Raw genomic sequence first — 72,089 nt, 5'->3', positions numbered from 1 at the left:
GGGGGGCAGTGGAAGACAGGAGTGCCTGGTGTCCATGGGGTCACAAAGAGTTTGCTTCCATTGTATATGAATGATTTTTCCAAATTGTAGCAGGTCTTAAGTATGTACTTCTCCAGTAGATTTTTTTTGTTGATGCTCTCTCTCTATAATAATAATAATAATAATAATAATAATAATAATAATAATAATATTCAGGTAGCCTAACAGGCCAGGCCATTATATAGTTGTAGCTGTTGTATTCTCTCTTCAACAGATTGTATGACTATGTCTACGACAGCATTGTAGAAACTTATTTCGAATTTCTGCCTTGCAACTTGTGGTGCCTCTCCTTGGGCCACATACTCAAACTACCATTTCATTTGCCTGTTTTCTAACTTGTTCTGTCTCAAAGTTTGCATACCTCCCAAGCGCCCCGGAAAAGAAGGGACACCCCATTTTTTTCCATGTGAAATTCCCCTTGGCCATTTTGGGTGCTGTGCTCTGGAATGCTCTCCTGCTGCAGTCTCAAGTCCTCTTGGGGGGTGACAGCGAGGCAAGGGTCATGTGACTTGGGTATGTTTAGCCTGGAGGGTCATGTGAGCTGGGTATGTTTAGCCTGGAGAAGAGAAGGTTAAGGGGTGATATGATAGCCATGTTCAAATATATAAAAGGATGTCATATAGAGGAGGGTGAAAGGTTGTTTTCTGCTGCTCCAGAGAAGCGGACACGGAGCAATGGATTCAAACTACAAGAAAGAAGATTCCACCTAAACATTAGGAAGAACTTCCTGACAGTAAGAGCTGTTGGACAGTGGGATTTGCTGCCAAGGAGTGTGGTGGAGTCTCCTTCTTTGGAGGTATTTAAGTGGAGGCTTGACAGCCATCTGTCAGGAATGCTTTGATGGTGTTTCCTGCTTGGCAGGGGGTTGGACTGGATGACCCTTGTGGTCTCTTCCAACTCTAGGATTCTATGATTCTATGACTTGTCCAGGAGTGCGTCCCAGAAGATGTGCACCCTGGTTTCGGGTCAGAAAAAGTTGGACGGTATGAGTTTGGAAGCATTTCTAGTTCTTTTGCAATCTCAGTAATATATATCAAAACTTTGTGGGGAAACCCCCCCCCCCCAATACCTGCAGCCCACAAGGGAATTCTTGGTCACTCGCAACTGGCTTGCAACTGAATTTAAAGCAGCTTCCTTATTTTGCAGCGGCTTGATTGTAAGTTTATTAGTTTTCCAAAAAAGATAACAGACATATAAAAACAATACAAACATACTACATACTAAAGAAAAATAAACAAAAAAGAAAAAGAAAACTCATACAAAATACAAAAAACATACATAAAACACCTATTTAACTATCTTAATCTTATTTCAAATCTTCTTCCGGGGACTTCCCCCGTTCTCTCTTCTGCATTCAATTCTAATTTACTTTAGTAACTTTGTAACTATTTTAACAATCATTCACCATTATTATTCATCTTCAAATAACATCTTATCTTATCTCTATCAACTTACTCATACTCATAACTTCTAATATAAATCAAAATCTTAACTTCCTCTATACTATTTTAACCTAACATTACATAGCTAACACCTATTATATTCACTGGTTTCACTTCAAATGTCCAACTTTTCGCATTGTTTCAAATAATCTTTAAATTTCTTCCAATCTTCTTGCACCTTCTCCTCCCTCTGGTCTCGGAGCTTCGCTGTCAGTTCTGCGAGTTCCATGTACTCAATTAACTTCATCTGCCAATCTTCTACTGCTGGGAGCTCTTCACCTTTCCATTTTTTAGCAATCAACATCCTAGCAGCTGTTGTGGCATACATAAAAAACACTCTATCTTTTCTGGGTATCTCATGGTTGGTTATGCCCAATAGGAAGGCCTCTGGTTTCTTATTGATTGTAAGTTTGACTTAAAAAAGGATGTTGTACCATGTAACAAGTGATCAACTTGAATGTAGAAATGGCATTAGCAAGGACCCACTGGAGGAGGAAGAGGAGTCCTGGCGGAGCGCACAGCCCCCGTCAGCACAATCCCGGTCGGGTGCCATCGCAGCTGCCCCCCTGCCTGCGCTGGGTGCCATGCCCCTGCAGGCAGTGTGCCCCGCCCCCAGGATGCGCACCAGCCCCGCCCCCACCTGCTCTCTGCTCCCCCCCCCAGTGCCGGAGCATGAAGCTCCACCACTGTTAGGACCTTAGTGTCAATTCAGCAAGTCTGTTGAGTTCCTGTCCAAATTCACCATTCAGGCCCTAATGGAAGAATCACAAAACTGTAGTGTTGGAAGGAACACCAGGGATCATTCAGTCTAGTTCCCTGAAATGTAGGAATCACGGATAAATCATCCCTTGCAGATGACCATTCAGCCTTGGTTCAAAAGATCTAGCACAACATAAACAGATCACAAAAATTAAAGGAGGGGACTGGAACAACAAATCAACAACATCAAAGTGATTAATTTAATTAATTTAATTATCTCGGGGTATTTTGCAACTTCATCCCAGTTTTTCACAGAACACAGCACTTCAGGGTGCGGGTATTCGGACAGTTGTTGAATCTCTCCTTCATCACAAAGCCTGAGGCACACCGGAGTTTCCGCAGTAAGCAGTATCCCCAAGGCCAGAGGCAAGAGATTTTCCCGTCTCGTGGTGGTGCAACTGTCTGCCCGTTCTCTGTATAAAAAAAAGGAAAGAGTCGGGGGAAAGGCAACAGTGATAGTGTTGGGAACATGCAAGGGACACGCAGGGGAGGAAAGGAGAGGTAGTGCTTTGGTAGGACTCATGAGTTGAATCCCATGCAATGACTACAACAAAACATATACGCAGCAAAACATATGCAGTCGTTAGCAGTCGCCAACAGTTTTACCATACCAATTGAGTCAATCACCCATCTTCCACTACCCTTCTGAGAAATACCCCACCCCATCCTCCCCCTATATACAAGGGTCTGGTGACTTCTGTTTCAGTGTATCTGAAGAAGTGTGCATGTACATGGAAGCTTATACCCAGAACAAATTTAGTTGGTCTCTGGACTATCTATCTATCTATCTATCTATCTATCTATCTATCTATCTATCATCTATCTATCTATCAATCTATCATCTATCTATCATCTATCTATCTATCATCTATTTATTTCGACTGTATCAGACCAACACGGCTACCTACCTGAATCCACAAAACATATATGAAATCAATCAAAATCTAATCTAATATCCATCCATCCATCCATCCATCCATCCATCCATCCATCCATCCCGTTAGAAGTCTTGTTGGAAATGGAATATTTTCAACAGGTGCCAACAGAACAACAAAAAAGTTGCCTGTTGCATATATAATTTAATGGAAGGGGAGTCCAAAGCATAGGTGTTGCCACACTAATGTCCAATGCTGATATCATGCATCTCCTGATGGGATCACGGAATCATAGAATCATAAAATTGTAGAGTTGCAAGGGACCCAAGGGTCATTTAGTCCAACCCCTGCAATGCACAAATCTTTCACCCAACATGGGACCCACAGTTCCTGAGTGAAATACACTCTTCTTCTTCTTCTTCTTCTTGTTCCGAAAGAACCCCTCAGCTTACCATCTGCCTGATAAGCAGCACGCTCTGTCTCAGGATCCTTGCTGTCCTTCAGTTCGCCTGTAGACCACAGATCTAGCCTGGCTTGGCTATGAAGAATCAAGAAGAGGACTATAAAGATGAAGTGAAGGGTCTTCATACTGGAGCTTAAGCTGTGCCCCCAATTTCTGATGGAAGTGAAGAGCCCGAGAGTTTCTGGAACTTCTGGAACGGTGTGTGTGGAGATCTTACTATTTATTCAATTCTTTTCCTTCTGGCTAAAAACCAATTAATTAGTAACAGGATTGAGTCAATTCTATGTCGTCGTTCTTGGAGGGCAGCTCACGTTGCCCACTCAGAAGCTCTTGAAATTCTTTTGGCTTACAGTATACTTTAGAAACACTGGAAGCTTTCTTGTAAAAGGCTCCCCTCCAATCTACTCTGACTGGCAGCAGCTCCCTCCATAACCTCAGGAGGGGAAAGGTTTTTCTCCCCTGCTTTGTAAAAGCATTCCTTTGCCCCCCCCACATTATAGAATTGTAAAGTTGGAAGGGACACCTAGAGTCATCTAGTCCAACCCCCTGCAATGCAGGATTGGGTTAAATCACACTAAAAAGTTGCTGAATATTCATTTTTTTATTTTTAATTGCAATCTGATGTGAAAAATAACCAAAAGGAAAAAAAAATGAGTAAGGGAGTGAGAGAAACTGAAAATGGCACATTCACCCATCCATCGTTGTCTCCCATGTTTTCGCATTTGCTTTCCCCCCCCAACCTTCTAAATCAGGGCTCAGCAAACTTTTTCAGCAGGGGGCCAGTCTACTGTCCCTCAAACCTTGTAGGGGGGGGACTCTATGTGTGTGTGTATATATATATATTTTTTTTGGGGGGGGTTGAACAAATTCCTATGCCCCACAAATAACCCAGAGATGCATTTTAAATAAAAGAAGAAGAAGAAGAGTTTGGATTTGATATCCCGCTTTTCACTACCCGAAGGAGTCTCAAAGCGGCTAACATTCTCCTTTCCCTTCCTCCCCCACAACAAACACTCTGTGAGGTGAGTGGGGCTGAGAGACTTCAGAGAAGTGCATGTGGAGGAGCGGGGATGCGAACCCGGTTCACCAGATTACATGTCTACTGCTCTTAACCACTACACCATACTGGCTTTCACTGGGTGTGCCTTGGGGTGTGGTTGGCTTTAGTGAGAGTTGTTTTTGTGTGAGAGCAGGGTGCGAGTGTGTATTTTTGAATCAGGTTAGCCAGATTGATTTGTATGCTGTTGGGGGATTCTTTTTGTTGCCTTGTTGGGTTGTGTATGTGATACAGGGGGAGCAAACTGGGGTGGGAATGGGTCATTGGCTGATAGGTGAGGCAAACCTTTTGAAGAAGAAGAAGAAGAAGAAGAAGAAGAAGAAGAAGAAGAAGAAGAAGAAGAAGAAGAAGAAGAAGAGTTTGGATTTGATATCCCGCTTTATCACTACCCGAAGGAGTCTCAAAGCGGCTAACATTCTCCTTTCCCTTCCTCCTCCACAACAAACACTCTGTGAGGTGAGTGGGGCTGAGAGACTTCAGAGAAGTGTGGCTAGCCCAAGGTCACCCAGCAGCTGCATGTGGAGGAGCGGAGACCCGAACCCGGTTCCCCAGATTACGAGTCTGCCGCTCTTAACCACTACACCACACATTCTGTTGTTGTTGTTGTTCAGTCGTTCAGTCGTGTCCGACTCTTCGTGACCCCATGGACCAGAGCACGCCAGGCACGCCTATCATTCACTGCCTCCCGCAGTTTGGCCAAACTCATGTTAGTAGCTTCGAGAATACTGTCCAACCATCTCATCCTTTGTCGTCCCCTTCTCCTTGTGCCCTCCATCTTTCCCAACATCAGGGTCTTTTCCAGGGAGTCTTCTCTTCTCATGAGGTGGCCAAAGTACTGGAGCCTCAACTTCAGGATCTGTCCTTCTAGTGAGCACTCAGGGCCGATTTCCTTGAGAATGGATAGGTTTGATCTTCTTGCAGTCCATGGGACTCTCAAGAGTCTCCTCCAGCACCATAATTCAAAAGCATCAATTCTTCGGCGATCAGCCTTCTTGATGGTCCAGCTCTCACTTCCGTACATTACTACTGGGAAAACCATAGCTTTAACTATACGGACCTTTGTTGGCAAGGTGATGTCTTTGCTTTTTAAGATGCTGTCTAGGTTTGTCATTGCTTTTCTCCCAAGAAGCAGGCGTCTTCTAATTTCGTGACTGCTGTCACCATCTGCAGTGATCATGGAACCCAAGAAAGTGAAATCTCTCACTGCCTCCATTTCTTCCCCTTCTATTTGCCAGGAGGTGATGGGACCAGTGGCCATGATCTTAGTTTTTTTGATGTTGAGCTTCAGACCATATTTTGCGCTTTCCTCTTTCACCCTCATTAAAAGGTTCTTCAATTCCTCCTCACTTTCTGCCATCAAGGTTGTATCATCAGCATATCTGAGGTTGTTGATATTTTTTCCGGCAATCTTAATTCCGGTTTGGGATTCATCCAGCCCAGCCTTTCGCATGATGAATTCTGCATATAAGTTAAATAAGCAGGGAGACAATATACAGCCTTGTCGTACTCCTTTCCCAATTTTGAACCAATCAGTTATTCCATATCCAGTTCTAACTGTAGCTTCTTGTCCCACATACAGTTTTCTCAGGAGACAGATGAGGTGATCAGGCACTCCCATTTCTTTAAGAACTTTCCATAGTTTGCTGTGGTCGACACAGTCAAATGCTTTTGCGTAGTCAATGAAGCAGAAGTAGATGTTTTTCTGGAACTCTCTAGCTTTCTCCATAATCCAGCGCATGTTTGCAATTTGGTCTCTGGTTCCTCTGCCCCTTCGAAATCCAGCTTGCACTTCTGGGAGTTCTCGGTCCACGTACTGCTTAAGCCTGCCTTGTAGAATTTTAAGCATAACCTTGCTAGCGTGTGAAATGAGTGCAATTGTGCGGTAGTTAGAGCATTCTTTGGCACTGCCCTTCTTTGGGATTGGGATGTAAACTGATCTTCTCCAATCCTCTGGCCACTGCTGAGTTTTCCAAACTTGTTGGCATATTGAGTGTAGCACCTTAACAGCATCATCTTTTAGGATTTTAAATAGTTCAGCTGGAATATCATCACTTCCACTGGCCTTGTTGTTAGCAAGGCTTTCTAAGGCCCATTTGACTTCACTCTCCAGGATGTCTGGCTCAAGGTCAGCAACCACACTACCTGGGGTGTATGAGACCTCTATATCTTTCTGGTATAGTTCCTCTGTGTATTCTTGCCACCTCTTCTTGATGTCTTCTGCTTCTGTTAGGTCCTTTCCACTTTTGTCCTTAATTGTGGTAATCTTTGTACGAAATGTTCCTTTCATATCTCCAATTTTCTTGAACAGATCTCTGGTTTTTCCCATTCTGTTATTTTCCTCTATTTCTTTGCATTGCTCGTTTAGAAAGGCCCTCTTGTCTCTCCTTGCTATTCTTTGGAAATCTGCATTCAATTTCCTGTATCTTTCACTATCTCCCTCACATTTTGCTTGCCTTCTCTCCCCCGCTATTTTTAAGGCCTCATTGGACAGCCACTTTGCTTTCTTGCATTTCTTTTTCATTGGGATGGTTTTCGTTGCTGCCTCCTGTATAATGTTACGAGCCTCCATCCACAGTTCTTCAGGCACTCTATCCACCAAATCTAAGTCCTTAAACCTGTTTTTCACTTCAACTGTGTATTCATAAGGAATTTGATTTAGATTGTATCTTACTGGCCCAGTGGTTTTTCCTACTTTCTTAAGTTTAAGCTGGAATTTTGCTATAAGAAGCTGATGATCAGAGCCACAGTCAGCTCCAGGTCTTGTTTTTGCTGAGTGTATAGAGCTTCTCCATCTTTGGCTGCAGAGAATATAATCAATCTGATTTCGATGTCGCCCATCTGGTGATGTCCATGTGTAGAGTCGTCTCTTGTGTTGTTGGAAAAGAGTGTTTGTGATGACCAGCTTGTTCTCCTGACAGAACTCTATTAGCCTTTGCCCTGCTTCATTTTGAACTCCAAGGCCAAACTTGCCAGTTGTTCCTTTTATCTCTTGACTCCCTACTTTAGCATTCCAATCCCCTATAATGAGAAGAACATCCTTCTTTGGTGTCATTTCTATAAGGTGTTGTAAGTCTTCATAGAATTGGTCAATTTCAGTTTCTTCAGCACTGGAAGTTGGTGCATAAACTTGGATTACTGTGATGTTAAAAGGACTGCCTTGGATTCGTATCGAGATCAATCTATCATTTTTGAAATTGCATCCCAGTACAGCTTTCGCCACTCTTTTGTTGACTATGAGGGCCACTCCATTTCTTTTACGGGATTCCTGCCCGCAGTAGTAGATATGATAGTCATCTGAACTGAATTCGCCCATTCCCGTCCATTTTAGTTCACTGATGCCTAGGATGTCAATGTTTATTCTTGCCATCTCATTTTTGACCACATCCAGCTTACCAAGGTTCATGGTTCTTACATTCCAGGTTCCTATGCAATACTTTTCTTTACAGCATTGGACTTTCCTTTCGCTTCCAGGCATATCCGCAACTGAGTGTCCTTTCGGCTTTGGCCCAGCCGCTTCATCAGCTTTGGATCTACTTGTACTTGTCCTCCGCTCTTCCCCAGTAGCATGTTGGACGCCTTCCGACCTGAGGGGCTCATCTTCCAGCGTCATATCTTTTATATGCCTGTTGTCTTTGTCCATGGAGTTTTCTTGGCAGGGATACTGGAGTGGGTTGCCAGTTCCTCCTCCAGGTGGATCACGTTTGGTCCAAACTCTCCACTATGACCTGTCCATCTTGGGTGGCCCTGCACGGCATAGCTCATAGCTTCCCTGAGTAATTCAAGCCCCTTCGCCACGACAAGGCAGTGATCCATGAAGGATCACTCATGTAGAAACATGCTGATTCCCGGACCGCCCACGGGCCGGATTTAGAAGGCGATTGGGCCAGATCCGTTCCCCAGGCCTTAGTTTATCTACCCATGTTCTAAATAAAATAGCTCCCGCTACTTTATTAGCCGAGCAAGGACAGATGTGTCTTCACTCTCAGGGGAATTGTCCTGGGGGGGGGGGGAATGGCTAGAACTTTAAAACAGTGTGGTGGGAGCAGCGTTAGGTTGGACCCATAGAAATCAATGGGATTTAAGGAGGTCCCATTGATTTCAGTGGGCTTGCTCTTCTCATGATTAAGTCTGATACCAACCCATTATGTACATGGATGTGCATGTTAATTATATGGCTATGCTATGCAAATGTGTGCCAAAAAATACCAAAGGCGAGTACAAAGAGACAAGACAGGGTTGCATATAATTATGCATAGTCATGAGAAAGTGGATGGAGAAAGGCTTTTCTCCTACTCTCATAACTCTAGAACTCATGGACATCTGATCAAGCTTGGAGGATTCCAGACAGACAAAAGAAAGTATTTCTTCGCACAGTACATAGTAAAAAGACTGGATTTGCTTCCACGAGAGGCAGTGATGGCAATCAAAATGTTGGCATCCGTCTGTCTTGAGAGACAATGGAGTGTGCCTCTGGTAGGACTCGAACCAATGGCTTCAAGTTACAAGAAAGGAGATGCCAGCTAAACTTCCTGACAGTAAGAGCTGTTTGACAGTGAAATGGTCTCCCTTGGGAGGTTGTGGACTCTCCTTCCTCGGAGGTTTTTAAGCAGAGGTTGGGTGGCCATCTGCCATGGATGCTTTAGCTGAGATTCCTGCATTGCAGGGGATTGGGGCAAGGTTCTACGAGTCTATGAGCGACGTCAAACTGCTGCATGATCAGCACCCTGGGGTGCAAGCCTGGGTGATGTATCTGGAGGTCCTGGGCTGCCCAGATGACAAGATACGTTTGACACCTGCTTTAAAACAGGATTACACAAAATCAAGGAGGACAAGGATACCAGTGGGTATTATCCATGAGCCTCCTAGTCCAGCATCCTGTTCTCACACTGACCAACCAGTTGCTTACGTGAAACCAAAAGTGACTTCAGCATAACCAGGGGCGGAGCAAGGGGGCGGGGGGCAGTCCGCCTCGGGTACCGCCCTGGGGAGGGTGACACTCTGGGGGCAGGCCCCACCCCCGCGATCGACACCGTCGGCGCGGCAACTTTTAAAATGCTGCAACACACGAACAGCAGCACAGCATCTGTGCTGCTATTCACGCGCTGCAGCCTTAAAGGTTGCCGCACCGCATGGAAGGGGTGCCGGCCGATCGTGCCTGCCATCTTGGGTGGACTGTGCATGTCCACCCAAGATGGCAGGTGTGATCAGCTGGCACCCCTTCCGACCGGCGCCACGTTTTAAGGCTGCAGCGGGCACTGCTGTTCGCCCGCTGCAGCCTTAAAATGCGGCGCGGTGTGGCCCGGTGCCGGTTGGAAGGGGCGCTGGAAGATCACGCCCACCATCTTGGGTGGACTGCGCATGTCCACACATGCGCAGTCCACCCAGGAGGCTGCACACGCGTCGTGACATCACGACACATGCGCCATGACGTCAGGGCGTGCGTGCTGGGGAGGGGTGCCTTGAAGTTTGCCACCCCGGGCTGCAGAGAGGCTCGCTCTGCCCCTGAGCATAACTGCACTTTCCCAGCCTCTGGTTTCCAGCCACTGGCATTCAGAAACATGCAGTTTTTAACAGAGATGGCCAGCAGAAGTCATTTTCTTCCCCGATGAAATGGACACTATGGTGATGGGATTGGATCCCTCACAGGACTTGGTTCAATATATTTTGCAATTTCTCAGAGAAAGAATTGGTTGAAGCTTGGGCTTTATATCTTGAACCGTCAGAACAACCAAATGGTTATTTTTGTTCCTGGTGACTGTATGGCTATGGGGAAAATCAATGTGGTAATTCTAATATCCCGATTCCACTATTTATTAACCTCCTGCCCTGCTTTGGCCTGAACCAGCAGTTTCAATAAAACCACCTGAGGCACCTCTAGGAAGAGGTCAACAACTGGGGTGTTGGTGAGTCAGTTGATGCAGAATTGCATTACTGTAATGACCATGCAGGGCATGGAAGTAGAAGAATATTTGTACATGTTTCTTTCTGAATATCTGTCACCGACAACAATAAAGAGAGTGATTGATTGAATCTGGCAGCATTCTGTAAGGTATCAATATAGCTCGGGCGTTGTTAAGTCAATAGATACAGGATCACATAGCTGAGATGACAACAAAGAGAATAATAGTTTGGGGAATCAGAATTTATGTGCCCACAAACATTGCATAAAATGCAAAGCGAAAGTATTTCAAATGATTTGGGTTCTTGAGTGACAACAGTTGATTTTGGCAACAGTCTCAGAAACCTAACACCATCCTGCCCTTTTCCTGGTTTAAACCGTATAAATACCAGCAAAGCTTCCATAGATTCTCCACCCTTCTCTTCATCGAGCCTTTTCCTTCCATTAGCATTGCGACTGCAGCCAACCTTCAACCATGAAGATGCTCTACGTTCTCTTTGCTGTTGCCTTCTTGGTCTTCCAGGCCCAGGCCCAGCTCAAACCACCATCCGAGGATGAAGCCAAGTTGAAAGAGGGTAAGTTGGGCTGAAAATTGTCATTCTTTCATATTTCAGCTTGTGGAGGAATCCTAGAATCACGGTTGGAAGTACAACTCTAGGTCAGCTCAGCCATAGCATTGCAGAAAGAGAATTCTTTTGACTAACAAGCTGTAGTTATCGTGGACTTTCCAGCCTCATAGGAAGGACCTGGGCAATCTGGTTCATTGTCCGGCTCATCATGATGCATTTGCTTCTTACTGTGTTTGATGGGACTTTGTGTTTTAGGACTTTCTTCTTGACCTTCCTTCAGAGGCAGTGCTGTCAAGTATCCCGTTTTCCCCGGGATTCTCCCTTATTTTAAGCAGTTTCCCGCTGCTCTCCCTTATTTTTTATTTTCCTTAAATTTCCCGTTTTTAATGGAAGCAGCTCCTCCCCTGCTGGCCAGGGACTGGGTGGGAAGACCTCGCCTACTTGGAGAGAAAAGCCTCAGCCCTCAAAGCAAGTGGGAGCCGTTTCCCGTGCTCACAGGGGGGTGTATTCCTCCCCCTGCATCAGACCCTATCCATTGCCACCGAGCCCCTCAGCCGGCCAATAGGCTTAGCTGGTGGGCAGAGCCTGGCTGCCTTTGAGCAGCTGCTGCTTCCTGTCCTGTTTTGATGGGATCAGGCAAGAAGACAATGGGGCTCCATTGTGTGAAGCACATGGCTGCCCTCCTCTTTGCTCCACTCCGAGCCCGCTTGGAGTTTACATTGCTGCTCCGCCCACTTTTGCTTCTGGCTCCGCCCACCACTGACATGTGACTGTCCCCGGGATAGGTGAGACTGCTGATCCCTTATTTTCAAATCCGAAACTTGACAGCTATGTTCAGAGGATGGGATGGGCTGTTTCCCCCACAGAATCCCTCAGAAGCAATCTGCCAGGAGCTTCTTTGTGGCAGTGGCTGAGACTAGAATCCAAATTTGCAGGGCATCCCTTTTTCCATGTCCCCCCCCCTCTCCCTCTCCCCCAAACCCTTTCCCTAATCTTAGTGCCATCACTGCTGCCCTAGTTCCTGAGAGGGACATGCGATCACTGTGAGAACAGGATGCTGGACTAGATGGGCCACTGGCCTGATCCTGCATGTACTTACTATTTTCTTTATATGCAAATTGAAACACACCCACCATTTGAAGTTCAGCCTTCTATGAATTTTTCAAGGTGGTTCTCCTAGACAAATAAAGTTTGCAAAGATGCATCTATTAGGGGAAAGTGTGTCGTGTTTATAGCAAAATGGCATTCAACATGGGCATAATTTATTTAATGGGATGCCTTACGCACCTTTTTCATAATGACGAAAAGCAAAAAAAAAAAAAAAAATACAAATAGATATAAAAGAGATGTAAAATGTATGAGTTGTACAGAGTCTAAACACCAGCAAGGACATAAAACAATAAAAGGAAGCACCCTCCCCCCCAAAAAAATAACAAAGCTAGTAGAATATTGATTGAACTGCTCCAATGGTGGTTGGCACCCACTAGAACTGGTAGGGTCCATAGACATAAACTGGTAGGGTAGAAGGCAAGGAGGCTAACAGTGGTTGGAGCCAAAGCCAAGCCAACAAATTCTGGTCTTGTCCCCCCCTCATTCCCTCTGTTGAGTTCTACAGGAGCTACAGGAGGAGGAAACCAACAGGCAGTTTGACATAAGAAGCCAGGCACAAAAAGTTCACAAAAATTGGAAAGATAAAGATAAACCAACCAAGGAAGATTGGTTGAATAAACTGACAGGGTATGTGGAGTTGCCAAGTTTGACAGCAAGAGTCAGAGGCCAGGAGGAGTCTGTGATGAGAGAGGAGTAGAGGCCCTTTGTGGCATTTGAAGAAATGTAGTAACAGATGAATACGCAAGTAGGATTTGAACTGTAATCAGCAGTAAAGCAATGTAGAAATTAAGTAAGGATGAAGAAGGGTGTTAGGTATAATATGCAGCGTGGTGAGTGGAAACAAGGAAACCATGTAGGGTTGGAGGGGAAGTTCACATTTGTTAAAAAAAAATGTTGGGGGAAACCAAATATGTAATTAAATGTTGAAAATCAAAAGAAAATTGTAAAAAAAAAAAGTGGTGGGGGGAGGCAGGCAGATGGAGGATGTCTGGAAGCAATCTGAGGTTGGGGAGTGGGGAGTCCCCAATTTGCCCTAATGGAACTGAACTACTTCCACCATCACGATGCTCTGCCAGCCAGAATCTCCCCTCGCATAAACTTAAGTTCCTGAGGTCTTTGCTCTTTTCTATGTCTATGGACCCTTCAAGTATTTTCAGGAATGCTGCTTCTCTCTTTTATATGCAGACCCTGGACTGAAGCCCCAGCCAGACGATTCGGAACGACTTAAGGTGGTCCTGTGCAATGGCGTTGATGGATACTGCCTGCCCCGGGGCTACTCATGTCACACCAGCTTGGTATTCAAAGAGGCGTATAACGACTGCCCATTTTCTGCAGTTCTGAAGTGCTGCGAGCGTTGATGGCAGATGGCAGAGTCCTGAGAAACCCAGTGGCAGACCTTTCTACAACCACCAGGAAGAATGAGCCACTCCACTCCTTTCGCAGAAGTTGCTGGTTAATTGATTCCACTCTTTTCACCAAATCATTGGTTAATTCTCTCTCCTTCTTTCAATAAACAACCTATTAACTGCACACAAACCCTGCTCAGGTGGTTTTTCCTCTATGTTTGCCTGCGTGAAAGATTGGGGAATCTGTAATCCTTGCTTATTTAAATAATAATAATAATAATAATAATAATAATAATAATAATAATAATAATAATAATGGATGGCTAAGTTAGGGCAGGCTCTCCACGAAGCTTGGCTTCTAATGACACAACGCTTTGCATGTTTACATATGGATCATTGCCATTATATCTACTGGAGTTTAATCCCAGGACAGTGGGAAAGGAGTACTCTAGTTCATTGGTTGAGTGTTTCCAGCCAGCATGGCTAATGGTCAGAGATAGTTTCCACTGTATTTCCTCCCCCACCTTTTTCTTTTAAGACTCGGGACATTAAGGTAATTGTTCATCTTCTGTTTTTTTGTGTTAAACTCAGGGGGGAAACTACTTCCGAACATGGAGGTTTTAGATGAAATGACCTTGTCTTGGGGAAGGGAGGGAGAGTTTTATATATATAATCATAGAGTTGGAAGGGACCCTGAGGGTCATCTAGTCCAACCCCCTGCAATGATAAGCAGCTTTCCATTAAGGGGATCGAAACTGTAACCTTGGCATTATCAGCACCAGGCTCTAACCAACTGAGTTTGCACTGAAAGTAAATAACTTCTGCCTGAACACTCCAGAGATAGTGCTGACTTTCTTAGTATGATGGGTGATAGCGGGGAATTCTCTGATAAGTTATGACTTCACTTCCACTTCCATCTTGAGTTGGTTTAAGAAGTTTCACATGCAACCAGTGGTATCAAATAGTATGGGAAACTGCCTTATTAGAAAAATTAACCAATAAAATGAAACTGACACGGGGACAAGTAGAAGAAGACTTCTTCACCCTAGTTTGGTTCCCCTGTATCACATACACAACCCAACAGGGCAACAACAAGAATCCGCCAACAGCATACGAATCAATCTGGCTAACCTGATTCAAAAATACACACTCGCACCCTGCTCTCACACAAAAACAACTCTCACTATAGCCAACCACACCCCAAGGCACACCCAGTGAGAGCCAGTATGGTGTAGTGGTTAAGAGCGGTAGACTTGTAATCCGGTGAACTGGGTTCGCATCCCAGCTCCTCCACATGCAGCTGCTGGGTGACCTTGGACTAGTCACACTTCTTTGAAGTCTCTCAGCCCCACTCACCTTACAGAGTGTTTGTTGTGGGGGAGGAAGGGAAAGGAGAATGTGAGCCGCTTTGAGACTCCTTCGGGTAGTAATAAAGCAGGATATCAAATCCAAATTCTTCTTCTTCTTCCCTTGGAAAGTGGTGAACTCTCCTTCCTCGGAGGTTTTTAAGCAGAGGTTTTTTTTGGGAGGGGGCACCTGTCATGGATGCTTTGGTTGAGATTTCTGCATTGCGGTGGGTTGGACTGGATGACCCTTAGGTTACCTTCCAACTCTACAGTTCTATGATTGCTCCATGAGTATGCTGAATATGCACACTTTGAGACTCCTTCGGGTAGTGATAAAGCGGGATATCAAATCCAAACTCTTCTTTGAGAGCCAGTGTGGTGTAGTGGTTAAGAGCGGTAGACTTGTAATCTGGTGAACCGGGTTCACTTCCCCGCTCCTCCACATGCAGCTGCTGGGTGACCTTGGGCTAGTCACACTTCTCTGAAGTCTCTCAGCCCCACTCACCTCACACAGTGTTTGTTGTGGGGGAGGAAGGGAAAGGAGAATGTTACCTGCTTTGAGACTCCTTAGGGTAGTGATAAAGCAGGATATCAAATCCAAACTCTTCTTCTTCTTCTCTCTCACCACCAAGGAAATACAACATGTGAATAGTAAGAGAACTCATACAAGTAACGCAGACACAACCCCTCTCACACACTAAAGGTAAATAATATAAGCATAACCACCCCTCCCCACCCCACTCACCACTCACCACTCCCCCTTTTTTCTTTTTTCTTTCTTTTTCTCCTCCTTCTTCATCCCAATTGCTTAAACCAATTCATAAACCAAGAACTTATACATTGACCACTAATAACGAAACATGTGTTGTAGATATTTTTCCACATTTATTATGCTATTTTTTGTGATATACAAATGACACGAGAAAACGTGATATACTTGTTTATATAGCATTATTCTTGTTTATAAAACCCAATTTGAAAAAGAAGAAGTTTCACATGCATGAGAGAGAAGAACAAGCGTTGTCCGTGTATACTGCTACAAGATACCCCCACCACTAGAAACATCCAGAAGGTGTGGAAAAGGAAAGACCTAATGGATCAAATTGTTGGAGCAAATCCCTTTTGAGAATTTTTTTTTTTTTTTGCCACATTTGGGGGCTATTCAGCTTAGATCAGCCGAATCAACCCTGGCGATCAATGGGGTGACAGATGTCGCAGCCAGATCGCCCTCACATCCACACGGGATGTACACAAAAGCTCATGGGAAAAGGCTGTACACCAAAAACTCCTCTCGTGTGGCTTGCATGCACAGCATTTACTCACAATGGGCCTATTCAAGGCAAAAAGCCTCATAAAACAGCGCCTGAAGGATATTGAACAGCAAAATAACCTGGCCATCATTAAGAAATTCAGTGCATGGTATATTCATCTTCCCCCCTCCTACCTGGACTCCCAGGCGGCATACCTGTCCAATTTAACTATCCCAAAATATAGACGAGCTTTTACGTTGGCCAGATTGGATATGCTACCTTCTGCTGTTCTTGAAGGCCGATTCTCAAAAACACCATTCCATAATCGACTCTGCCCCTGTGGAGTCGGTAATGTGGAGACTGTATCACATGTACTCCTGTCTTGCCCCTTATATAAAGACTTGAGGGAAGAGATCGTCATGCCGCTCATACTCGCCATTCCAGGCCGCTCGCCCGAGGACATACTGTTTTTCCTCCTGGCAGACCAGAATACCCAGACAACGGAGAAGGTAGCCAGATTTGTTGAGAGGGCCATGAAATTGAGGGCTGCCAGCTGAATAACAGTGCCCCCTCATAATTAAGATCTCATTTATTCTTGTTTTAATTGTGCCGAATCCCGATTCAGCTCATTTTATTGGTTATATATGGTTTTATCAGTATTGTATCTGTAATATGTGTTTTGTTTTTTTTGTTTTTTGATGCAACGGCCTGTGGGCTATGCAAATAAATAAAGTTTGTTGTTATTCAGCTTAGAAAAATGACAAGTTAAGTTGGGCAACTATGTAGGTTGGCAGTTTTAAATACCTGGGCATTTACATCTCCGAGGACCTCTCATGGACTGTAAATCTTAATATGGCTGTGAGGAAGGTGCAGGGGAGGTTGTATTTCCTGAGAATGCTCAGGGGATTGAATCTATCTCAGCGCCTACTCCTGTCCTATTATCACAGTACCATTGAGAGTGTCTTAACCTATAGTATACTATTGTGGTATGGGAGCAGCTCTGTAACGGATAAAAAAGCTTTACAGAGAATAATTAAAATTGCCCAGAATGTTATTGGGCTCCAACTACCAACCCTGGACGAGATCTTCACGTCTCGCTGTTTGAAGAAGTCACACAACATCCTGAGAGATCCCACCCATCTTGCTCACAACCTTTTTGAACTGTTGCCTTCAGGCAGAAGATACAGGATAATGAAAACTCGAACCACACGCCTTCTGAATAGTTTCTATCCGAGAGCTTTGATTGCACTTAATAATGATCTCAGGGTCAGTAGTAAGTAATAGTAAGCAGTGAGTAGTAAGGAATGAGACAGGCTTTTAGGTTATGCTATGCTTTTAATAGGTTATGTTATACTCTGGATTATGTTATGTTTTAATAGATTATTTTAATAAGGATGAGAGTGTCGGAGATATGTGCAAATGTGTATGGTAAATCCGGTCTTTGGGTGTTTGATTTTCGTTGTTGTGTATACTGTGTATATACGGACAATGACAATAAATCTATCTATCTATCTATCTATCTATCTATAGGTGTGCAAAAGTAGGCAGGGAATTGAAAAGAGAAAGGGAGCTGTTTTTCATCCCTCAGATAAGAGCTGACGGGAAAAACACTTCTCCGCCTAAAGTGCTGGAGAGAGCTGCTGCCAGTCAGAGTAGACAATATTGGGCTAGAGGGGCAAAAAGCCTTTTACAAGGAAGCTGCCTCTCTTCCTAAAGTTGGGTAAACCTTCAGTCAAAAGCATTTCAAGAGCTTCTGAGTGGGCAGTGAGAGCTAACCTCCAAGAGCATTGGCACAGAATTGACTCAATCCTGCTCCTAATTTATTGGTGCTTCGCCAGAAGAAGAAGAAGAAGAAATGAATAAATACCATGGACTCTGTGCACCTTTCCAGAAGTTCTGAGAACCTCTCTGGTTCTTTACTTCCATCAGAAATTGTGGACACATGTAGCTTACCCTCGTCCTTGTAGTCCTCTTCTTGGTTCTCCATAGCTAAGCAAGGCTTGTTCTGTGGTCTGCAGGCAGACGGAAAGAACAGCACAGATCCTGAGGCTGGGTGTGCTGCTTATGCACTTTCTGAGGCAATATATTAGCTGAACCACGGCCATCCCTCAAAAGCAACACTTGTCTGCATTTTGCAATGCAGTTCTTCAGCTAAGCGAAATGTACCCAAAAGGCATATACCAGGGCAAAATGTGCACACGGATGCATATTTTATTAATATATGAAACTGCATTGTCTTAGGGGAAATGGCTTGCAAAAAAAAAAAGTATGGATTGGGCAAAATTGCATAGAAATTCATGAGGATAAATCTGTAGCAAGATGCCGATGAATTTTCAGGAGGACTTGCCGTTTCACAAACTGATATGGGAAAGTGGAGAACTGCATTCAAGTTTTGGAAAAGAAGAAGAGGGAGGAGGAGGAGAAAAACTCTGGGTAAGCTAGGTTCTGGCAATACATTGACAAGTATTTTATAGAGTCATAAAATCTACCTAACATGGATCTGTCCAGCCTCCTGGTTCATTCACTGGCCAGCTGTTATTAGCTTATGTGAAGACAGAACATAGCCCTCAGGGACAGCTGAGGCCATGTTACTTCCTGATGCAATGGACAGGCTGGTGTCCTCTCCATATTACATGCAGAATCTTACAGGACTAGCACTTGTATCTTACTTAACACTGGTGCTGGGACCACAGTAAGCATGGGGCTAACTTAGACTAAGGTTACCAGATTTTTTTCAAGGAACTAGGGACACTTTAAACAAACAAACAAACAAACAAACAAACACTACATTTTCGGGACGTTGATGCTGCAGCAATGGCGGTGGCAGAGGGGCGGCCGCCGCCTTAACCTCAACTGCCACGTTTCCCCTTCCTCCAAGGATTCCTTTGGGGCTAACTTTGAAGGTGACCCGGAAACTACAACTAATCCAGCTAGACAGGTGACTGGGAGTGGCCGCTGAGACCACTTAACACCGGTCTTGAAAAACCTACATTGGCTCCCAGTACGCTTCCGAGCACGATTCAAAGTGTTGGTGCTGACCTTTAAAGCACTAAACGGCCTTGGCCCAGTATACCTCAAGGAGCATCTCCACTCCCATCGTTCAGCCCGGACACTGCGGTCCAGTTCCGAGGGCCTTCTGGAGGTTTCCTCGCTGCGAGAAGCCAAGTTACAGGGAACCAGGCAGAGGGCCTTCTCGGGAGTGGCACCCGCCCCGTGGAACTCCCTCCCTTCAGATGTCAAGGCAATAAGCAACTATCTTACTTTAAAAAAAACATATGAAGGTGGCCCTGTTCCACCCGCCCTGTGGAACGCCCTCCCACCAAATGTCAAAGAGAAAAACAACTACCAGACTTTTAGAAGACACCTGAAGGCAGCCCTGTTTACCGAATCTTTTGATGTTTAATTTTAATATTCTGTTGGAAGCCGCCCAAAGTGGCTGGGGAAACCCAGCCAGATGGGTGGGAAATAAATAAACAAATATATAAATACATACATACATACATACATACATACATACTCTACCTCCTTTCTCCATGAGCCTCGGCAGCCCCTGAGTTGTTGGTTCTTTGGTGGTCGTGGTGGGGAAGCGGTTTGCGGTGGGTCGGGCATGCAAGGCAGAGAAGGAGGACCGAGAGCGGCAGCGGCGGCGAGGCTCGGGCAGCACGATGCCTCCCTTCCCACCGGAGCAGCCCCAATCCCATTCCTACGTGCGTGCATGCAGGAGGGGGCGAAGATCCCTTAGCTGGGAAGGGAGGCTTCATACTGCCTTTCGGAGCAGCCCCATCCCGACTCCTACTTGTGTGCAAGCAGGAGGGGGCAGGGATCTCTCAGGCAGTTCAATGCCTCCCTTCCCATTGGAGAGGCCCCAATCCCATTCCTACTTGCGTGCAAGCAGGAGGGGGCAGGGAACCCACAGCAGGGAAGGGAGGCTTCCTGTTGCCTAATTGAGAGGTCCCTGCCCCGCTCCTGCTTGCACACAAGTAGGAGTTGGGAGGATGCTGGGGTCAGGGAAGGTGGAGGCAGCCCGGAAGCTGCATCTTGGAGCCCCTGCACCATCATCATATGGGGACTTCCGAGCAGCTCCTGAAGCCAGCCAGAGCCAACTGCTCCGGGCTGCTGAGACTGCCGCTGCTGCGTTTACCGGGGACATTAGATGAAATCCGGGGACATTCCAGGGATGGAATTTGTCCGGGGACTTATTCACAAATCCAGGGACTGTCCCCGGAAAACGGGGACATCTGGTAACCCTAACTTAGGCTGCTGCTGTCTCTCCGCTTCCAACAGAAGCATTTGCCCTGTGCTGTTCAGTGGGAGAGTTGGCTCTGAAAATGTATCCCCTAGTATTTTGCAGTTTCTCAGGGGGGAAATTGTTTGATCCCTGCATCTTTAGCTGTCGGACCAATGCGATGATTATACGGTGCAAGGCTTATAGTAGGAAACAATACATCCATTCTAACACCCCAGCTCCACTGATTACAAAAGCCCCACCTTGCTCTCACCAGTTTCCCCATTTTCAACAAAAAAACATTTGAGGTGCCTTCTGAAAGATGTCTGCAGTTCAGGTATTGGTGAGTCAATTGATGCTGAATTGCATAGCTAAGGTGAGAACAGAGAATCGGAGTCTGAAAGAAGCAGAATGCTAATCCCAGCAATTGTTGGATTAACTGTAAAGTGAAATAATTTCAGGTGGTTTCAACCAATAGTTGACAATGGATGTTTGATGTTGGCAGCAATCTCAGAACACCATTCTCCCCATTTCCTGGTATAAACTGTATAAATACCAGCAACGCTTCCAGAGATTCTTCATCCTTCTATTTATAGAGCCTTTCCCTTCGATTAGTATCGAGAGTGCAGCCAATCTTCAACCATGAAGATCCTTTATGTTCTCTTTTCTGTTGCCTTCTTGGTCTTCCAGGTTCAGGCCAGTCCCAAACCACCCTCCAAGGTTGAAGGGGAAGACAAGGAGCTCCTTGAGTCTCATACTTATAAAGACGATGGTAAGTTGGGCTGAAGAACAACATTTTAATGTATCTATGTGGGGTTTATTGTCTGTTAGTTTGGTTGTTAAGTTGCCTTGGCTTGTCCCGGGCAAGGTGAAGTGATGGACAAATTTAATTAATAAATAAACCCCGTGGTATTTACTGAGCGGTGAGAAAGAATCCTAGAATCCCAGTTGGATGTGTAACCCTAGGTTAGCTTGGCAATGGGGTTGCAAAAAGAGAATTCTTTAGACTTACAAGCTCCAGCTGCCATGGACTTTCCAGCCTCGCAGGAAGGACCTAGGCAAACTGGTTCATTGCCCAGCTCATATTGGGATGAGGGAATGCATTCAGGTTCATTGATTTCATCGCCTACACACAGCCACCCAATCTCAAACAGCTCCTCACCCACAATAATACAACAACAGGACTCAACATGGACACTGGTACCAGAGCCTGCAATAAACACAGGTGCCAACTTTGCTGCCACATACACCCGGCCAACACCATTACTGGCCCCAACAACATCAAACATACCATCTCAGGGCTATTTAATTGCTCATCTTCTAACATTGTGTATGCCATCAAATGCCAACAGTGCCCTTCAGCTCTCTATATTGGACAAACAGGCCAAACCCTACGCCAAAGGAGAAATGGACATAAATCTGACATCGGGAATCACAAGACAGAGAAACCAGTAGGAGAACACTTCAGTCTCCCAGGACATTCTATACAAGATCTCAAAGTAGCTGTCTTACTATAAAGGAATTTCAGAAATAGACTGGAAAGAGAAGTTGCTGAATTGCAACTAATTACCAAACTTAAAACCATGGAGAGACCTGGTCTGAACAAAGACATTGGATTCTTATCTCCTTATACACGACAAAGCTATCTTTAGCCATCTCACCCCTTGCCTTTTCCTTTAGGACTAATTGCAGTCGTTAACAGACGTCAACAGGTTTTCCACACCTATCAGCCAACCACCCATTCTCACCACCCTTCTGAGTAATACCCCTCCTCACTCTCTCACTATATATAAGGGTCTGGGGACCTCTGTTTCAGTGTATCTGAAGAAGTGTGCATGGACATGAAAGCTCATACCAAAAACAAACTTAGTTGGTCTCTAAGGTGCTACTGGAAGGATTTTTTTTAAGCTGGATAGGACTGTGTGTTTTAGGACCTTTTCCTGACTTCCCTTCAGTGGCTGGGGTGTGAATTTTTTCCCCAGATTCCTTTAGGGGGAATCTGTCAGGAGTTGCTTTGTAGTAGTGGCCGAGACTAGACTCAAAAGTGAGCGAGGCATTCCCTCTTTCTGTGCCCCCCTTCTCTCTATCTCCCACCCCTTCTCTCTTTCTCTCCTCCGCCTTTTGTTTGTTTCACTCCTCCCCTGCCAGTTTCTTAGACCCTTGGACTGCAAGTTGCTCGCCCCTATTCTAGGCCACGGCTGAAAACTCACCCCCCATTCCTTTTTTTGGGGAGGTGGGGAATTGCTGAAAAGAGTTTCTGCTTAAGTTACCCTCAATGTTATCCTCTGTAAGAAGTAAGACAGGCATTGGCAAACTTGGCCCTCCAGATGTTTTGGGACTACAACTCCCATCTTCCCTAGCTAACAGGACCAGTGGTCAGGGATGATGGGAATTGTAGTCCCAAAACTTCTGGATGGCCGAGTTTGCCTATGCCTGCAGTAAGATGTTAAAGGAGGCATGCTGTTTGTGCACCTACACCTTCATATTTCTCTCTGGAAATTTGTGTACTTAATGTTGCAGCCCTGCAGCTATTTACCTGGTAGTAGGAATGAGGGAGAGATTTTATTCAGTTTGCACTCCAGCCATTTTTTGAAATTCACCCCTTCTGTGAATTTTGCAAGGTGGTTCCCAGCTCAACGGTGTGTACAAAAATGCATATGTATTTTCCACTGAAACCTGCCCTTCAAGAAGTCCTTTGCTCTTTGAGAACTCTTCAAATATTTTGAAGAATGCTGCCCTTTCTTTCTTTTTATATGCAGGCCCTGGGCTGAACCCAGAACCAAAGGATTCTTCACGGTTTCAGGTGGTTCTGTGCTCCGACAACGATGGCTATTGCCTGCCACGTGACTTCCAGTGTCACAATGGCTTGGCGTTCAAGGAACCATGGAACGACTGCCCGTTTTCTGATGTTCTGAAGTGCTGCGTGCGCTGATGCAAGAGAAGGTGGAATCCCGAGGAAACCCCCCCCCCCGGCAGAAGTTTCTGCAAGCACAAGGAAGAATGAGGAAGTCACTTTGAATAAATCGTGGGTTAATTGATTCCAATCCTTTCAGCGAACCATTGGTTAATTTGTCCCCCATCTTTCAATAAACAACCTATTAACAGAACACACAGCCTCCTCAAACTGTTTTTCTTTATGTTTCCAGTCCAGATCCCTGTGTATGCAGCTACTGTGCTCCTTTCCTCCCAGTTTGTTGGTGCGCACGATAAAATTGCACCACGCTGAAGTGAAAATGTGCTTCTTTCCTTGCATTAATTTGAATTTATGAGAAAGCTTTCCTGCCAATGCAGCTTGGTATCATTTGGCACCTTACAAGACTAATATAGCCTCCTGAAGCTTTGCATAGATACCCTGTTTCCCACTGAATGCCAAGGGTTTCCGAGAGAGCAACGGGCATGCGTATGTGTGCATGTCCCTGCTTAATCCCTTGGTTTCCCATTTCCCACATCACAATGAAACAAGATGAAATGCTCTCCTTGCAGGACAGGAAGCAAATAAATTGATTCCTGTACTGCAGGGGGCTGGATTAGGTGCCCTGGGGATTCCTTCCAACTCTATGATTCTATGATTCTAGGAATATAACCATTGATTGATTCCTGGCAGGGAGGGATGCAAAACTTTTTAAGCAGGAGCTGAGAAGTGTTCAGTGAAGGCGTCTGCCTGATGTCAAAATGTGCTAAGGTTCAAAGTGCAGGGGGTGCCACACTAAAACATTGATTTTTCAAATAACTGCAGAACAAGTATTATTATACTTCACTAAATAATAAATTTGGTTAATCACTTTATCTTGCCCAGGGCAACCCAAGGCAATTTAGAAGCAGCCACACACACATATGATGTGGCCCCTATAACATTGCCAGTTCTGCATATCTGCAGTGGAGTTGGAAACACTGAGTGGAACATGGGGCATCTCATACCCTCCAACATTTCTCCGATGAAAATAGGGATGTCTTCTTCCATAATAATAATAATAATAATAATAATTTTATTATTTATAACCTGCCCATCTGACTGGGTTTCCCCGGTCACTCTGGGGGGCTTCCAACATACATAAAAAAAAATAAAGCATTAAACATTTTTAAAACTTCCCTACACAGGGATGCCGTAAGATTCTAAAGGTTCTATAGTTGGTTACTTATCTCCTTGGCTCTGAAGTCGCATAACGCCATACCCTCCAACATTTCTCCAATGGAAATAGGGACGTCCTAAGGAAAAGGGGAAACTCCAGCAACAAATCATGGATGCGGGTGGCGCTGTGGGTTAAACCACAGAGCCTAGGGCTTGCTGATCAGAAGGTCGGCGGTTCGAATCCCCACGATGGGGTGAGCTCCCGTTGCTCGGTCCCAGCTCCTGCCCACCTAGCAGTTCGAAAGCACGTCCAAGTGCAAGTAGATAAATAGGTACCGCTCCGGCAGGAAGGTAAACGGCGCTTCCGTGCGCTGCTCTGGTTTGCTAGAAGTGGCTTAGTCATGCTGGCCACATGACCTGGAAGCTGCACACCGGCTCCCTCGGTCAATAAAGTGAGATGAGCGCCGCAACCCCAGAGTCGGACACGACTGGACCTTCCATAAGAACACACAGAAATGCATAACACAGATTAAAGTTGCATTACTTGTTTCCTTGGTTTGGAGGGGTTTCTGGATGTAGATGCCACGTGTCTTTTCCCACTGTTAGTGATGTGAGAAAATAATATTGCTCCCAAAAGGGGCCCTCTGCCTCGTAGGGAGGTCTCTGACCCGTGGGAAGAGCACGTTTTAAGGCTCTTGAAACCGGTCGGGAAAAGACAGAGACCAATCCAGGACTTTGTGAAAGCAAAACTGATCTTTTATTAAAAATAATAAGAACTGCTGCAGCAGGGTCCCCTCCCGCGTGGAAATGATGGAGAGAGAACCCAGAACAAATGAGCCCCTCCCTTTATATACCTTTTGATTCCAATGCAACCCAGTGGTACAAAAAGGTGTGAAAGACAGATTTACATAGGTAAGTATGATGATCAGCAAGATCCTGGGAATATTATGGGGTGCTAATAAACATGTTCCTTTCTTGGAGAGATGACATAAAGGTGTTGAATGCTTTATCTACATGCTCCTGTTGCGTTAATTGTCTTTCCCCCCTCTTTTCTCTAGGAATGGACCCAGGATATGTTTGAGTGTATTCAGCAGTCCGTTTTGCATGATTGGAACTTCTGGCATTTTTTCCAGGAGATGTTTTCTCATGATGGGTGTGAAAAAGCAACCAAAATTGATCTGTAAAAATGTTACATGGAAAAATACGAGAGACATTGTACACACTTTTGTAAACCAAGAAAATCTTTAAAAAAAACAAAACCAAAACCTATCTTTGTATCAACTCCGGGTGTGATGTTTGCATGCTTTTACAAATAAAAGTTAGTAGGAAAACTGGCGTGTCTGTGTATTTAATAGGGATACGTGCAGACCCAGTAGATGGTGCTGTGGTGAGAGGAAAAGGGAATTTTGATATGGAATGGAACATTGGCTATTCACTAGTCTTCTAGTCACCTTTTTCTCTAGCTGTTATTGTTCAGTCGTTCAGTCGTGTCTGACTCTTCGTGACCCCATGGACCAGAGCATGCCAGGCACACCTATCCTTCACTGCCTCCCGCAGTTTGGCCAAACCCAAGTTAGTAGCTTTGAGAACACTGTCCAACCATCTCATCCTCTGTCGTCCCCTTCTCCTTGCGCCCTCCATCTTTCCCAACATCAGGGTCTTTTCCAGGGAGTCTTCTCTTCTCATGAGGTGGCCAAAGTACTGGAGCCCCAACTTCAGGACCTGTCCTTCCAGTGAGCACTCAGGGCTGATTTCTTTAAGGATGGATCCTTCATGGATCCTTCTTTTCCAGGGAGTGTTCTCTCTGGAATACTTTGATGGTGTTTCCTGCTTGGCAGGGGGTTGGACTGGATGGCCCTTGTGGTCTCTTCCAACTCTATGATTCTATGATTCTCTTCTCATGTGGTAGCCAAAGTACTGGAGCCTCAACTTCAGCATCGGTCCTTCCAGTGAGCACTCAGGGCTGATTTCTTTAAGGTTGGATCCTTCATGGATCACTGCCTTGTCGTGGCAAAGGGGATTGAATAACTCAGGGAAGCTATGAGCTATGCCATGCAGGGCCACCCAAGATGGACAGGTCATAGTGGAAATTTTAGACTAAATGTGATCCACCTGGAGGAGGAACAGGCAAGCTACTCCAGTATCCCTGCCAAGAAAACTCCATGGACAAAGAGAACAGGACAAAGACAACTGTAGCACCTTAGAGACCAACTAAGTTTTTTCTGGGTATAACTTTTCGTGTGCATGGTCTCTAAGGTGCTACTGGACAATTTTCTTATTTCTTTATTTATTTCGACTGTGTCAGATGATTTTATTGTTTTATCTGTTTCATAAGCCACTTTGAATTCTTTTTTAAAAAACAACAGCAACAGAGCAGTGTATAAACTTCATGAAATATATTAAGAAATGTTTTATGATATGTTCAGAATTTTATTTGTGTTCAAAGTTTTTTTTGCATGTTTCTACGGAGAAAAAGATTGATATGTATATCACACACATGCATACAAACAGACTGGGATGGAAACTCCGGAATGTAAATGTGAGTACACATCTATCGGGCCAAGTGTTAACAGGTGTTAAACTAGCACGGTGATAATAAAACAATATTATCTGCAATAGAGCTGCTCTTATCTTGTGTGCTTTGGCTCAGCAGAGAAATGCTACACGTGTGTGTGCAATTTGTGACATTCTAGCCCCACTGTTTGCATTCTATTCTATTTTTTAAAAGGACACAGAGTTTGTAATGCACAGGTTCCTATCTTAGATTAGGCAATCGTTTTAGGAAGGTGAGTGTGAAATCGGAGGATACAGGGAGAAATTCAACATCACATCACATTATTATTATTATTATTATTATTATTATTATTATTATTATTATTATTATTATTTTATTTGTACCCTGCCCATCTGGCTGGGTCCCCCCAGCCACTCTGGGCAGCTTCCAACAGAATATTAAAATGCAATAATCTATTAAACATTAAAAGCTTCCCTAAACAGGGCTGCCTTAAGATGTCTTCTAAAAGTCTGGTAGTTGTTTTTCTCTTTGACATCTGGTGGGAGGGCATTCCACAGGGCGGGTGCCACCACCGAGAAGGCCCTCTGTCTAGTTCCCTGTAGCTTGGCTTCTCGTAATGAGGGAACCGCCAGAAGGCCCTCGGTGCTGGACCTCAGTGTCCAGGTAGATCGTTGGGGGTGGAGATGCTACTTCAGACTGAGGCCGTTTAGGGCTTTAAAGGTCAGTGCCAACACTTTGAATTGTGCTCGGAAACGTACTGGGAGCCAATGTAGATCTTTCAAGACCGGGGTTATGTGGTCTCGGTGGCCGCTCCCAGTCACCGGTCCAGCTGCCGCAATCTGGATTAGTTGTTGTTTCCGGGTCACCTTCAAAGGTAGCCCCACATAGAGCACATTGCAGTAGTCCAAGCGGGAGATAACCAGAGCATGCACCACACTGGCGAGACAGTCTGCAGGCAGGGAGGGTCTCAGCCTGCGTACCAGATGGAGCTGGTAAACAGCCGCCCTGGACACAGAATGAACCTGTGCCTCCATGGACAGCTGTGAGTCCAAAATGGCTCCCAGGCTGTGCAGCTGGTCCTTCAGGGGCACAGTTACCACATTCAGGACCAGGGAGTCCTCCACACCTGCCCTCCCCCTGTCCCCCCAAAACAGTACTTCTGTCTTGTCAGGATTCAACCTCAATCTGTTGGCCGCCATCCATCCTCCAACCGCCTCCAGGCACTCCCACAGGATCTTCACTGGTTCTGATTTGAAAGAGAGGTAGAGCTCGGTATCATCCACATACTGATGGACACCCAGCCCCAACCCCCTGATTATCTCTCCCAGCGGCTTCATATAGATATTAAAAAGCATGGGGGAGAGGACAGAACCCTGAGGCACCCCACAAGTGAGAGACCAGGGATCTGAACACTCATCCCCCACCACCACTTTCTGAACACGGCCCAGGAGGAAGGAGCGGAACCACTAGATAACAGTGCCCCCAGCTTCTAACCCCTCCACCCGGTCCAGAAGGATGTTATGGTCAATGGTATCAAAGGCCGCTGAGAGATCCAGCAAGGAAACAGCTCTCACCTTTGTCTCTTGCCCGCCAGAGATCATCGACCCATGGGGGCGGGGCACACTGCTTTAAGCCTCTCCGCTGCCTCCTCCTCAGGTGTAGGGTGGCCGAGGGAGAGGCGGAGGGCAGACACAAGTCCCATGCTGCTGTTTCAGGCAGTGCAGAGCCTGTAGGTGGACAAGTCACCATGTCACTCCCAGGAGAGACATGTGGCTTGGGCAAGTTGCAGGCCCCGCAGTAAGTGCCGGGCCCCGCAGTGTGGTGCCCAGTGCCAGCCGTGTTGCGTTACGTTTGTTGACTGAACTAAAAAGTTTCGTGAGTCCAGGGTTGTTGTTTTTTTTAAAAAAACCCATATTTTTGTCATTTTGTCACCCCCCTCAGTGATGATACCCTGGGCGAACCTTACCTCCCGCACCCCCTTCCTCCGCCACTGAGTCCACCACCTCCAGATGGAGACCATACCACTGGCACTGACAGACTTTACTGTCAGAGAATTCTTCCTGAAGTTGGGTCGGTGTCTCCTTTCTTGTAACTTGAAGCTATTGGTTTGAGTCCTGCCCTCTGGAGCAGGAGGAAACAAGCTTGTCCTTGTCTCACTCCAGTGTTGACCCAGAACAGCACACCCGCTCCCCAGCTGCAAAGACTATTTACCACTCATTTATGAAATGTTTGAATTGCCCCAATATTCGCTCGGTGAAATGGAAAGAACGAAGTTCAAATATCCATTTTTTTATGACAGTTACGGGAAGAGTGGATGCAAAGGACATTATTTCCAGGAGGACATCCTGCACTGCGGCTGCCTGCTGCTGCAAGAAAAGCCTGCCTTTCCTCAACGACAGAGCATCTGCTTGGCATGCAGAAAGTTCATTCTAGGTTTTACTGGAAAAAGGATGCCTGTCTGAAATGGTGGAAAGATGCTGCCACTCAGTGCAGCCAAACCTGAGCTTGATGAATCAGTGGTCTGACTCTGGATAAAGCCATCTCCCATGTTCCACAATACGATGTTCCAAGGACACCCGCAGGTCTTTGCAAACCTGCCTCCGGCTCTTGTTTTTATACTTACGGTGATAGGCCTGGAAATGGGTTGGGACATGGGGACATTTGCCCCACCTGCCAGCGGTCAGAACTAAAGGGGATTGCGAAGAGCTCTAAAAGGACCTCTCCATACTAAATGAATGGGTGACGAAATGGCAAAGTGAGTTGTGTTGTTGTTGTTCAGTCATTCAGTCGTGTCCGACTCTTCGTGACCCCATGGACCAGAGCACGCCAGGCACGCCTATCCTTCACTGCCTCTCACAGTTTGGCCAAACTCATGTTAGTAGCTTCAAGAACACTGTCCAACCTGCCCATCCTCTGTTGTCCCCTTTTCCTTGTGCCCTCCATCTTTCCCAACATCAGGGTCTTTTCTAGGGAGTCTTCTCTTCTCATGAGGTGGCCAAAGTACTGGAGCCTCAACTTCAGGATCTGTCCTTCTAGTGAGCACGCAGGGCTGATTTCTTTGAGAATGGATAGGTCTGATCTTCTTGCAGTCCATGGGACTCTCAAGAGTCTCCTCCAGCACCATAATTCAAAAGCATCAATTCTTCGCTACTCACTTTGCCAAGGAAGGCAATAAGGCAAAGTGAGTAGCGAATGCAAAGTGGCAAAAGGATATTAGTTTCAAACAGATGCCCATAGGGTGGTACCTTGGGGTCATGGTAGATAGCTCAAGATGTTGACCCAGTCAGTGTCAGCTGTGAAAAAATGCAAATCCTGAGCCAGGGATTGTTAGGGAAGCAGTGGGAAATAAAACTGCCAATATCATAAGCTTTGTTCTGTGCATGACTGTGCATAATGCCTCCCCCCACCCCCACACAGTGTCTGGAAAGTGCTGTGGCGGTCATATCCCATATCCATCGGTTGGTTGCCTCGGTTGGCCGAGGGGCCTGGTAGGATTTTTTTCCACTTGGACTAGCCAAGGCGGTTTTTTCGCCTACCTCGTAGCAACTCGTCACAACTTTGGTTTGGCGGTTAGGCATTGGAAAACATCAATAGAGGTGAGAAGGGGAGGTAGCGCCATCACCTGCCCCTCATTCGAAGGGTATTCCGTTAAAGGATTCCGGGGGCGTGGCCCAGTCCGAAGCCTAGGGAGGTTAGGGCCTAAGGCATGCCCCAACGGTGATCACAGGGGGAGTTCCAGTAGATACGCATCACTGGGCTCCTTCCTGGTGGTTAACCCTTCCCGGACTTCCAACACACGGGTTGGGGTCGGATATAGTCGGTTAGGGTCCAATGCCTAAGCCAATACCGCTCAACATCCGTAACCAAATAAAGTTGTGGCCTTTACACCCATTAAACCTATATTATGTCTCACGTGTCATTATTTCCCACGGGGAGGGAGGGACATTGCCACGCAAAGTGGTGTGGCGGTCATATCCCATATCCTTCTTAGGCTCTTGAGAGATCTTGCAAGATGAAGTCAGGAGAAACCTTTCTCCTGGCAGCACTTTCTGGAGCTGGCATGGCCTTCTCTAGTGGGGAGGCAGGTGGGTGGCACCCACCCTCTTTAATGTTTCTGGCCTGTGGCAGTCTTCTTCCCCATATGGCCCACTGGACTGTCTGAGAAAGGCAAGACAGCCCATGTTAGAGACCCCCATACTGTGACCCACCCATACCCTCCAATATTTCATAAATGAAAATAGGGACGTCCTATTTAATAATAATAATAATAATAATAATAATAATAATAATAATAATGTGCTTATTTATCGCCTGTCCATCTGAATGGGCTGCCGCAGCCACTCTGGCCAGCTTCCAACACATATAAAAACATATTAAAGCATTAAACATTTAAAAACTTCCCCATACAGGGCTGCCTTCGGATGTCTTCTAAAGGTTTGTATAGTTACTTATCTCCTTGGCTCGGGGGGTTGCATGACTCCATACCCTCCAACATTTCTCTAATGAAAATAGGGACATCCTAAGGAGAAAGGGACATTCCGGGATCAAATCAGAAACTGAAACGGCTTCTCTAAATCAGGGACTATCCCTTGAAAATAGGGACACCTGGAGGGTCGGCCCATCGCAATAGTGTGTTGGAACTACAATCAAGGGAAATGTCTATGTGACTGGTGTAGATATGCCCATGATTGCAGAAGTCCTGTGCAGCACTTAGGTTCCCATGACTTGAGGGCAGGGTTATATCGAGTTCCCTTCATAAAAATCCATCTTAACCCCTCTGGAACCAAGGAAGATGATCCCTTGGGCATGTCCCACACCCCAGTATTAACAGTACGGTGGGAGTTGAGCTGCGGTGTCAAAGTAACTCCTTTTGGCGAAAACGGCTTAGGGCAGAATTAGCATAGTAATGAAGGGACCCTGATGGGAAGGATTAGTTCTGGCACACCCTAAGCTCAGGGTTGAAACATCTGCCTGGCTGGAATCTCCCACTCCAGTCACCAAGCAAGACACTGGATACTTGGCTTGCCCCATGACTGAGTTCAATGCTAGGTGGTTCTCAACGAGGGAGTTGGGGCATTTCTCAGCCACAACCGAGTCCCATTCCGCCATGGAGGCTGAGTGGAATGAGGAATTTATCCTTGTCCTACTGCCGTGCTAACCCTGCTTGTGTCTGATAGCCAGTGAAGTTTTGGACAGTTTCGGCCCAATACCTAGTGTCCTGTTTCAGTGCTTTCACCACTCTCAAGGGGCCACAGAATGCACCTGCTTGGGCAATGCCATTATTCAGGTCCATGCTGTCCAGTCAAAGGCAACTATGGGGTGCAACACTCATCTTGCATTTTAGCCGAGGGAGGCCCTTCCAATTCTTTGAAGTCTATGTTCAAGGTTCTTGGGTCCAAACTACCTTCTGGACTTTCTGATTCCTAATGTTCCTACCCCACTCAAGTGCAGTTCATAACCATTTAAATAAATGCCCCCAGCTCCTATCTTATTGCATATACTATTTGACAACTGCACAAAGCCACCAGATTAAGATGTTTGGGGTGATGCATTTATTCCTGGTCCTCCACTGTGTTGCAAAGGACCGCCATGACAACAATTGCCCAATAGTCAGCAAATAGTTCCACATTATTTACTAACCAGGTGGGTGTTTGACAGATGATGCAGGATGTTTGCCCTGGGGCTATTTATTCCACAACTGAGAAGTTTACTGATCATAAATTCCTGGCCCACTGCCACAAAAATCTGTATAAATAAAGGGTTTCTGCAACCTCGTCCTTCAAACATTCTTCAGCCTTGCTATTCTCTCCTGCAATTCTGAGATCCCAGCCAATTGTGCACCATGAAGACTGCTTTTGTGCTCTTGGCTTTGGCCTTCTTGGTTTTCCAGGCAACGGCTAAGCCAAATCCTGATGTTTTAGCAGAAGATGATGCCCCAATGCCAGCGGGTGAGTAGAATTAAGCAAAAACTTCTCCCTCCCTTTCTCTTTCTTTCTCCTCCTCCCCTCCTCTTGCAATAGCGTGTCCATATCATTGTGGTTCCTTCACCTTTCCAATTTGTTTCTTTTCTCATGCCCTCCATCTCCTGCATCTGCTAGCTTCAGACACTAGGTCTAGAGTTGAAGGGCCCCACAGATTCTTACATTAGCTGTTTCCAGAATCCTTTCACTTCACCCAGGCAAGAGTCAGTTAATTTGCACACAAGAAGACACAGCATATACACCAGAGCAGTTTGGCCACCACTTTTGTTTAGACATATCACCATCACTATTGGTTCTGAAGGAAAGACGCTGCCACTTTCTAACTTCTCAGTCGCTCACCAAACACCCAGGATCTGCCTTGCAACCACATTCTGAATGTCAGATATGAGCCCTAAAGCCTTTGAGAGAGCTACAGAGGTTACAGGATGAAACGTGTCATCTAAAATGGGTGTTGGAAGCCTTTGGCCCATGGGTCAAATTAGGCCCATCAGGGTTTCTAATTTGGCCCCAAAGTCTGTTTTCATCCAGTCAAGGCCACCTGCCCCACACCTGACTTCATATAACATCAGGTGTGGGGCAAGTAAAGCTGCAGTGGCAAAGGAACTGAGGGAGTCTGGTCCTGATCTTACCTCTACAAGTGAAGAGTTTGGCACCCTTTAGTTTTTGCACCAAATGAAAACCCCATTGGGATTAGTTCCAGTCAGAGCCACCAAGCAAAGAGGACCCCTGCAAGGAGGGGCTTGCTTTCTGGCCTGCTTTCAACAGGAATGTTTGTAGCCATGAGCAAGGGGCACGGGTGACGCTGTGGTTTAAACCACTGAGCCTATTGGGCTTGCTGATCAGAAGGTCGGTGGTTTGAATCCGCATGACGGGGTGAGCTGCCGTTGCTCTGTCCCAGCTAGCAGTTCGAAAGCATATCAGCACAAGTAGATAAATAGGTACCTCTGCGGCAGGAAGCTTAACTGTGTTTCTGTGTGCTCTGGCACTCGTCATGGTGTCCCGTCGTGCCAGAAGCCGTTTAGTCATGCTGGCCACATGATCCGGAAAGCTGCCTGCGGAGAAATGCCGGCTCCCTCAGCCTGGAATGTGAGATGTGCATCACACCCCATAGTTGCCTTTGACTGAACTTAACTGTCCAGGGGTCCTTTAACTTTATCTGTAGTCATGGCTTGAAAGAGTGTTCTTGCATTCCTTCCCTTTAATTTGAATCACCAATGCTTGGTGATGGACAGTTGGCCAGTGCCACCTATCTGTCAAAAGTGGTCCAGTTCTCCCTTTGGCAGCACATATACTAAAATTGGAACGATACAGAGAAGATTCGCAAAAGTGGTCCAGTTCTGCATCTCAGCCACTGGCTTCTGGGTCTAGTTCTCCACCTTTCATATAGACCCATTCCAATATGGCTTCAGGTTTGGGCATGACATCAAAAAACACATTGGTCAGCCTGACTGATGAGTTTTATCAGGAGTGGGGTGGTTCTACCTCAGAGTTTCGCAAACTTGTGTCTCCAGCTGTTTTTGGACTACAATTCCCATCATCCCAAGCCACTGTTTCTGCTAGCTAGGGATGATGGGAGTTGTAGCCCCAAAACAGCTGGAGACCCAAGGTTGGGAAACCCTGGTCTACTTTCTTGACTCTCCTTAACTTCTCAGTGGCTTTCAGTACCATGGACCTCTGAGAAAGCCCCTTCTGCCCTTAGAAAGGAGGGGGGGTTGCAGTTAGCACGAGCCCTCCACGTGCGCAGGGGATGCCTGCATCCCCTGGCACTATTGGGTGAGCTCTGGGTGCGGTGCCCAGCTGGCTGGCCAACCGGTGCAGCCGGCTAGGGTGTGCCCACTGCACTTAAGTGGGCTCGCAGCCAGAGCTCGCCCTCTTTTCCTGGGCTCCCGTCCGTTTGGCGGTTAGGCATTGGATAAGGTCAGGAAGGTTAGGAGGTGGGGGGGAGGACGGGCCAACACCTCCCCCCCCCGTGTGCTGAAGGGTACTTCGATACAGGAGTCCGGGGGGCGTGTCCGTGTCCAGAGCCGTGGGTGGTGAGGGCCTAAGGCACGCCCCAGATCGGTGATCACAGGGTGAGTCCTTAGCTGATGTGCAGCAGCAGGGGCTCATCCAACAGTGGTTATCCCTTCCTGGACTGCCAGCACGTCGTACTGGAGTCGGCTATAGTCAGTTAGATCCAATGCCTAAAGCCAATACCGCTGAACATCCAGAACCAATAAAGTTGTGGCCTTTTCTTGTCCATTTAACCTTAATTACGGTGTCTTGTGTCTTATTTATTCACGGGAGGGGTCGGGATATTGACATGCAACGGAGGGTTAGGGGCACAACATAGCAGTGTTTCCACTCCTCTCTTAAGGGCCACCAGGAGGGAATAGAATTGGGGTGCTGCTATTTAGACCAATAGCATTGATACTGTGGGGTCCCTCAATGTTCCATATTGCCTCCCTTGCTGTTTAACCTCTATGTGACACCACTGGGAGATGTTGTCCAGAGATCGGGATACCCAGCTCTGTTCCTTCATTCTATCTGAATCAGGAGAGGCTGTGCAGGTGCTGGGCCAGTGTCTGGAGGCAGTTGGGACCCGCATCCTTACAGTTATTTACTGGATATCAGGATTTGGAAGACAGTTATTCTGGAAGGGGCACCAGTCCTCCTGAAAGAGCAAGTGTGCTGCTTGGGGGTGTTCTTTCATTTTAGATGGGCAACAAGTGCCGATGCCCAGTAATCCCTGACAGTCTCTTGTATAGATTTTAAGGAGCTCTGTGTGGATCTGACCTTGAAAGTGGTCCAGATGTTGAGGTTGGCACATAATACTGCAGCCCAGATGCAATGGGGCCCATTGCCACTGAGAGAACAGGTCTGATTCCAGGGAGAAATTCCATGCAGGTAGCAGTTAAAGGTTGAGCCATCCTTTCAAAATTCACACATTACTCAATTTTGTTTCTGTTTTTTTTTAAAAAAATATTTTTTATTAGGGTTTATAAAGAAAAATGCAAAGATTATCGTCAAATGTCTTCTTTTTTTGGTCCAAATGAAAACATTAGGGGGGGGGGGAGAGAAAAAGAGAATAACAGAAAATACTGGGGTAAAGCATGTCTAAGTAGGCACATGTTAATGAAAATGGCATGCAACAGGTAACATATTATGTACAACTGCTTTGGGAAAATGTCTTTGCTTGCAAATATGTGTTGATTAGGAGAAAGCTGATGAATTTTCATGAGGACTTAAAAAAAATAAAATGTGCACACTAGTATAGAAAGGTGGTGAACGGGACTTTGTTTCTTGTGGGGTGTGTGTGTGGAAAATGAGCACTTGAGAGAAACTGAATTTGACCAACCCACCCACTGCTCTTTGCTGGCAATGAGGCTGAGATCTTGTTCAGCAAGAAACAAGATCCCTGACCTTTCTGCAGAGTAGCCTTACCAAAACCTGTGTAGATGTTTACACCAGTGTAACCAGCAGCACCTGTGTAGTAGAGAGAATGTTTGCTGTTATATCATCATCATCATCATCATTAATTTTATTTTAGTTAGACACTTTTCTTATTGCATAACTCAAAGACCAGTTTACAGTAAAACCAACCAAACCAAAGCTAACAAAAAACCACAACAACAAAAGCAGGAACATATATTACACTCTAATTTGGAAAACTTTCCAGAAAAGCAGTGTCCGCTATGTTAAAGTGAGATAAAACCAAGCTAAGCCAAAGAAAGGAGAGGTACCTGATAAGTATGTTAAGGTCTCTTGCCTTTTCTCTTTTTTTCCTGCAGAAGATGTTCCCCGCCCACGAAATTCCATGGTATGCAATGTTATGGGGGGAATTTGCCGCTCTGGCTGCAAACCCCACGAGAAGACTGTCGGGAAATGCTTTGCAGATATGGTTTGCTGTTTGCCATTCCAGTAGAGAGCCTGCTCAAGAGAGATGCAAGGAAGACCAACAGCATACGATCAGAACAGAGGAAGAATCCACCTCCCAATCAAGATGGATTAATGCTAAACCTCTCTTTTTTGATTAAAACTGAGTTTGCTTCCAATTCAGTGGCTATCTGGTATTTCATTCCTCCTCAAAGCAATTGATCACTTATAGCAGAGGTTGGCAACCTCCGGCCCATGGGCCGGATGTGACCCACGAAGGCCGTTTTACCAGCCCTCGAGCCGCCCGCAAACGGAGCCACCCACTTGGCAAGCCCCACACATACTGTGCTAAACCAGCACGGTGTGGGGACTTGCCGAGTGGTGCCTGAAATGGTATCTGTGCACGTGCAGATACCATAAACTGCGCCTGCACATGTCCAGACGCTGAAAATAGCTTCTGCGCAGGCGTGATTTTCGGCATCTGGGCATGCGCAGAAGCAATTTCAGGCGCCACGGACATGTGCAGATGTGATTTCCAGCATTGCGCTGTGCATGTCTGGCCCATGGATGATCTCCGTGGGCTTGATCCGGCCCATGGCCGGAAAACCTTGCCGGTGCCCGACTTATAGTTATCACTAGCACTAAACTACCATTGTTGCTGTAACTACTACTAAAAACTCCCCCAGTGCCCCCAATTATCTGAAACAGTCACAACTTTCTTGATTTCTTGATTTGATTTATTATATATCTATGCCACTTTTCATTCACAGGAATCCAGATGGATTTTAAGTTACAGAATGCTTAGCCACTTTCAGATAGGAGTTTGTGGCATCGCTGAGTGAGGCTAGCTGTGGATTGAAGCATTCGCTTCTCCCTCCTTCTTCCTCTTTTCACTAGCTTAAAACAGAGGCTAGCCTGAGTGCAGGAGGCTTGCCTTGAATGCACCTGAATCCTAAGACCCCAAGAATTTACCTCCTTGAGTTCTGAGGTCCACAGAGCCCTAGCAGAGGAATGAACCTGCACTCCTTGAAATGGCGGCAGCCAAACAGGATGTCTATATTACTGTCAATCTGACTGAGATGCCCCAGCCACTCTGAGTGGCTTCCAACAAATTGAAACACAGTGAAACTTCAAACATTAAAAACTTCCCTATGCAGGGAAATAATATATTGCAAATAATAAATAACAGTGGCGTAATGGAACATGACAAATATGACTTAAATCATATAGAACAATCAACAAATCATCAGTAAAACAATTATACAGGCTATAAAGCACTATTAGCAAAACAACTAAAAAGAATAAGCAAAGCAGCACAATTACAACAAAAGTTATATTATGGGATTCGCAAAGTATTACAGCATTCATAACCAATAAAGCAATCTTAACAACGAGGAAAAAAATAGCAACCGACAAATAAACTAAGCACTGTTGAATTCATACACTCTTCTCAACTCTCATGACTCATAATATTCCACTCATTAAAATACACATCTTTTAAAATGTTTGTTTAAGTGTTTCTATACCACTATATCATAAAAAACCATGGTAGGACTCAACCCAATGCCTTCAAGTTACAAGAAAGGAGATCTTGACTAAACATTATTTCTGGCAGCAAGAGCAGTCCGTCAGTGGAACAGTATCCCTCAGGAGGTAGTGGACCCTCCTTCCTTGGAGGTTTTTAAGCAGGGGTTTGATGGCCAAACTTTCCAATACAGTATTTATTCCTAGGATATCCTTTCACCAACCTGGCCATATTCCTCTGGACAGCACCCTCCTTTTCAATGTGGTGTCCAGAACAAGACACAGTGCCCAAGTTGTGTAGAACAGAGTGAAACTATAACCATTCATGATTTGGATGCCATGCTTCTGTTACTGCAGCCTGAGATTAGATTATTTTAGCCAGCAATTGTTGGCACCTGTTTAGCTAATACAGCTAGAAAATCTCACCTGTGCTGATGCTAATGCAAGTTTCCCTGATCATCATCATCATTCCAGTTACAGGTGGGTAGCCGTGTTGGTCTGCCATAGTCAAAACAAAATCGAAAATTCTTTCTAGTAGCACCTTAGAGACCAACTGAGTTTGTTCCTGGTATGAGCTTTCATGTGCATGCACACTTCTTCAGATATGTATGTGCTTCATCATCATGTATGTGCTTCTTCTTTCTTTTGTACGTAAAAACAATCTTGATTTTGCAATCCTGAAGCACCCAGTGCCAGCCTTTCCCCCCAATCTTTTCCCCAGAGCCCAGAACCATCACAACAAATATTGTTTAGCAGATTATGGCAAGGACATAGGAGCCAACTCCTAGAGGCCAAGGGTTTTTTGGCCCCCACAATAAAATATCCGAGGGGGCTGGGTCCTCCCCCCCCCCAAGTTAAAGGACATTCGCAATCGAATGGGGTGTCTGCGCTGTGTCATATGATCGATTATATGGAGCAGGACTTACCTGGGCCCCCACAATGTTTTATTCAAGTTAGAATAAAATTTAGAAAAGGATGTGTCAGCTGACTGATGGAGAGATGAACAGGCAAATATCTGGAGAGCGAGAGGGTTATTGGAAACAGTGCAAATGCAAAGATTGCAACATTGAACAAAAGGCCTACAGATTGGGGACAACATCAAAGAGAACTATGTTGCTAAGGATGAAGTAATCTCAAATTCACCCTTATCTCGCCCCCTTATCTAGAGAGCTACTTCAAAAACAATGGAACCCGTCCCATTAGGGCAGCCATCTTGGCTTCCCACTTGCCTATATAGGCATGAACTCTGCGAAGGTATCACACTTGCTAGTTCATCCTTGTGACTCTTTTCAGCGGCACACAACAAGTCTTAGAAGAACCATGAAGTTCGCCTGTCTTTTCTTTGCTGTGGTCTTCCTTGGCATTGCCCAGTCCGATGAAGCAGATGTGCGAAAGCAACAGAGAATGCCCTTGGAAGACTTGCCTGACCTTCGGGTCCAAGACCCAGCTTTGCCAGGTGACTATGATGGATCTTTGAAGGATGAAGGTAACTGTAGGGTACATAGGAGATTGCAACATACATGGTGGGCAGGACAGGATTTCATTGGGAGGTGTTCAATACTTCCCTTTGGGTGAATCACACACTAATGACAGTGTTTTCAATGCTATACATGCTCTTAGGCATATTCTGTTTTTCTATGTGCAAAAAAGAGAGAGAGAGAGAGAGGATAGCATAAATACTGGGGTAAAGCATGTCTAAATATGCACATATGAATGAAAATAGCCTATTAATAAAACAGCTCCGAGGGCCTTCTGGCGATTCCCTCCCTGCGAGAAGCAAGGTTACAGGGAACCAGGCAGAGAGCCTTCTCAGTAGTGGCACCCACCCTGTGGAACGCCCACCCATCAGATGTCAAGGAAATAAACAGCTATCTAACTTTTAGAAGACATCTGAAGGCAGCCCTGTTTAGGGAATTTCTTAATGTTTGAAGTTTTATTGTGGTTTTAATATTCTGTTGGGAGCCGTCCAGAGTGGCTGGGGAAACCCAGCCAGATAGGCGGAGTATAAATAAATTATTATTAGTAGTAGTACAGTATTATACAATAGGTATCATATTATGTAAAACTGCTTTGACAAATATGGTTGACTTTACTTGCAAATATGTCTTTATTAGTAGGAAGTTGATTAATTTTCATGAGGGCTTTTTAAAAACGAGATTTGCAAATGGGTATATAAATGTGCTGAATGGAACTTCATTGTTTGCAGGTGCAAGAGAAACTGAATCTGGTGTTACCAGCAGCACCTGTGTAGAGTAGATGAGAAGAAGCTCTTGTTGTTATATCAAAATCATCAGTAATGTTATTTTTGTTAGACACTTTTCTTACCTCATAACTCAAAACAGTTTACAGTTAAGCCTACTTTAAATAAACCTATAAAAATGAAAACCAAAGCTGAAAGAAAGAGAAAAAAGGTAAACGTACAGTGGTGCCTCGCAAGACGAAATTAATTTGTTCCTTCCAGTAGCACCTTAGAGACCAACTGAGTTTGTTCTTGGTATGAGCTTTCGTGTGCATGCACACTTCTTCAGATACCCTGACACAGAAGTCACCAGATCCTTAAATATAATGAGGGAGTGGGGAGGGGTATTACTCAGAAGGGTGGTGGGAATGGGTGATCAGCTGAAGAAGTGTGCATGCACACGAAAGCTCATACCAAGAACAAACTTAGTTGGTCTCTAAGGTGCTACTGGAAAGAATTTTTTATTTTGTTTAGACTATGGCAGACCAACACGGCTACCCACCTGTAACTTAATTTGTTCCGCGAGTGCTGTCGTATAGCGGAAAATTTCGTCTTGCGAAGCACAGTCGGAGGAAGCGCGGCTTTACGGAAAACAAACAAACCGCAAAACATTTTCGTTTTGCGAGTCGTGGCCATAGGGAAATTCGTCTTGCGAGTCTCCCTTTCGTTAGCAAATGCCTTTCGTCTAGCGAGGCATTCGTCTAGCAAGGTACCACTGTATGGAGATGAAATATATCATGCCTTAATTTGGAAAACATTTACTGTATTTATTACAGAAAAGGAGCCCAAGAAGGGAGTGATAGCATGTTAAGGTCTCTTGCCTTTTCTTTTCTTTTTTCCCCTCCAGAAGATGTTCCCCTCCCGAAACATCCCATCGTATGCAATACTATGGGGGGGAGATGCCGTAACTGGTGCGGTGAAAACGAGAGGTTTGTTGGACGATGCTTTGGAATTGTGTCCTGCTGTGTGCGTTTTCAGTAGAAAACATACTTGAGAGAGATGCAAGAAAGACCAACAGCGTATGATCGGAACAGAGGAAGAAACCAATCAAGATGAATTAATGCTGAATCATTTCTTTTAAATTAAAATTGAGTTTGCATTCAATTCAGTGAATATATGGTCTTTCATTCTACCTCAAAGCACTCGATCACTAGCACTGAACTACCACTGCTGCTGTAAATACTTCTACAAACTCGCCCAATGCCCCACATTATCCACAACAGACATATTTCTATGTCACTTTTCATTCATATGAATCGCAAAGCAAATAACAGCAAGAACAATACTAAGGCCTTATGTATATGCCGCCCGTCTGACTGGGTTGTCCCAGCCACTCTGGGCAGCTCCCAACAAATGAAAGAACAGTAAGACAACATACCGTACATTAAAAACTTCCCTATACAGGGAACCAATATATAGCAAACGATATATATTGCAATCGATAAATACCAGTGACATAATAGAACACCGCAAATGCCACTTAAATCATATAGAACAATTAACAAATCACCAGTAAAACAATTAGTCTCTAAAACAAAACAAAAAACAAAAACAAAAGCTCATACCAAGAACGAACTTAGTTGATCTCTAAGGTGCTACTGGAAGGAATTTTTTTTTTAATTTTGTATAATAATAATAATAATAATAATAATAATAATAATAATAATAATAATATTTATACCCCGCCCATCTGGCTGGGTTTCCCCAGCCACTCTGGGCGGCTTCCAACAGAATGTTAAAATACAATAATCTATTAAACATTAAAAGCTTCCCTAAACAGGGCTGCCTTCAGATGTCTTCTAAAAGTCTGGTAGTTGGTTTTCTCTTTGACATCTGGTGGGAGGGCATTCCACAGGGCAGGTGCCACCACTGAGAAGGCCCTCTGCCTGGTTCCCTGCAACTTGGCTTCTCGCAGCAAGGGAACCACCAGAAGGCCCTCGGAGCTGGACCTCAGTGTCATTATTTTGTAATGACAACAAAAGTTATTTTATGGGATTCACAAAGTACTACAGCATTCATAATCCATACATAAATCTTAACAACACTAAAAAATAGGAACCAAAAAAATAAACCAAGCACTGTTGAATTCATGCACAAACGTTTCTCAGCCCCCATGACTATGACTCTTCCACTCTGTTCAGCTCATTAAAATACACATCATTCCTATGGCAGGAATTGCCTTCTGAAGGTTTCTTGGGTTGGATGTGGGGCAGCACACATGAAAACACCCCCCCTTTGATGATAGGTAAGGTCTCTCTCCCTTCCCAGTTCTTTCTCTGAAGGCTCCAAGGCTCCAAGGGCTGGAGGGTGAGGCAAGGCCAGTGGAAAAAAGACATTGCTACCTGACGGGAGGCAGTGAAAGATAGGCGTGCCTGGCGTGCTCTGGTCCATGGGGTCACGAAGAGTCGGACATGACTGAATGACTGAACAACAACAACAACAACAATGCCTTCAAGGAAATAATTTATTCCTATAGATAGGATTGTTAAGGGGCTGTGACGAATCTCACAGCAGTCAAACTGGTGCCAAACATATTGCTCAGCAAGGCAACCCAGCTAGATGGGCAGGGTATAACAACAACAACAACAACAACAACAACAACAACAACAACAACAACAACAACAACTTTATTATTTATACCCTGCCTATCTGGCTGGGTTGCCCCAGCCACTATTTTTATTATTATATGTACAGGATTTGTAATGGGCTGTGTTCCACTGGATTTGAATTTCCACCCTTGATAAGAGTGCAATATGGTGTTTGAGATTACTTTATACTTAATGGCTGGTTTATGTTTGATGTTGCCTCCAAATATATTGGCCCTCTCATCAGAATTGCAGCATTTATTTACCTTAACCTCCTTCCCAACCCTCCCCCTGGCTCCCCATCCCTTGTCCTGTTTACTCACCATAACATTGTAGACACACCCTGATCACAGTCTATTAGTCATTATTAGGGTATCCGAAGCGATTTGCCTTGTTTCTCTGTTATCGTGCCTTTTCCAGGATGAACAGAATCCAAACTTTCAAATATTTATTCCTAGGAGTTCCCCTCACCAACCTGGCCATAATCCTCCGGACAGTCTCCTCCTTTCCAATGTGTTGCCCAGAACCAGACACAGTACCCAGGTTGTGTAGGGAAAAAAGTGTACAACTTGTGTAGAATAAAGTGAATCTATATAAATCATTCATGATTGGGATACTATGCTTCTGTTACTGCAGCCTAAGATTGGACTATTTTAGCTGGCAATTGCTGGCACCTAAAGAATCCTAGAGTTGGAAGAGACCACAAGGGCCATCCAGTCCAACCCCCTGCCAAGCAGGAAACACCATCAGAGCATTCCTGACAGATGGCTGTCAAGCCTCCGCTTAAAGACCTCCAAAGAAGGAGACTCCACCACACTCCTTGGCAGCAAATTCCACTGTCCAACAGCTCTTACTGTCAGGAAGTTCTTCCTAATGTTTAGGTGGAATCTTCTTTCTTGTAGTTTGGATCCATTGCTCCGTGTCCACTTCTCTGGAGCAGCAGAAAACAACCTTTCTCCCTCCTCTATATGACATCCTTTTATATATTTGAACATGGCTATCATATCACCCCTTAAACTTCTCTTCTCCAGGCTAAGCATACCCAGCTCCCTAAGCCATTCCTCATAAGGCATCGTTTCCAGGCCTTTGACCATCTTGGTTGCCCTCTTCTGGACACATTCCAGCTTGTCAGTATCCTTCTTGAACTGTGGTGCCCAGAACTGGACACAGTATTCCAGGTGAGGTCTGTTTTGCTTCTAATGAACTAAAAATTCTCCCCTGGGCTGCTGCTAATGCAAGTTTTCCCAATCTTATCCCCCCCCCCCCTTTGTACATTTCTCCTTGGCTGGATCTAGGCACGTCAAAGAAGCGTTTCAGTTAAACTCGTTGTAAACTCCATAAAGCGTAATCACCCTTTCACAGTGTTATAAAGCACCTTCTCTTCATGAATGTTGCTCAGTGCCTTGATTCCGCACATGTTGCATCTCCAGTTAAAGCACCCAGTGCCTGTCTTTCCCCCTACTCTCTTTCCCAGAGCCCAGAACAATCACAATAAATATTGCTTTGCAGATTATGGCAAGGATGTGTCAGCTGACTGATGGAGAGATGAACAAACATATGGAGAGCAAAGGGGATTTTAGCAATAGCAACAGTGCAAATAGGAAGATTGCAACACTGAACAGATTGGCCAACAGGTTGGGAGCAACATCAAAGAGAACTGTGTTGCTAAGGATAAAGTAATCTCAAATGCCATGTTCACCCTTATCTCACACCCTTATTTAGAGAGCTACTTCAAAGACAATAAAACCTGTTCCATTAGGGCAGCCATCTTGGCTTTCCACCTGCCTATATAGGCATGAACTCTGTGAAGGCATCACTACTGCCAGTTCATCCTTGTGACTCTTTTCAGTGGCACACAACAAATCTTAGAAGAACCATGAAGTTCACCTGTCTTTTCTTTGCCATGGTCTTCCTTGGCAGTGCCCAGGCTGATGAAGCAGATGTGGATCAAGGGGAAGAGCAAGAAGGAGATCCTTCGGAAGACTTGAGTGGTCCTCTGAACCAAAACCCAGCTTCGCCAGCTGGTTATGATGGAGCTTTGAAGGATGAAGGTAATTGTAGCATACATTGCAACATACATGGTGGGCAGGACACAATTTCATTGGGAGGTGTTCACTCTTACATTGGACTCAGTTAGATCATGGCTGGATCATGCATTGATGGCAATGTTTTCAATGGTGACCAGTAGGCTGTACATGCTCCTAGGCATGGTCAACTCTTTTTTTTAATTTTATTATACGAAAATAGACACATACAAACCAACATACATACAAACATACCAACCTACAATACAAATACAAAAAAGAAAATAGAAAAAAACTTACATACACATACAACACACATATAGTATACTTACATGAATACATCCATATCTTCCATATTCATTTTTGGCAAATATTGCATTATAACAAAAAGTAATTTAAATCCATATATTCATACTTTTTAGCCATCCGTTCATAACGGTAAGGCTAAATTATTAGATAATTTTATTCTTTGACTTCCCTAATCCATCTCTTCATTAAATTCTAATAAGTATTTGATGAATAAGTAAGAAACACATAAAAATATGACACTGACCTCAATTACCTTTTCTTTATTTCATCATTCCTTTAATTTTTTATTTCATTTTATTACCATACGATTTCTAAAACAAACAAGAGTTATTCCAAAGCAAAAACTGTATTGATGTTGCACTGTTTCTTTAGATAGTAGAAAAAGCTAATCCATTATAAAATCCTAGAATATATGGAGCTGGCTTATCTTTCAGAAAAGGTAAAGGATAATCCAAGGGAAAAATTCATTGAGGAATGGCATGGTCATCTCACACATTACATAGATAAAGGTAAAGCGACCCCTGACTGTTAAGTCCAGTTGTGAACGTCTCTGGGGTTGCGGTGCTCATCTCGCTTTACTGGCCGCAGACAGCTTCCGGGTCATGTGGCCAGCATGACTAAGCCACTTCTGGCGAACCAGAGCAGCGCACGGAAACGCCGTTTGCCTTCCCGCCGGAGCCGTACCTATTTATCTACTTGCAGTTTGACGTGGTTTTGAACTGCTAGGTGGGCAGGAGGACAGACCGAGCAACAGGAGCTCACCCCGTCGCGGGGATTCGAACCGCCGACCTTCTGATCGGCAAGCCCACATTACATAGACACTCACAAATATGTCCCTTAAGAAATGCTGAGTTAGACCCAAGTAGTTTACCTCCTTTTCTCCAGCGTTGAAAATTTCTAGCTGGGCCTGCTAGGATTGGAGATGGACAGCCTGCTCCCTGCTTTTGATGTGAGATGTGAGTCACTCCCCCGCCCCCCGATCCCGATAGCCAAGGTTTGTTGTGAGGATAAAAGAAGGGGGATCATCTTGAACTCCTTGGGTGAAAATGGGGGACAGAAATGCCATAGTGAATAATGGGGGGAGTAAGGGGGCTTTCCCCTGTTTGCTCCTCTCTTGCTCCACCTTCCATCCATCCAACCAGGCAACTGCAGGCTATGGAGAAATGAAAGCCAGAGAAATCAGAAAAGCAAAGTGTGATGAATGAGTAGCTGGCTACTTAATGGGGACTGGTTATTACAGATTCCGTTTGTTTCATGCTGACTAGCAATCAGAACGGGCTCCATTCATCAAAATTTCCCATTCATCCCCAAAACAGATGTTCGCAACCAGTGTTATGCATAAAGTGTTATGTTATCTGAAGAAGTGTGCATGCACACGAAAGCTCATACCATGAACAAACTTAGTTGGTCTCTAAGGTGCTACTGGAAGGATTTTGATTTATTTTTTATTATGCATAAAGATAACATCATTTCATTTCATCTCTGTTTTGTGTGAATGCTTCTAGACTTCCATGCAATAGGACTGTTTTTCTCTCTACAGGAAACATGCAATGGAGTAATGGTACCGGTCAATGTAAGAGTGGTGGTCATAAATACTTTTTCGGCATCTGCCCTTGTGGATCTGTGCCCCCTGGAAAATGCAGTTCTTTCGAGAGCTGCTGTACAGGTGAAGTCTGCGTTCCTCATTAAGGCACCTTGTGCTTATTAGTAGATGTTTAGAATAGAATAGAATAGAATAGAATAGAATAGAATAGAATAGAATAGATCTTTATTGTCATTGTCCCCTAGCGGGAAAGAATGAAATTCCTCGCTTGCTATATCAACTCAAAAAAAGGCACTCCACATAATTTAAAAATACCGATAAACACAGTACAATCCAGGACAATATAAAAAATAAAATAAGATGACTTCAGAGTCCAGAGTTTCCATTTCCAAAATTGCTCTAGGAAAGAAACTGTTCTTGAGATGGCTTGTTCTCGCCTTCATTGTTCTGTATCTCCTTCCTGATGGCAGAAGCTCAAAGAAATGGTGACCAGGGTGCGATGGGTCTCTTGATATATCTAATGCCTTTCTGTGGCACCTGATAGTATAGATACGTTCTAAGGTAGAGAGTGAACAGCCAATAATACTCTCTGCTGTTCTGATAATTCTTCGCAACGCAATCCTATCCCGAGAAGTGCAGCTTCCATACCAGTTTATTACTGCAAAAATGGGGTACATAGGTCACCTGCCTGCACATAGAATCATCAGGGGCGTAGCTAGCCGCTGGGCTGCCGGGGGCGGCAAGCCAAGCGGAACCCATGGGGGCGGGGCGTCGCTCCGTGCGCATGACGTCATGACGCATGCGCACGGAACGACGCCTCCGCCCGGGCCAGTTGGCCTGCCCCTCTCCCGCTGCGCTCCGTGAGCGGAGCCGTCCCGGGGAAAGGAGAGGGGTTGGGCCAGCGAGGGGGGTGTCATTCCCCTCGCTGGCCTGCCCCTGTCCTTTCCCCCCGGGCTCCGCTCCCTGAGCACAGCGGGCAGGGAGCGGAGTGGCGAAAAAAGCCGCTGAAAGGGGGAAAGCCCCCTCTTTCAGCGGCTTTTTCCGCCACTGGCTGGAGGCGGGCCGTGCAGAGTGACGGAGCGAGCGGCAGTGCATGGGGGTGACAAGCGGCGGCCCCTCCTGCCACTCCCCACGCACCACCGGTCACCCCGGGAGGAGCAGTGCTGCATGGACGGGGTGCTCGCTCGGCCGAGCGAGCACCCCGTCCGTGCAGCGCTGCTCCTCCCGGGGTGACGGAGGGAGCGGCGGCGCGTGGGAGTGGCGGGAGGGGCCGCCACTTGTCACCCCCACCCTCCGCTTGTCACCCCCACCCTCCCCTGTTACTGGGGGTGTACCGCCCCTACCACCCCTCCCCAGCGACGCCCCTGAGAATCATAGAATTGTAGAGTTGGAAGGGACCCCAAGGGTCGTCAAATTCATGTCCTTGCAATGCAGGAATGTCAGCTAAAGCATTTCGTTCGTAAGTTAAATGGATGGCAGCCAGATATTTGGGGTCGTGCTTTCCAATGGTGAATGGTGCCCATTAGGACTGGTAAGGAGGAAAGCAGAGAGACCTACAGTATCGTACTTTCCTCTAGTAGATGTAGCAGAAAGCACAGATCAGATAAGAACAAGAGGACTTCAAGAACCCTGCCCCAAAGGGGAACTGGAGAGTTCTCTAAAAAAAAACACATGTGGTTAGAAGCTGGATCTTTCCAGAGCTATGTCTTGCTTCATTTCTGCCCCCACTTCCTGGGTATTATCCTTATACGGGACATGTTAAGAGAAACACAACAAGTTTTGCATTGTCTACAGAGTTCTGAAAACATGTTCATCTCTAAAGTTCCATGAAGTGATTCACTTTGGGGCAATCCAACGAGATCCAACTTTCATTCTGGGATGGAAGACTGGGGCATGTGTAACCCAAGGAGTCTGCCCATAAGAACAGCTACACGCATTTTAAGATAGTTCCATAGGAAACCACACGGGAGAAGGGGTGTGACAAATTTGCTCCCCCTGGAGCAATGTTTTTTTTTTGTGTGTGTGTGTGTGTGGTTTATAAAGAAAAATGCAAAGATGGTTGCCATTTTTTGTCAAAACAAAAATATTAATCTAGAAGCTAGAAAGAAATAAAAGAATTGCATAAAGTACCGGGGCAACGCATGTCTAAATATGCACATATTAATGAAAATGGCATGCAATAGGTACCATATTGTGTAAAACTGCTTTGAAAAAAATGTCTGTCTTTGCTTGCAAAGATGTGTTTATTGGGAGAAAGTTGATGGATTGTCATGAGGATTTAAAAAAATAAAATTTGCAAACCAGTATAGAAATGTGGTGAATGGAACCTTAATTTTTGGTGGGTGGGGGGCGGAAAGTGAGGATAGGAGAGAAACTATTTTTAAAAAGCTAAATGCATGGAGATGAAATATATCATGCTTTAATTTGTAAAACCTTTATTTATTACAGAAAACCAGCACCTGCTATGTTAAAGTGAGCTAACACTAAGCTAAGCCAAAAAAGGGCGAGATACAGTCATAACATGGGTTGCGAACGCTTCAGGTTGCGTATTTTCGGGTTGCGTACTCTGCAAACTCAGAAGTAAAGATTGCCATGCCGCACATGCGCAGAACATTCCGCGCAGTCTGTGCATGCGCAGAAGTGTTCTGCGCAGTTTGCGCATGCGCAAAAGCGTGATATCACACTTTTGCGCATGCGCAAAATGGATGCTCGGGTTGCCTACTTTTCGGGGTGCAAACGGCACCCCGGAATGGATCAGGTACGTAACCCGAGGTACCACTGTACCTGATAACGTTAAAATCTCTTGCCTTTTTCCCCCCTGTAGAAGTTCCCCTCCCAAGAAATCCCATCGTATGCAATTCTATGGGGGGGAGATGCCGTCACATGTGCAGTCGCTATGAGAAATCTGTCGGACGATGCTTTGCAACTATGTCCTGCTGTGTGCATTTTCAGTAGAGAGCATGCGCAAGAGAGAGGCAAGAAAGACCAAGAGCACATGATCGGAACAGAAGAAGAAACCGATCAAGATGAATTAATGCTAAATGATTCCTTTTCAATTAAAACTGAGTTTGCATCCAATTCATTCTTCCTCAAAGCAATCACTCCTAGTTATCACTAGCACTGAACTACCACTGCTGCTGTAACTACTACTATGAAATATACTCGGAGTCAAGTGTGGATTTCATGCTCTTTATTCAGCTCATAGTAGCGAGGAATGGAAGTTCCCCCCAAAAGTCTGCTTTATATACATTACTTACACAATGGGCCCCACATGATTGGCTAATTCCGGGATACTCCTGTATGCCAATCAGGTTGCGGATTCACTTCCACCTGGAGCTGGATTGGGTGGCTCCTGCGGATCAATCGGACTGCTGCATTCTGGATCCTATTGTTCTAGGACCAATCAGACTGCTGCATTCTGAATCCTATGGTTCTAGGACCAATCAGACTGCTGTAATCTGAATCCTATAGTTCTAGGACCAATCATACTGCTGCATTCTGGATCCTATAGTTCTAGGACCAATCAGACTGCTGCATTCTGAATCCTATGGTTCTAGGACCAATCAGACTGCTGCATTCTGAATCCTATGGTTCTAGGACCAATCAGACTGCTGCATTCTGAATCCTATGGTTCTAGGACCAATCAGACTGCTGCATTTTGGATCCTATTCAACTCAGTACATAACATACTACAAACTCTCCCAGTGCCCCGAGTTATCCGATAAAGTCTCGATTTTCTTGATTTCTTAATTTGATTAGATTTGCTATATTTCTATGTGACTTTTCATCCACATGAATCACAAAGAAGTTTCCAAACAGCAAACAGAACATCGCAAATCATATAGAATGATTAACAAATCATCCGTAAAACAATTAGTCTGTAAAACCCTATTAACAAAGGAAGCAAAAAATAAAATTAAAAATAAGCAAATCTGCGTAATCACAAGCAGACGGGATTCACAAGGTTCTACAGCATTCATAATCTATGCAACAATCTTAACAACATTAACAAAACAGCAAACCAAAAATTATACTAAGCCCTGTTGAATTCATGCACAAGCTCTTCTCAACCCTCATGGCTTCAGCTCATTAAAATACACATCCACCTCATTCTCATCGCAAGAACTCATTTCTGAAGGTTTATTGCAGGGGTCAACAAACCTTTTCAGCAGGGGTCCGGTTCACTGTCTCTCAGACCTTGTGGAGGGCCGGACTATATTTTGAAGAAGAAGAACAAAAATGAACGAATTCCCGTGCCCCACAAATAACCCAGAGATGCATTTTAAATAAAAGCACACATTCTACTCATGTAAAACAACATGCTGATTCCCAGACTTTCCGTGGACTGGATTTAGAGAAGGCGATCGGGCCAGATCCGGCCCCCGGGCCTTAGTTTGCCTACCCATGGTTTATTGGGTTGGATAGGGGGCAGAACAAGGGAAACCAACCCGCCTCTGATGACAGACAGTTCTTTCTCTGGAAACAGCTCCCTTATGATGGCTTCTAGGAGTGGGTGTTGTTGACAGTTCCTGGCTGTCAGAAATGCAGAGAGAAAGAGCTTTTCAGTTCTTTTATTTGCCCACACGAACGCAAGAAGACACAGGGAAAACACCTTATGATCATAGCTGTCAACCTTCCCTTTTTTGCGGGAAATTCAAAAAAGATAAGGTTGACAGCTATGCTTATGATCAAGCCGACATTAACGCTCCACCGCCCCCCCCCCCAGCTGTTACTTCCTAGCAATTAGACCAAGGGAAAATCGCCTTTGGGCTCCTTGTTCTGCGACTTGCAGAGCATGTCTAGTTCTCATAGAAGGACAGGGGCTCTGGCAAACTCTCTAGAGACGGCAAGTCACTTGGCTGCTGCACAGATCTACCTCCTGCCTCTGTGCAGTGCTGCCTTGCTCCTGTCATTCATCACCCATTATTTCCCAACTCCTTTCCTCTCTTCTGGGGTGTGACCTGTCTCAAACCACCAGTCCAATACATTATTCTCTCCCCCTTCGCCCTCACGGGAATGCTTCTGCGGTTGGCGGTCTCCGCCTCTTCCAATTAGCAACCCAGTCCCTGACAGGTTGATAGTCCGAAATGAATCCTGTGGTGCAGAGCAGATGCCCATGTCTTACTATTTTTGAATTAAAGTATCTGAAGAAGTGTGCACACACACGAAAGCTCATACCAAGAACAAACTTAGTTGGTCTCTAAGGTGCTACTGGAAGGAATTTTTTTTTTTAATTATTAAAGATTTTCTTGATTTACAAAAGTGTGTGCAATGTCTCTCTCATTTTTTCCCCCATGTAACATTTTTACAAATCAGTTTTGGTTGTTGAGACATTAGGAAGAAAAGGGGGGGAAGAGGTGGGTGGGATGGGTGAGGTGGGGTGACGATGTTTCTGTTTTCCTTAATATATGTAGGGTTTGGTGTCAGCATTGTTTGTGTAGGTTCTCTCTTGTTCGCTTGTGCTTCTTTGGCGGTGAGAGAGGTCTTGGAACTGTCAGTTTGAATTTCCAGACAATTTTCACTAAAGACCAGAATACTCTTAAGTTGAATACAGACTGCTGTCATTGCCAAGTGAAACACAACAATCATGTTTGGGAGTGAAGCAGCTAGGGAACTTGTAATACCTTGTGCTTCTTAAATTCTATGAAGTGCAATATATGGCAACAGATTCTTATCTCCCATGTAGCACTTTTACAATAGTAGAAAACAGGCTCTCAATGTTGTAAAATGCAAAGCCCATCTAAGATATCTTTCTTTTTGCAAGAGGGACTTTGTTCCATCTTGTGAACCTCCCTGAGATCTTTTGATGAAGGGAAGTATATAAATCTAATAAACAACAAAAAACAATTTTAAATAAACCCAGATGCCAACTTTGCTGCCACATAAACCCGGACAACACCATTACTGGCCCCAACAACATCAAACATACCTTCTCAGGACTATTTAATTGCTCATCTTCCAACATTGTGTATGCAATCAAATGCCAACAGTGCCCTTCAGCTCTCTATATTGGACAAACAGGCCAAACCCTACGCCAAAGGATAAATGGACATAAATCTGATATCAGGAATCACAAGACAGAGAAACCAGTAGGAGAACACTTCAATCTCCCAGGACATTCTAATAAAAGATCTCAAAGTAGCTGTCTTAATACAAAGGAATTTCAGAAATAGACTGGAAAGAGAAGTGGCTGAATTGCAACTAATCACCAAACTTAAAACCATGGAGAAACCTGGTCTGAACAAAGACATTGGATTCTTATCTCATTATACATGACAAAGCTATCTTTAGCCATCTCACCCCTTGCCTTTCCCTGTAAGACCAAATTGCAGTCGTTAACAGTCGTCAACAGGTTTTCCACACCCATCAGCTGATCACCCATTCCCACCACCCTTCTGAGTAATACCCCTCCCCACTCCCTTACTATAGTTAAGGATCTGGTGACTTCCGTTTCAGTGTATCTGAAGAAGTGTGCATGCACACGAAAGCTCATACCAAGAACAAACTTAGTTGGTCTCTAAGGTGCTACTGGAAGGAATTTTTTATTTTATTTTGTTTTTTAAAAAATAGACAGCTTCTTTCCAAAGCACTTTGAATTGCCCCGATTTTACTCCTTCCCTCCCTCCATATGCAGTATGGGCTGTATTAGTTGCCTGTTTCAGGGAGCTGAGCACTCATTTTGTGGGGAGCCAGGAACTGGCCCAGAGATTCTGATATTTTGCCAACATCATACTGTTGGGATTTCTTGTTCTGGAGTGGTGTTTTGGTTGGTTAGTTGGCTTTTAGTCTGGCCAGAAGCATGCATCACTATATCTTTTAGGGTAATGAGTTGGTTGTTTTTTTTTAATGAAGGAATAAGAAAGCACATGTGCTAAAAATGTTTCTATTGATTGTTTATTAGTAGTAGTAATAGCGGAAAGGAAGGAAGAGATTCTTGACTTAGCAAGGGATAGACTCGTGCCATGCCAGATTCTTTGGAGCCCAAATGAACAGAGACGATTGCTTGATATTAAATTTCTTCTGCTGATGATCAAACAATGGTCCATCTTTGAAATCCCTCCCAGCTACTTCATTATGCTAAAGAAAAGGGGAAGAAGAGGTGGTTTTACTCATGACCACACATTGAGAATACAGTCGTACCTCTACTTACGTATTCCCTCTGGATACGGAATCTAAAGTTGTTGACCTTTTTTAAGGAAAGGTTCCCCAGAGTTGTTGACCTGAACTTGGGAATTCCACAGCTTTCACTACAGGGAAGCCAAGAGCTGCGATGGGGGGGGGGAACCTACCCCTTCCTTTACTGGATGAAAAGAGAGAGAGAAAAAGTGGGACAGAGGAAAGCAGAAAGGAGAGGGCACACTGGCATAGGAAGGGCGGGGCGATAGGGGCAGGGGGCCCCGGGCAGCGCAATCCTGGTAGGGTTCCATCTCAGATGCCCCCCCCCCCCCGTGCTGCGCACCCGGTCCCCAGAATGCGCACCGCTCCCCCTGCAGGCGGCACGCCACGCCCTCAGAACTCGTGCCACGCCCCCATAATTCGTGCCATGCCCCTGCGGGCGGCGCGCCCTGCCCCCGCCAGCTTCCCGCCCCCGGTGCTGGAGCATGAAGCTCGCCACTTAGAGGGCTTTTAACCCACCGACGGAGAGGAGACGAGGGTGGTGGTCGGAAAGCTGAGCCGGGGTAGAACGAAGCCAAGGACAGCGGCAGGGTTTTTTTTTTTTTAATACAAACACCCACGCCACCCACGGTTGCTCCCTGATCCCCTCGAAGCAGCAGATTGTCTTCGCCCACGTACGGGGTGTGCGTGTGCAGCCCGCTGCATTTCACAACGCTACTTAAAGGGAGAAATAAAAGTGCACTCGGGCACAGCTAAGGGCGGGTCTGCTTCCCTTCTGCAAGCCGGGATGGTGCTCTCTTGCTGGTGGGGAGCTCTGACAGGGAGCTGCTGGGAGACAGTGCTGTCAAGTATCCCGTTTCCCCCGGGATTCTCCCTTATTTCAAGCAGTTTCCCGCTGCTCTCCCTTATTTTTTATTTCCCTTAAATTTCCCGTTTTTAGACTTCCGGCGGCGACGCAATCGCCGGGTGGTCGAGGGCTGCTTCGGGTCCGAAGCGCCCTGTCCATCCCGGGGGTCAGGAGCCCCGCTACCGCAAAGCGGGGCTCCGGTTGGGGTGCGGGAAGAGCGTCCCGCACCCTGGGCTCCCCGGCAGCGCCCGCGGAGGCTCCGAACCCTTCCCTCGCTCCCCCTGTAAAGGGGGAGTGGGGGTGAAGGGACAACCGGAGCCGGGCTTCGGGGACATGCCCCAACCGGGATGCAAATGCGGCGACAGAGCCCGCGGTGAGCGTCTAAGTTCTACCTGTGAAGAATGGAGCTAAAGGAACCCGGTGGTCGTGAGTAAAGAATTTGAGTAGAAATCGTGCTTTTGGGACGATCCGGGGGGAAGGAGAAGGGCAGCCTGCCTCCCTCCCTTCGAGCTCAAGAATCTAACCAATTTGAGTGATTACTGCTACAGAACTGGTTACAATGTATTTAAAATCGACACATGAGACTGGCAAACTTTTCTTTCGGGAAGTTAACTAGAGGAAAATATCTCCATTTAAAGTTGCGGTATTTGCGCTCCAGCTCAGGAAAATGGCGACGAACAAAGAGGGGAGTAGAAATATGACACCCACTTCCTCCTCCTCTGCCAGTATGTTGGGTTTCGTCCTTGAACTGGTATTGAACTCTGGACTAACGGATGAACAGAGACTCACTGCCTTGAAGGTGGAACTGCTTTGTAGAAAAGTCAAAGTCTTGTGTGGGGGTCTGAAATGGAACCAATTGCCCACAGAGGAGGCTTTTAAAACTTTTGACATTTTGGAAGAATGCCTTGCCAAGGAGCTGAGAGGGTTGATGCAAAGTTGGAGAGAAATGAGTGAGCTACTTCGGAGAAGAAATTCGCTTTCTGGGGGTGGCAGCCCCAAGGCGACGTCAAGATTTCTTATATCCAGTCCCCGAGGTGTGAGCTCGGGGGCCAGGGACAGAGAATTAAGGTATTTACAAGAAGAAAAGAAATGTTACAAAGAACCGAAGAAGCTGAGAGATGATGAGATGGATACCTCTGATCTCGTGGCAAGGAGAGATTTGGACTGTGCCTGGATCTGTGGACGTTTGGAGAGGGAAGCTACATGGAAGTTTAGTGCTGAAGCCACCAGGAGAAGAATAATGGACAGAGGGGGTGTGGGGTGAAGCATTAAGTAAAATTTAAGGTAGCCTGATATGGTAAACTGAAATCGGAGGGTGAATACTGTCAACAATTTTCTGTTATATTTTTTATTTGAACATGAAAGGAGATATTTCAAGTTATCATGTTATTAGCAGCAATCTTAAGGATAGAAGAGATAGATTTGATCAAATGAGTTGTGAAGATCTGTGAGGGGGAGTATAAGTAAAGTGAATTTAAGTGGATTAAGTTTATGGATTAAGAGGATTGAGATCAAGATGTAGATTAAGATAAGAAATCGATAAGAATAAATGAAGAAGAATTATGACGAGGTATTATTATGATGATGTATTTTTAGTAAAATGTTGAAGATATAATTGATTGTAATTATACAACTGAATTTAATTTCTTTTTTCTTTTTTAGGAGAAATGGTTATAAAATAGATTAAGGATATAAACTCGAAGGTGAAAAGGCAGGGGAAGTCAATAGTCAAGATATGGAAATAGAAATTTTTTTTTTTTTCTAGAAAGATGCAATAAGAAAACTTGACATTGTTTGTATTTGTTTTATTTGTTTTGCATTTGTTTAATTGTAGGTGTGGGTGTGGGTATATGTTGTTATAGAAAAATGCCAATAAATTCTTATAAAAAAAAAATTAAATTTCCCGTTTTTAATGGAAGCAGCTCCTCCCCTGCTGGCCAGGGACTGGGTGGGAAGACCTCGCCTACTTGGAGCGAAAAGCCTCAGCCCTCAAAGCAAGTGGGAGCCGTTTCCCGTGCTTACAGGGGGGTGTATTCCTCCCCCTGCATCAGCCCCTATCCATTGCTGCTGAGCCCCTCAGCCGGCCAATAGGGTTAGCTGGTGTGCGGAGCCTGGCTGCCTTTGAGCAGCTGCTGTTTCCTGTCCTGTTTTGATGGGATCAGACAAGAAGACGATGGGGCTCCATTGCACGGAGCACATGGCTGCCCTCCTCTTTGATGGCTGCCCTCCTCTTTGCTCCGCTCCGAGCCCGAGCCCGCTTGGAGTTTACATTGCTGCTCCGCCCACTTTTGCTTCTGGCTCTGCCCACCACTGCCATGTGACTGTCCCCGGGATAGGTGAGACTGCTGATCCCTTATTTTCAAATCCAAAACTTGACAGCTATGCTGGGAGAGGCTCCAGCATCCCCGTCGAAACCGTTCCCACCCGCCTCTTCGGGGTTCCCCTCCCGCGCTCCTGCCATGCACAGGAGGCTTGGGAGGCAAGCTGCACGCCTGGGCCAGGAGAGCACAGCTAACAAAGAGGGAGCAGCAGGAGGGCAAAACTAACCTGGCAGCATGACTGAGAGAGCGAGCGCAGCACAGGGGGAAGGAAAAGGAGCCTCAAGTGTGCCTCCTTTCATATCGTTCCCATCCCCAAGAAGGCCTCGGCTCCCAAAGAGGGCGCGCGAGGGGAGGGTTGTCGTGCGCTGCGCTCGCTCAGCCGCCCAGTTTGCAGACTGGCAATGTACCACTAAGCCCTATAGGAAAGACGGCTCTGGCTGCCTGTCATTGGTTTTGGTGCCAACTGCTGTAGGTCTCTCTGCTTTCCTTCCTACGAGTCCCAATGGGTACCGTCCACCACTGGGCAGCAATACCCAAAGTATCTGGGTGTCATCCATTTAATTTCTGAATGAAATGCTTTAGCTGAGAATCCTGCATTACCCTTGGCGTCCCCTCCAGCTCTGCATTTCTATGATTCTATGTGCAGGCAGGTGACCTTTGCACCCCGCTTCTGCTGTAATAAACATTTACTAACAAAGATGTCTTAATGAGGAACGCAGACTTCACCTTTACAGCAGAGATAGGAGAGGGTGCATTTTCCAATGCGTGTAGTTCCACGAGGGCAGAAGGCAAAAAAGCATTTACCACCGTCACTCCTACATTGACGCGTACGATCCTTCCGTTGCATGTTTCCTGCACAGAGAAAAAACAGTCCAAATACATGGAACCTGTTACATGGAAGTCTAGAAGCATTCACACAAAGCAGAAATGATGTTATTTTTATGCGTAACGCTGGTGGTGAACATTCGTTTTGGGGATGAATGGGAAATTTTGATGAATGGAGCCCTTTCTGATTGCTAGTCAGCATGAAACAAACAGAATCTGTAATAACAATCTGAAAGATACTCGGTGTCCAGTGTGATTTTCATGCTCTTTATTCAGCTCATAGTAGTGAAGAATGTAGTTCCCCCAAAACGTTTGCTTTATATATACTATTTACACAATGGGCCCCACGTGATTGGCTAATTCCGGGATACTCCTGTATGCCAATCAGAGTGCGGATTCACTTCCACCTGGAGCTGGATTGGGTGGCTCCTGCAGACCAATCAGACTGCTGCAATCTCCATCCTATTGTTCTGGGACCAATCAGACTGCTGCAATCTCAATCCTATTGTTCTGGGACCAGTCAGACTGCTGCAATCTCAATCCTATTGTTCTAGGACCAATCAGACTGCTGCAGTTTGGATCCTATTCAACTCAGTACATAACACAATCATTCATCACACTTTGCCTTTCTGATTTCTCTGGCTTTCGTTTCTCCATAGCCAGCAGTTGCCTGGTTGGATGGATGGATGGATAGATGGATGGATGGATGGATGGATAGAAGGTGGAGGAAGTGAGAAGCAAGCAGGGGAAAGGCCCCCTTACCCCCCCCCCCATTATTCACTATGGCATTTCTGTCCCCTATTTTCATCCAAGGAGCTCAAGATGGTTCCCTTTCTTTTATTCTTATAACAAACCTGTGAGGTTGGCTACAGTGAAAAGAAAATAGTGGCTGGCCCAAGGTCAACCAGTGAGCTTCATGGCTGAGAGAAGAGTTGAACCCAACACTCTGACCACTGCACCATGCTGCCTGTCTGCATCACTTGCATGTGGAGGAGAAGGCATGTCAAAAGTAAGGTGGGAATCATGCATTTAAACCCACAACACAAAGCCATACTGCACTTCCTGCCTCTTTTGCAGCAGAGAGTCCATGAGAGTCCAAGATGACCATGCCTAAGAGCATGTACAGTACAGCCTACAAATCACTGTTGAAAATACTGTGCTGGCCCCAAGGGTTTGTCCATGAAGCAAGGTCCAAGTCCAGTCCTGGGTCTAGGGGTCCAAAGGAGGTCAATCCGGCAGGGAGCAAGGCAGGGAGCAGATCAAGGTCCAAGGCAGGTTCAGGCACAAGGTTGCAGGTTGAGCACACGCTTGCAACTAAGTTGCTCACGCAACTTGGGCTGGGTCTGGCTGGCTTTTATCTGGCCCTATGCTTAGGGCGGTCCCGATCCTCCGGAGACTCGCCTCTCCTCCGGGCCTGGAGGCGAGCACTCCTCCTGCAGACACTTAACTCCCTTCGCCTCTCTGCCCTGAGCCTCCGTAGCTCAGGAGAGGATGGTGGGTTACTGGACCCAGGGGATGCCTCAGCTTCCTCTGAAGAGGCTGGGAGTGGAGCACCTGCAGGCAATGGGTCCTCCCTCCCATCAGGAGCCAGAGCAGACTCTGCTGATGCCTGCACCTGGGGATCCAGCACAGGTGGGGATCCTTCAGGCTCAAGCCCTGGCCCCGGCTCAGCTGGTTCTGGAGGCGGGGAATCCCGTGCAGGCTGGGAACCCTCAGGTTCAGCATCAGAGTCTGACTCCCAGGCCATCACACCATCCCCCCTCCCAGGCCCCCCCCTCAACCGAGGGGCCGGACCAGGCTTGCTGGGGTAAGCTGCATGGAAATCACGGAGGCAGGCAGGTGCGTGGACGTTTTCCGCTGGTTCCCATGAACGATCCTCAGGCCCATACCCCTTCCAGTCGATGAGGTATTGGAGCTTCCCCCTGCGGTATCGTGAGTCGAGAATGCGCTCCACCTCGTACTCAGGCTCCCCCTCAACCAAAACTGGCTGCGGTCGTGGATTGTCTGGGTGGAACTCGTCGGGCGGGGCGACTGGACTAAGTAGGGACCGGTGGAACACTGGGTGAACCTTGAGCGATGGAGGTAACTGGAGGCGAAACGCCACCGGCGACACCTGAGCAGTGATGGTGAATGGGCCGGCAAACCGTGCATCCAGCTTTCGTGAGGGCCGAGAAGGATGCAGGTGACGGGTAGAGAGCCACACCCGATCGCCAACATGGAGTTCTGGCCCCTCCTGACGATGTCGGTCAGCCTGGGCCTTGTATGCGTCCTTGGCCTGGCGCAGTTGCTCCATCAATAATTGTTGCTGGGACTGAAGCTCCTGAAGCCAGTCTGTCACTGCGGGGACTGCGGAAGCTGGCAGCACGTCCGGGAACAAACGAGGATGGTAGCCGTAGGAGGCCTGGAACGGGGTCTGCTGGGTGGAGGCGTTCACTGCATTGTTGTAGGCGAACTCCGCCAATGGCAAGTGATCGACCCAGTCATCCTGCTGGAAACTGCAGTAACACCGGAGGTACTGCTCCAGCACCGCATTTGCCCGTTCCGTCTGGCCATCGGTCTGCGGGTGGTGGGCCGAAGATAGACAGACCTCCGTCCCAAGGGTCTGGTGCAGGGCTCGCCAGAAGTGGGATGTGAACTGGACGCCGCGGTCAGAAACCACACGCTCGGGCAGGCCATGCAGGCGGAAGATGTGCTGCAAGTACAGTTGAGCCGTTTCCTTAGCTGTGGGTATGGACGGGCAGGGGGCACAGTGCACCATCTTAGTGAAATGGTCCGTGAAAACCAGAAGGCAGGTACAGTGACGAGATGGGGGCAAGTCCACCACAAAGTCCAGCGAGACCGTGTGCCAGGGACGCGGTGGGACTGGTAATGGCTGGAGCAGACCGGGGGGTCGCCCGGTAGGACCCTTGGCCCGCCGGCAGACATCGCAACCAGCAACATAGCGTGCCACATCAGCCTTCAGGCGGGGCCACCAGAACTCCCGGCTTACCAGATGGGTGGTCCGGTACCGCCCAAAGTGCCCTGCTGCTGGGGCATCATGGGACATCTGGAGAACCTCAGCCCGCAATGGTCCTGGTGGGATGTATAGACGACCCTGGTGCAGCAGTAGGCCCTGGTGCAGGGCCAGCCCCGGATATCGAGGGCATGACCCGTCAGACAGTTCCCGGAGCCGTTCCTGTGCCCAAGCGTCGACCCGTTGCTGTTCTCGCACCCGAGCCTGCAGCGGTTTGGCCTCCTGAGTGGCCAGGAATGTGGCTGGTGGTAAGATAGTCGTCGGTACTGCCTGCTGTACAGTGTCTGCGACGTCCTCAGGTTTCCGGGACAGGGCATCCGCTTTCCGGTTTTGGGAGCTAGGGATGTAGCGGATCCGGAACTGGAACCGGGAGAAAAACAGCGCCCACCGGATCTGCCTTTGGTTCAACTTGCGGGTGGTCTGGAGGTACTCCAGATTCCGGTGGTCCGTTCTCACTTCCACCGGGTGTCGTGCCCCCTCAAGATGATGGCGCCAGACCTCAAAGGCCACCTTGATGGCCAGTAGTTCCCGCTCCCACACGGTATAGTTACGCTCCGCCGGAAGGAGCTGCCGGGAGTAGTAAGCGCAGGGTAACAGTGGCGCATCGGGTCCGTGTTGCTGAGACAGGATGGCACCGAGAGCCGTACTGGAGGCATCAGTCTCCACCACGAAGGGACGAGAGGGATCAGGATGCTGTAAAATCGGCGCCCTCTGGAAACAGGCTTTCAACCCCTGAAATGCCACTTCAGCCTCCTCATCCCAGGAGAAGGGCGTCTTGGGGCGCAGCAGTCGGGTTAATGGGGTGGTGCGATGAGCATAATCTGCAATGAAGGTCCGGTAATAGTTGGCGAACCCTAGGAACCGCTGTAAGTCCTTGCGGTTCCGGGGCGCTGCTCACTCTCGAACCGCAGCCACCTTCCCAGGGTCCATCTGCACCCCGTCAGGGGAGAGTCGGTGTCCAAGGAAGTCCACTGACCGCTGGTGGAACTCGCACTTGCTGAGCTTGGCGTACAGGCGGTGCTCCCGCAAGCGCTGCAACACGGACCGAACATGACTCTCGTGACGGGCTGGGTCACGGGAATAAACCAGAATATCATCTAGGTACACCACCACGTATTTGTCTAGCAAGTCCTGGAACACGTGGTTGATGTACCGTTGAAACACGGCGGGCGCATTGCATAATCCGAACGGCATAACCAGGTATTCAAACTGCCCATACCGGGTCCCGAATGCAGTCTTCCACTCGTCCCCGGCACGGATCCGAATCAGGTTGTAGGCCCCTCGGAGGTCCAGTTTGGTGAACATCTGCGCCCCCTGCACCCGCTCCAGCAATTCTGCAATAAGGGGCAAGGGGTACCGGTCTGGGATGGTGATCTTATTCAGGGCCCGGTAGTCATGGCAGAGGCGAAGCTCCCCACACTTCTTCTTAACGAAGAGTACAGGAGCGGCAGTGGGTGAGGTAGAGGGTCTAATGAACCCGCGTTCCAGGTTCTTGCGAAGGAAGTCCCGCAAGGCTTCACGCTCTGGCTCCGAAAGAGAATATAAGCGGCTCACAGGCAGGGGCGCCCCAGGCTGTAGGTCTATGCCGCAGTCGAAGGACCGATGAGGCGGCAGCTTGTCTGCTCCCTGTTCCTCGAACACGTCTAAATAGTCCTGGTACACAGCAGGGAGTGTTGACAAAGCCTGACCCATGGGGGCAGCTGCTACTAACTCGGACTGAGCATGGGAACCCGGGTCTGGGAAGCGTACAGTCCGATTGACCCAGTCGATCTGAACATTGTGCGACTCCAGCCAGTCCATCCCAAGCACCAGGGGAAACCGGGGCATGGTGGCAATGTCCAGGGTTCGCACCTCCCGGTGCTGCTGGTAGCACAGGACCAAGGGCTGGGTCTCCCGAGTAACAGCGCCCGAGCGTAGGAGCCGTCCGTCAATTGCCTCCACCTGTACTGGTTCCGGCTTGTTCTGAAGCGGCACCTGATGCTGAGTGGCGAAGGCAGAGTCCATATAGGAGCGGGTTGCCCCCGAATCCACCAGAGCGTGGGTGAGAATCCAGGGCCCACCGGGGGGGTATAGACGCACCGGTATCATGAGGTGTTGCAATTCCACTGGTGAGGGCCCATCATGCGATGCTTGGGACCCCAGGTAGCCTGGGCCATCAACTACTGGGGTTGGCCGTTTTCCCTGCGGCTGGCGTTTCTCAGGGCAGGTTCGGGCATAGTGTCCACTCCCACCGCAGTAGAGACACAGGTTCCCCTCCCGACGCCGAGTCTTTTCCGAGGGGGAGAGGCGAGGCCGCGCTGCCCCGAGCTGCATCGGCTCCTCCAATGACTCAGCTCTGGCCACGGAACTGCAGGGAAGCACCGGCGCCGGGAGCCCGGAGTGCCGGCGGCCCCGGGCCTGGCGACGGTCCTCCAACCGATCGTCTATCTGCAGACTCCGTTGGATGAGGGCATCCAGTGTGGCAGGGCGATCCAACGTGGCCAGCTGATCCAGTATCTCGTCTGAAAGTCCCTCGAGATACTGGTCCCGCAGGGCAGAGTCGTTCCAGGTCAAGTCCTGCGCCAGCAGCCGAAATTCCGTGGCATAGGTGGCCACTGTGGACTTGCCCTGTTTCAACCGCCGAATTGCCCGATTGGCTTGACTCCCCTTCTGAGGGTTGGCGAACGTGGTTTCCAGATGATTGCAAAACCCCGTATAGTCTGTCAGCAAGGGGGAGTCTTGCCGGAGCAGCGGCAACGCCCACTTGGCCGCCTGGTCCTTCAGCAAGCTGATCAGGAAGTGCACCTTAGTGCGATCGTCAGGGAAATCCCGAGCTCGCCCCTGAATATACAGCTTGGCCTGGGCGAGAAACATGGGAAAGCTGGCTGGGGACCCATCAAATTTCTCTGGCAGGGCCACTGGGTACTTGCCGGGAGCTGGGGCGGCGGCCCCAGGAGCCAGTAAGGCATCCAAACGCTGCTGAAGCGCCGTAACCACATTGCTTAGCTGCTGCACGGTGTGAGTCAAGGCCTGGTTCTCCTGGGCCAATGCCACCAGCGCAGCCGCCTGGTCAGCCATGGCTACTAGTTCCTCCCGAACGCACCCCAGCGAAGGGGGAGTGCGGGTGTGGCGTGAGCAAACTGTGCTGGCCCCAAGGGTTTGTCCATGAAGCAAGGTCCAAGTCCAGTCCTGGGTCTAGGGGTCCAAAGGAGGTCAATCCGGCAGGGAGCAAGGCAGGGAGCAGATCAAGGTCCAAGGCAGGTTCAGGCACAAGGTTGCAGGTTGAGCACACGCTTGCAACTAAGTTGCTCACGCAACTTGGGCTGGGTCTGGCTGGCTTTTATCTGGCCCTATGCTTAGGGCGGTCCCGATCCTCCGGAGACTCGCCTCTCCTCCGGGCCTGGAGGCGAGCACTCCTCCTGCAGACACTTAACTCCCTTCGCCTCTCTGCCCTGAGCCTCCGTAGCTCAGGAGAGGATGGTGGGTTACTGGACCCAGGGGATGCCTCAGCTTCCTCTGAAGAGGCTGGGAGTGGAGCACCTGCAGGCAATGGGTCCTCCCTCCCATCAGGAGCCAGAGCAGACTCTGCTGATGCCTGCACCTGGGGATCCAGCACAGGTGGGGATCCTTCAGGCTCAAGCCCTGGCCCCGGCTCAGCTGGTTCTGGAGGCGGGGAATCCCGTGCAGGCTGGGAACCCTCAGGTTCAGCATCAGAGTCTGACTCCCAGGCCATCACAAATACTATCATTAGCTCATGATCCAGCCAAGGAGAAGTATTTCTAACTGAGTTCAATGAAATAGTGAGCTCCTCCCAATCAAATGCAGTCCCCCCCCCACCCACCATGTACATTTCAATTACCTTCATCCTCCAAAGCTTCATCGTAACCAGCTGGGTTCTCATCCTGAGGGCCACTCAGATCTTCCAAAGCCTCTGCCTGTTGCTTCTCTGCTTGGTCCAGATCTGCTTCATCAGACTGGGCAATGCCAAGGAAGACCATGGCAAGGAAAAGACAGACAAACTTCATGGTTCTTCTAAGACTTGTTGTGTGCCGCTGAAAGGAGTCACAAGGATGAACTGGCAATGGGAATGCCTTCACAGAGTTCATGCCTATATATGCAGGTGGGAAGCCAAGATGGCTGCCCTAATGGGACAGGTTTCATTGTCTTTGAAGTAGCTGTCTAGATAAGGGTGTGAAATAAAGATGAATATGGCATTTGAGATTACTTCAGACTTTGCAACACAATTCTCTTTGATGTTGTCCCCAGTCTGTAGGCCCTTTGTTCAGTGTTGCCATCTTTGCATCTGCACTGTTGCTAATCACCCTCTCACTCCCTATATGCTTGTCTATTCATCTCCCCATCAGGCAGCTGACACATCCTTGCCATAATCTATGAAACAATATTTATTGTGATGGCTCTGGGCCCTGAGAGAAAGAGAGGGGCGTTTCTGGACACCACACTGTAAAGGAAGCTGTCCGGAGTAGGATGGCCAAGTTGGTGAGGGGATCTCCCAATAAGAAATATTGGAAAGATAGGACTATGTTTTATCATTAGAAAATAGATATATAGAGTATGGGTAAAACACAAAGATTTGCTAGAACCTAAGACACCCTGCAAGAAGATCAAACCTATCCATTCTCAAAGAAATCAGCCCTGAGTGCTCACTAGAAGGACAGATCCTGAAGTTGAGGCTCCAGTACTTTGGCCACCTCATGAGAAGAGAAGACTCCCTAGAAAAGACCCTGATGTTGGGAAAGATGGAGGGCACAAGGAGAAGGGGACGACAGAGGATGAGATGGTTGGACAGTCTTCTTGAAGCTACTAACATGAGTTTGGCCAAACTGCGAGAGGCAGTGAAGGATAGGCGTGCCTGGCGTGCTCTGGTCCATGGGGTCACGAAGAGTCGGACACGACTGAACGACTGAACAACAACAACAACAACAACAAGACACCCTGGTGGATTTCACCTTTAGACACGATAACGGTTAAAAATATGGAAATTAATTGGGCTACATAAAAGGATTTGCTAAAGGAAAATAGATAATAAACTGATATTAAAAGACTACAAGGAAATAAAGCATCACCTAACAGAGCAGATTGAGTAAAGGTAAAGGGACCCCTGACCATTAGGTCCAGTCGTGTCCGACTCTGCGGTTGCGGCGCTCATCTCGCACTACTGGCCGAGGGAGCCAGCATACAGCTTCCAGGTCATGTGGCCAGCATGACTAAGCCACTTCTGGCAAACCAGAGCAGCACATGGAAATGCCGTTTACCTTCCCGCTGGAGCGGTACCTATTTATCTACTTGCACTTTTGATGTGCTTTTGAACTGCTAGGCGGGCAGAAGCTGGGACCGAGCAACGGGAGCTCACCCAGTCGTGGCGATTCAAACTGCTGACTTTCTGATCAGCAAGCCCTATGCTATGTGGTTTAACCCACAGTGCCACCCGCATCCCGGCAGATTCAGTGCCATCAACTAAATGAAGTGTTCAAGGCAAACAAGAAAAGAGGCTTTGTGTGGTCAGGCAGAGTCCCCCAAAACCCCAGGCAGCCCCTGAGCGGAATAATGACACAAGACAACGTTCTATGGGATTAAAATTGGCCACAACTTTATTAAGATTCAGATGTAGGGAGACCTTGGCTCAGGAACTGGGCGTTTATCCTTCGCAGCCCCCAGCTGAGGAACTGGGTAAATTCAGGATTATCCAGCGTGTGTGGGGGTTGTGCTAGCTCTGGAGAACATATGTTCAAGCAGATAGCCCACCCCCCCACTAGAGGAGGAGGGCAATGACAACCTCTGAACATATGGCCATTGCCTTTCCCTATGACCCCTCTAACGGGAACCCTGGTATTGTTGCCACACTGGGGGCATGGAGTCACCACCCCACACCCCCACACCCCATTTAGGTAGATGACTAAAGGATTCCACCCAAGGCCTGTAACTGCCAAAGTTATGACGAATTGCTAAGGGAAAGGCGAAACCTGCCAATGCAGGGAAATTCCTTTCCGGCCCTTCAACAGCGGCCTTGACATAGCAGCACCTGCATGTGTGTGCGCCTGTGGAAGAAATGTTATCCTGCAAAGTAAGCATTAATTGAGGGAGTGGAGAGTGGGGAAGCTCTGGAGCCGACTGCTGCTTCCCAGGTATGTCTCAGGTATGTCTCACCTTCTATTGTGTGCACTGTGTGGTCCCTCCTCCTACCTGGCCAATCCCCCTGGCAACACCTCCCCAGGCCAGATTGGATGGCTGGCTGGGTAGGCGGAGGCCACAGGTATCTGAGCTGGGAAGGTGGTGCCAGCCCGAACTACCATGTGCTACCCTGGGATCGAAGGGGGCTGCGTGCAACCGTTTGATGTGGGGAACGGTCATTACGGATTAAATCTCATCACTAGACAAAGAGTTATTACAAAATAAGATCAAAATAATTTCTAAAGTATATGAAACATTGTTGGAATGGGAAGTTTAGGATGAACCAGTAAATGAGGTAATGATCAGATGGGCTATGAATTATCACCATGGGAAAAAATTATGGAAAGAAGGTTGGAAATTTAAGACTTGAGAACTTTGGAAGACAGCCCTTCTAGGAGAAGCAAAACTCTTCTCCTACATCTCCACTGCCTTGTGGGATATCTTTGGGAGAAGAAAAGGCTATGGAGTAAACCCAACACGACTCCAATAAGTCCCTAAGATGGTTGGATGGAGGCTTGTATGCCTCCTTCTAGCAGCTGTTGCAGCCAAACATATTGCTCTGCTTTCCTTTGGACCATTAGCCAGGTTGGTGTGGTCCTGCCATCTGGGCAGCCCAGGACCTCCATACACACTCCCCTAGTCTTTCACCCCAGGGAGGTCACTTGAGTGCTGCTAACAAAGTGGTTTGACTTCATCCCTGGAGGCACATTCCATGCTCTCTAAGGACAGATGGATGCCAACAATAATTTCATCCTCACAAGAAGAGTGTGACGACGTTCCCCACAAGGTGTCTAATTTTTTTCTTAGCTTTCTGCAGTTCTACTGAAAGCACTTGTCAATACTTTCATTGGTCCTGAATATTAGTCAAATCTCTGCAATCCTTCCCTTCCCCCTTTCTTTTGTCCGTAGTCTGCAAAAGAAGACCACTATAAAAATGACAGAGGAACCTCACAGCTGTAATATTTGTGTGTCTCATTGTAAAAGGCCATTAAGATAATTAACAACAGTAATGCCCTTAAGTGTGGTTGGGGCAACCCAGCTAGATGGGCAGGGTACAACAACAACAACAACAACAACAACAACAACAACAACAACAACTTCTTTATCTGAAGAAGTGTGCATGCACACGAAAGCTCATACCAAGAACAAACTCAGTTGGTCTCTAAGGTGCAACTGGAAAGAATTTTCTATTTTGTTTCAACTTCTTTATGAATACACTGTCCATCTGGCTGGGTTGTCACAGCCACTATTATTATTAATAATAAAATATTTTCATATACAGGGTTTGTAATGGGCTGTGTTCCACTGGCTTTGAATTCACACCCTTGATAAGCGTGCAATATAACACCACATATAGAGATTACTTTATTCTTAATGGCCGATTTATCTTTGACGTTGCCTCCAAATATATTGGTCCTTTCATCAGGATTGCAGCACCTATTTACCTTAACCTTCTTCCTTATAACCCCCTGCCTCCCCATCTGCTGATCTGTTTCCTCACCACCATGTGGCTGGAAACATCCTGATAACAGTCTATTAGTTCCTCAGGTATCTTGTTTGTCCTTCATCTTACCTTTTCCAGGTTAAACATAGTCCTATCTTTCCAATATTTTTTAATTAGGAGATCCCTTCACCAACCTGGCCATCCTACTCTGGACAGCATCCTTTTCAGCATGGTGCCCAGAACCAGCTACAATACCCAAGCTGTGTCGATCAGAGGGAAACGATAACCAGTGCGGTTTCCCCAGGGGGTACTCAATGGTACTAAGTACCAGCATCCCTGTTTGTTCTTACTCACTGTAACAACTTCATTGCAAGTAGCAAAATCTATTTTTATGGAGGGAGGGGAGAACACTAACTATAACGATTCATTATTTCGACACTATGCCTATTAGACTATTTTAGCAGGCAATGGATGGCACCTGTTTAGCTTCTATTGAGCTAAGACAATGAGATAATCTGACCTGTGCTGCTGCTAATGCAAGTTTCCCCAATCTTGTATGTTTCTCTTTTTCTTTTGTGCTCAAAAGCAGACGTTTACATTTCTAGCTTGATTTTGCACTTGTTGCAGCTGCTGTTGATGCAGAACCATCACAATAAATATTGTTTCATAGATTATGGCAAGGATGTGTCAGCTGCCTGATGGGGAGATGAATAGGCAAGCATATGGGAAGTGAGAGGGTGATTAGCAACAATGCAAATGCAAAGATGGCAACACTGAACAAAAGGCCTACAGATTGGGGGCAACATCAAAGAGAATTGTGTTGCAAAGTCTGAAGTAATCTCAAGTGCCATATTCATCTTTATTTCACACCCTTATCTAGACAGCTACTTCAAAGACAATGAAACCTGTCCCATTAGGGCAGCCATCTTGGCTTCCCACCTGCCTATATAGGCATGAACTCTGTGAAGGCATTCCCATTGCCAGTTCATCCTTGTGGCTCCTTTCAGCGGCACACAACAAGTCTTAGAAGAACCATGAAGTTTGTCTGTCTTTTCCTTGCCATGGTCTTCCTTGGCATTGCCCAGTCTGATGAAGCAGATCTGGACCAAGCAGAGAAGCAACAGGCAGAGGCTTTGGAAGATCTGAGTGGTCCTCAGGATGAAAACCCAGCTGGTTACGATGAAGCTTTGGAGGATGAAGGTAATTGAAATATACATGGTGGGGGGACTGCATTTGATTGGGAGGAGCTCACTATTTCATTGAACTCAGTTAGAAATACTTCTCCTTGGCTGGATCATGAGCTAATGTTAGTATTTTCAACAGTGATTAGTAGGCTGTACTGTACATGCTCTTAGGCATGGTCATCTTGGACATTGCATTGAAACTCTCTAATACATTCTGGAAGGAATGCTGAGTTAGACCCAAGCAGTTACTTCCTTTTCTGCAACACAGGAAATTTCTAGCATGACCTGCTAAGATGTGAGATGGCCAGCTTGTCCCCTGCATCTGGTCATCAAATATGTACTGCCTTCAAACATGGCTGAAGCCACTGATGATATCTGATTATCAAGGCTATATTTAGTGGTAGAGCGTTCCGCAGATAATTGTCTCAAACAGGATATTGCCTAGTGTGTTCTTCACTGAGTGATTTCGTTTCTTTAGAGTTTGAAATGTGTGAGGGGGATATGCAATGGATCAGACTCATCTGTGCTTGTTACAATGGAGCAGGGTACTCTTAGATCTGAGGGAAAAGAGGTTGTTGGCCCACATTGAATCTCACAGAGCTAAGCCCTCACTCAAAGAGCCATGTGCAACCAGAACGGTGCTCAGCACAGAAGCACCCACTTCTGTTGGTGTGACAGAAAGCAAAAAGTCCACGAAGGTTTACAATAAGCAGCTGAAATAATGAAACATGCAGTGACGTAGCGAGGGCGGGGTGTAGGGGGTGGTGCGCCCCACGTTCCAGGGGAGAGGGTGACACTTGGGCCAGCCCCGCCCCTCCCTGCCCCGCCGGCGGACCCCGAGCAAGCCGCGGAGCGAGGCAGCCTCGCCCGCATCCTGCTCGCAAACCTGCTTGACGGCCTGCTCACAAACCTTCCTCCATGCCTGGAAACATGTACTGCAAGTCCTGATTCCAATTGAGAGGGTGGTGGCATGGTGGCTTCTCAGCACAACGAGGAAACAGAGGAGCCGTTGAAGGAGCAGGTTGCTTCACTCCAGTGCCCAATCTAGCTCAGCAGAGATATCTCCTGATCTGCATCTGCTCCTGCTGCCTTATCTTCGGATTGGGAAGTGCTGAGCACAGGACTTGCAGTGCTCATTCTGCAACATTCCTAAATGCCAGACAGGTAGCTGTTGGATGCCCGGGAAGCCTTGTGCAGGAGAATTTTATCTGATGTCATTATGGGCCCTGGAATTGGGTCTTCTGTGCACACAGAAAACTCTCTGCTGCAAAAGAGCCAGGAAGTGCAGTATGGCTTTGTGTTGTGGGTCTAAATGCATGACTCCCACCTTACTTTTGACATGCCTTCCCCTCCACACGCAAGTGATGCAGACAGGCAGCATGGTGCAGTGGTCAGAGTGTTGGGTTCAAATATTCACTTAGCCATGAAGCTCACAGGGTGACCTTGGGCCAGTCACTATTTTGTTTTCACTGTAGCCAACCTCACAGGTTTGTTGTGAGGATAAAAAGGGGGGGGGACCATTTACACTACCTTGAACTCCTTGGATGAAAATGGGGGGCAGAAATCCTATAGTGAATAATGGGGGGGAGAGTAAAGGGGCCTTTCCCCTGCTTGCTTCTCTCTTCCTTCACCTTCCATCCATCCATCCTTCCATACAACCAGGCAACTGCTGGCTATGGAGAAATGAAAGCCAGAGAAACCAGAAAGGCAAAGTGTGATGAATGAGTAGCTCGCTACTCAATGGGGACTTGTCATTACAGATTCTGGTTGTTTCATGCTGACTAGCCATCAAAAAGGACTCCATTCATCAAATTTCCCCATTCATTCCCAAAAGGAATGTTCACCACCAGTTTAATGCATGAAGATAACATCATTTCTGCTTCATTTCTGAATGCTTCTAGACTTCCGTGTAACAGGTTCCATGCAATAGGACTGTTTTTCTCTGTGCAGGCAACATGCAACGGATGAATGGTACCAGTCAATGTGAGAGTGCCGGTGGTAAATGCTTTTTTGCCTTCTGCCCTCGTGGAACTAGACGCATTGGAAAATGCGGCCGATTCCATCGCTGCTGTAAAGGTGAAATCTGCGTTCCTCATTAAGACATCTGACCTTTGTTAGTAAATGTTTATTACAGCGAAAGCAGGGTG

At 46.7% G+C, this 72,089-nt stretch overlaps 1 long non-coding RNA gene across 1 annotated transcript; it reads left to right on the top strand.

Annotated features, from left to right (window-relative positions):
* Positions 1-39,599: 39,599 nt before the first annotated feature.
* Positions 39,600-41,663, top strand: LOC117044743. The gene is made up of 2 exons (XR_004426334.1): positions 39,600-39,780; positions 41,411-41,663. It is a non-coding gene; the product is annotated as an uncharacterized LOC117044743 (long non-coding RNA).
* The last annotated feature ends 30,426 nt before the right edge of the window (positions 41,664-72,089 follow it).

This window comes from Lacerta agilis, chromosome 3, assembly GCF_009819535.1.
Source record: "Lacerta agilis isolate rLacAgi1 chromosome 3, rLacAgi1.pri, whole genome shotgun sequence".
NCBI classification, from domain to species: Eukaryota; Metazoa; Chordata; class Lepidosauria; order Squamata; family Lacertidae; genus Lacerta; species Lacerta agilis.
The sequence above is the reverse complement of the archived record's forward strand: the minus strand, read 5'-3'. Positions and strand labels throughout refer to the sequence as shown.